General features: G+C 38.8%; 5 protein-coding genes and 1 pseudogene across 9 annotated transcripts; 4 read left to right on the forward strand and 2 right to left on the reverse strand.

Annotated features, from left to right (window-relative positions):
• Nucleotides 1–225: 225 nt before the first annotated feature.
• Nucleotides 226–12,968, reverse strand: LOC137710833 (DNA topoisomerase 4 subunit B (DUF810)). 2 transcript variants are annotated; one of them, XR_015963614.1, is made up of 26 exons: nt 12,602–12,930; nt 12,419–12,483; nt 11,893–12,163; nt 11,559–11,625; nt 11,253–11,403; nt 10,421–10,588; nt 9,687–9,785; nt 9,341–9,547; nt 9,139–9,240; nt 8,546–8,776; nt 8,141–8,221; nt 7,808–7,894; nt 7,542–7,727; nt 7,307–7,447; nt 6,599–6,691; nt 5,824–5,895; nt 5,293–5,410; nt 4,339–4,511; nt 3,439–3,523; nt 3,066–3,185; nt 2,281–2,387; nt 2,036–2,113; nt 1,868–1,959; nt 1,595–1,690; nt 1,327–1,510; nt 226–738 (listed from the first exon to the last, which is right to left on the reverse strand). XR_015963614.1 is itself a non-coding variant. In XM_068449969.2 (26 exons), exons 1-26 carry the CDS (start codon nt 12,789–12,791, stop codon nt 569–571), a joined length of 3,438 nt encoding a protein of 1,145 aa, XP_068306070.2. In that variant the 5' UTR covers nt 12,792–12,968; the 3' UTR covers nt 226–568. The 2 variants fall into 2 exon arrangements, 1 of the variants encoding a protein (XP_068306070.2); XM_068449969.2 differs by having other exon boundaries at nt 1,868–1,963; nt 12,602–12,968.
• A 594-nt stretch (nt 12,969–13,562) lies between these two features.
• Nucleotides 13,563–17,157, reverse strand: LOC137710438 (E3 ubiquitin-protein ligase At1g63170). 4 transcript variants are annotated; one of them, XM_068449457.2, is made up of 5 exons: nt 16,330–17,157; nt 15,673–15,795; nt 15,455–15,587; nt 14,382–14,537; nt 13,563–14,183 (listed from the first exon to the last, which is right to left on the reverse strand). In XM_068449457.2, the coding sequence occupies exons 1-5, from the start codon at nt 16,899–16,901 to the stop codon at nt 14,010–14,012; spliced, it is 1,158 nt and encodes a 385-aa protein (XP_068305558.2). In that variant the 5' UTR covers nt 16,902–17,157; the 3' UTR covers nt 13,563–14,009. The 4 variants fall into 4 exon arrangements, with proteins under 4 accessions (XP_068305558.2, XP_068305560.2, XP_068305557.2 ...); XM_068449459.2 differs by having other exon boundaries at nt 15,673–15,792; nt 16,330–17,139; XM_068449456.2 differs by having other exon boundaries at nt 14,382–14,540; nt 16,330–17,139.
• Nucleotides 17,158–18,117: 960 nt separating this feature from the next.
• LOC148696298 (uncharacterized) lies at nt 18,118–24,559 on the forward strand. Its single transcript, XM_088695182.1, has 2 exons — nt 18,118–18,798; nt 24,497–24,559. Exons 1-2 carry the CDS (start codon nt 18,118–18,120, stop codon nt 24,557–24,559), a joined length of 744 nt encoding a protein of 247 aa, XP_088551308.1.
• Nucleotides 24,560–28,559: 4,000 nt separating this feature from the next.
• Nucleotides 28,560–30,041, forward strand: LOC137710867 (large ribosomal subunit protein eL24z). Its single transcript, XM_068450020.2, has 3 exons — nt 28,560–28,855; nt 28,972–29,120; nt 29,713–30,041. Exons 1-3 carry the CDS (start codon nt 28,667–28,669, stop codon nt 29,864–29,866), a joined length of 492 nt encoding a protein of 163 aa, XP_068306121.2. The 5' UTR covers nt 28,560–28,666; the 3' UTR covers nt 29,867–30,041.
• A 12,575-nt stretch (nt 30,042–42,616) lies between these two features.
• Nucleotides 42,617–45,300, forward strand: LOC137710940 (RHOMBOID-like protein 2). The gene is made up of 5 exons (XM_068450108.2): nt 42,617–43,056; nt 43,914–44,077; nt 44,272–44,438; nt 44,579–44,829; nt 44,975–45,300. Exons 1-5 carry the CDS (start codon nt 42,776–42,778, stop codon nt 45,084–45,086), a joined length of 975 nt encoding a protein of 324 aa, XP_068306209.2. The 5' UTR covers nt 42,617–42,775; the 3' UTR covers nt 45,087–45,300.
• A 17,201-nt stretch (nt 45,301–62,501) lies between these two features.
• LOC137709720 (major strawberry allergen Fra a 1.05-like) overlaps nt 62,502–62,505 on the forward strand; it is a 603-nt pseudogene continuing 599 nt past the window's right edge.

The raw sequence follows: 62,505 nt of genomic DNA on the forward strand, positions 1-62,505 counted from the left end.
AGGGTTTTTAAATAAAAGTGATATCCGTACATTCATTTTTTTCCTCTTGCACAATCAGTGTAAAAGAAATGATATTGGAGAACAAGGAAATTATATGAACAAATTAATCTAACATCAAACAATTTTGGTTTTTTTTTATTTTATTTTATTTTTTTGCTTTTTTCTTTTTTATTTTATTTTATTTTTTAGCCCACTCCCTCACCCCCTTTAACATAGATAACATCGTTTGTTCAAAACCAAAACAAAAAGGAAGTTCCTTGTGTGCAAGAATGTCATAACACACAAATAAGCATCACATTAGAGGTGGTAGTTTTGCTAATTATGCTGTACGGATACAAGAAATTGGCTGACTACCCTCAAATTTCAGTGCCTCATTCTTCTGCCGAACGGAAGAGCCTACACTGTGCCCTCCTCTGCGGATCTAAATTAGAACACCGGCGGCCTTACCGGACGTTCTCTTGTTGTGCACTATAATGCTACGTTTCTGATTTCAGATTTTGCTTCTCGAAGTTTCTTCGACCACGCTATGTTCCCGATTTCAGATGTTGCTTGCTTCTCGAAGTTTCTTCTACCACGCTACGTTCCTGATTTCGGATGTTGCTTCTTGAAGTTTCTTCTTAAACGACTTCAAACTAGGTGGGCTGTTTGTATTCCAACGAAACGATGTGCTTCGCTTTGTAAGATCGGATCTGAAAGGTGATCCTGAAGTTTGATCCGTTGATGGAGTGTCTTCGTACTCTGCAAACAAAAGGCAAAAGCTCAAATTAAACGATGATCTGAGAAGAGTTTCGGTTGCAGGGCTGTAGGTAGACCAGAGAAGACAGTAAACAGAATAGCTTAAAGTAAAAATTCCAAATACAAATTCAGGAGAATAGTTCCAGGCCCTGTTTCCACTACGATTTTTCCTGTGATTCTGAAGATAAAATAGTTTGATTTACATTCCTGAACCAGTTTCTTTTCAAAGAAAAAAAAAATATTCGTCAAAAAGTTGTGTCAAATGAATTGATCTTTTTCAATTTATTCAATCCGACAGCCAAAAATTAAGAGGGGTGTGTGCGAAGTAAAAATGAACATGTGGATAGTGCCCTTCCTATTTTGGCTAAAATCCACTTCTCATTAGCATACAAATCATTATGTATTATAACTCTAATAATTCAAAATTGATCTTTCATGCAATTAAACCGTCATCCACTTGTTCCAACATTTTTCCTTTCTAATTTTGGCCAAATCCCACTTTGTCATGAGCATGCGGATCATTATATATAACCCAAAGCAATTCAAAATGGTATTTCATGCAATCAAACCGGTGGAGAGGGAAAAAATCACCTGATGACATGGGGAATTGATATTGCCCTTTCAAGAATTTGGAGGCTTCTCTATCTTTCTTATGGCACAAAACCCGTACCAAAGTGTGTGCGTTATGTAAACGCATGTGACTCTGATCATGTGAATCTAAGCCTGATGATATTTGTTCACTTGCAGCCATCAGCATTTGGATGATCGTTTCAGTCTACAGAAACAGAGGTTGCGTCACGCTACCAGTTTCAGTCATTCACTTGAGAGGGTATACAATTCTTATTACAATAGACCAAACCTGAAAAGAATACAAGTTCAGTATCTGCTCAGCCAATTTTGCTTCCTGCTCCACTAGTGATCGAGGAAGGCCTTCTCCATCAGCTACGAAAAATTCCTAGGAAGTTTAGCAGCACAACTCCATTAGAAAGCCACATATGTTTATATATGATTATATGTTGACATGTAATGAATATGTGGGTAAGCATGTGTGACATAGACAGGAGGAATTTCCAGCGTTCTGAAGATCATTCTTGTAGTTCGTTGAGTTTGAAATATTAGCGGCAACCCATACCTTTAGTGTGGTCAGGTCATCCTCCATCAGTGCAATATCTGAATCACTAAATGCACGAGAAGGCCCTCCATCGAGCAGCACCCATGCAAAGCCTTCCTAAACCACATATGATGCAAGATTAAAACCACCAGAAACAGGGCCACAAATGATTAGTTTAACGAGACATACCAGTGATGCCCGACAAATGCTTGAAACCACAGCATCTCGAAGAGAGTCTTCAATAAACCCACATACATGGCCAAGGACCTACAACAATGCCTCTAAGATGAAGAAAATGCACTTGATAATATTTCATAGAAATCATATCCACAAACGCCAACAACTCAAAGTAATAGGCATGTGAGTCTGCAGAGAGAGAGAGAGAGAGAGAGAGAGAGAGAGAGAGAGAGAGAGAGAGAGAGATTAATTCTTACAGCATCAATATGTGAAAGAACACCATCCAAACGAGCACCTTGAACATTACCACAGTACAAACCAAAAAGGAATGCATGTCTGAGATCCCAGAACACGATTCTTGCACCTAGAAAAATGAATTTAATAAACAAGATTAAGCCTAGTTGTCTTCAATCATTTTTCACATCGACACAGTTAAAAGTCAATTTGATTTATTTCCGTGGCAAAAAAATAAGTAGGTTCCTTAATTGCACCAAGCTTAGTTGTCTTAGATATAAACAAATTAAAGGATATATAATAATAAATAATTATATATCATATAATATCATTAACAATAATACAGAATGATAAGCAACAGCAGATTGGGCTAACAGGTTTTATTAAGACAACCTGTATGGCTGAATCACCCCATCCCTTAATGTGTGGAACTTAATATTTGTAGATGCTATTCAAATATGAAGTGTAGCTACGAATGAAAGCCTATTGCCAGATGTGAATAGGAAAGCCACCGTAATTGATAATGCCATCACAAACTTCAAAGTAATCAGATAATCATCCCTATTAAGTAAAACGAGCCTGTAGATAAAGCTTAATGGTGAAGTTTAACAAATCCACAGTAGAAAAACAGTTACAAAGAAGGAAAGTGACTTTAAAAGTATGCAGACAAATATCTTTGTTAAAAATGATACTGCATGGATGAACTAAAACAAAAAAGTTCGCTATCTTTTATTAGCACCTTCGGGGGGTTGATGAAAAAGCTAATTCACAGAAAGGCATTGTGGATGCAAACTAACATTACACTCACCAGTAAAGTCACAAAGTTTGCTGATAGCATTTGCTGCAGTGTCCCTGATAATTTCAAAGGTGTTGACAAAGAGCTCATCGACTTGTTCATTAGATGTTGTTCTTGAAGAATGTTCCTTGTCTGATCAAGTAAAAATGATCATAACAATAGTAAGTATGTCATCTGTAATGCAAAAACAAATAACCGAACTGAACAGGTTGAGCAACTGTCAAGGATATCTTTAGATAAAAACCACCCTCTTTAGCTTCTCTAGTTTTTTTCCTCATGTGAAAACTCTACAGTTTATACCTAGCACGAAGCCTACGACTTACCTGACTATAGATTAAAGAGACATCATTGAGTACCAATATACCGCAGTAGAGTAGTAACTTACCCCATTTTTTATGAACGGGTTGTCTAACAAGTGCCCAAGATTTTCTGATGCCATCTTCTAGGATATCTATTTGTTTCTGTATATACTGCAGAAACAAACACAAACCATTGTTTAAATAATTAATAAAAGTAACATCAAAGTGGAGGTTCTATAATCACAATTGAGGATATGAAGTTACAAATGATCCCACTAAAGAATAAAGATCTTGACTACAATAAATATCTCACAGGTATTTAAGTTAGTTTTCATGAATATGGTTTACGGTACATTAGTTCTCCTCTACAACCATGTCATATAATTAGTAGTTATACCCCAACATCTGTGCCCTCAAAATTAGGGGCGGTGACAACACCTTCAAGCTTCATCGTTCCTATATATTCCTATTCTTTCACTCTTATGGGCTTCAGTTTAATAAAACAATAGGGTTCTAATATGGCTTATATACTATAATGGAGCATTCATCCTTTAAATTCACAAATTACCAAACAATGTAAACACATATTAATCCCCATCGGTATCTTCTATTTATTTTTGAATGGGTCTTGTAGTCTTATTACCAAGCACTACTAAAATTGGGCTTATAAGCTCAAATATCCCAAGTCTCTTATCTAAAGTTCAAAAGCACTTTCATTTGTACTACATCAACTGGAATTTTCTCTTTTTTGGCCATAAATTTCATGAAAATACTTTTGATCCCACCCTTTCTCTAGCTACTGAAATCTTTATTATTTTGATACGAATGAGGAAATAATTACATGGTCCATCACGAATATTACAACCATCAGAGAAAAGGATAAATTAGCTGGCGTCAGAGAAAATAATTTAACCATTCCAGCAAAAATCACTTTCAAAAAATGCGAAAAAAGAATGGGTGTACAAAAAAAATATATATTCACTCACTTTTAAAGTGTTCAGTCTGATACAGAGTCTGGGTATCGTCAAACTATTCAACCTGTTGTACACATTGTCATCCAGAGGCATACACTCAAGCAACTTTTTCTTCATTACTGGAATCGTCGTCTCCTTGTAACGAGTCAATGGAGGAGCTGATGGATATAAATGATTCTTCTCAACTGCACAGGAGCCATTATGAATGTTTATACCAGAAACTAGATCTCCTTGCAATAAATTACAGTAATATTTGGAATATCATCAGAAAATATATAGAGGCCTTTCTGTAATAGCCAGTAAATCCCAAGAAAGTCAGCTAGCAAATCTTTCCTATTTCCATTTCTAGATTAAGCAAAGGAATAAATATTAGTAAAAAAGCCTCATTATTTCATCCATCCCACCCACACAAAAATAATAATTCTTAACATATAACTGTTTACCACCAAATCACAACAAAACAAAAATGCAAAGAAGTAAATATATATTGAAGGTAGTGGACGTCTTTAGCAAAAAGTTTTAGTTCTCAATTTCTCAAAAGTCTCAATTAAATCTGGCACAAATTCAAAACTTCTGGTGAGCGTCCTTCATTTTTCTTGATCAGGCAAAAGTATCGTCTGATAGTTATTGCTGCACAAACTGCGTCCTTCTGCAAAATCTTTCCTTTTTTCCTTTCTGATAAGTCACGTCCTCAAACTTGATAGATCATTCAGAAATTTTGTCAAGGAATTTTTCTAGTATCCTCATTATACTTTAAATGTATTAGTCAACAGTGAGATACTATTACGTTATTAACCATCAAGATCATTTTCTAGTAGAAAGCATCATCCATGCCTTCACACATTGGCCCAACATCAAAAGAAAATAAGTTAAAACCACGGAAATCAAATTCAACTGTGAAGTCATGCTAAAATTGATTATAAGTTATCACGATCATTATCTCAAGTATGGTAATACGTTCAATACCTAGCTCGTCGAGCAATTTCACCAAATAGTTATCCAGGGTGTGGAAGACAACAGATAACAGAGCTTGCAAATGCGTGATGTCCATAGGGAGATTAAAACCAAAAAATTGATCCACACTCTGCAAGTTGGAGAAAAAAAAAAAGCAATGAAATGGCATAAATATCAAAGCTGATTGGACATATTTTTAAAGAAATAATGAGAACGGTGCAATGGGGTAATCCTCAAAATCAATTAAAAACAATTAATACTGAGAGTTATCTTTTTTCTTATTAAGTAAATGTAAATTACAATTAGATTCATTTCTTATAAGAGGAAAATATAATAATCATTGGGCACTTAAGAGAAGATTTCTAAGTGAAAGGAGAAAAGGAACAGAGAAATGCAAAGAGCTCAATTCTTTGTTCATATCTCTTGACGATTCAGTGAATCTCTATCAGAAATATCATGGAAACATGGCAAACAGTCAGAGAAGAAAAAGGAATTCTCAGTTCAATAAAGTGCAACAAACCACGTTCTAGCTCTAATATATACCTCTTCTACAATTCTAAATACTTCAATTATTGATGCTGCCTGTCTTTGCTGAGTCGACAAAGGCTCCCACTCCTGCACATAACAAAAATTCAAAAGATAATGTACTCATTATATAGAAGAGAAGACATTCTCTTCTTAAAGCATGTCCAAACTTGAAACTTGTTAAGTGGTTACCAATAGTTACGTAAATACTCAACACATACATCAGAAATCAAACTTATCTAGGACTAAATAGAAGAAAAAGAATAAATACTATCCACGAATTTGAAACCAGTGCAACATTCATTCATTCTTGTGCCAGACACTGTTACATCTTGCTAACACCATAGGGATCAACCCAACTAATCCCTAAATACCATCCATTTAGAACTATTGATTATACACCTCAAGAAGAATAGAACAGGCCCAAATTATGGAAATAATGAGGGGAAGACAGAGAAATTTAACAAATTGTTCCTTGCCCTCATCTTATGCTCCCCTTCTCACATGCACAAGTACACACGAACGCCAATGCTTCATTGTCTTACAGTTTGATCACCAACATTGCTAATCAAAAGTGGTACATTACCTAATGGTTGCCTAGTATCACACTATCAGTTTGTTTGATCAGCTATTATGCGGCAAGAAGATAAATGGATTTAACTTCTTATCAGTTTGTTTGACAAGCTATTAAGCTATTACGTTATCTTTCCCTGTTAATTTAGTGCATTTGTATACCCAGGCAGGTGGGAGGGAAAAGATTAAAGTGCACCATTCAAGTCTACATAGAGCCAACCTCAAGATCAAATGCGCGTCCAGTCCACTCCAAGATACGTTCATGCTGAGCAATCACCCAATCAAGAATGAGAGGTTTAGCAACTTCACCAATCTGCTCAAAAACAAAAGCACAAACAGATCATTCTTTGACTTATCATCTAATTAAAGTTGAATTATCAATTACAACAAAGGATAAAAGCTGAAGAACACAGGAACATATTAGCGCTCTAGAATGCATGTGGTGCAAATCTTTTCAAAACTGAGAGTGTCCAACAAGCACCAGACAAAATGCACAGCTTAAGTTAAATTGAATGCTATCAAGTTCCTGAAATCTCCAGAACAGAGTGACCATCTGCCCATGTAAGGCATTAATGGGGAGAAAAGATCTCAAATGTTTCCTAATCCACACAACAGAATGATTATATTACCAGCAGTAAAATCAAATGCAAGCAGAAAGAAACATAAACGTATAAAGAAGAATGCAGTAAACTGAAATAATTTTTTCATATAACATTTAGCATGGCTGCAGTTGAAATTCAGAAACTCAGTTAATAGACCTAAGTGGCATCTTAGGCTAGTAGATTTGCTAACCAAAATTCCAGATACATAAAAGCATAATTACACACAAAAGCAAAAGAATTTCGGTAGAATTCTGTACTTTTTCATTTTTCCGGGTTGGTATATATGGATGAGATATAACAATAAAATATATAAATCATAAACTAACCGGATAATGGCACAAATGTTTGCTATTTGCTCCATCAACAAGATTATATAGCTGAGTTAGGCCATGATCCAATAAATCAGCAGCTGGAAGAACTGCTTTAACATCTTCAGAGAGAGATGACACCCCATCAAGAAATGGTTTCTACACAACAACACAACGAATCAATCACAAGTTTCAGAGCATACCAGCTGCAAATAGATTGATAATTCATTTATTAAAAGGTGCAAAAACAAACCAGTCTTCCCCAAAAAATCTGGTGCAATAGCATAGCCACGATCGTCACAGATTTAGGACACCATTTACATATCTCCGGGTAGAAGACATTGAACTCTTTCTCAGATATCAACCTGAGTTCATTTGCAAGTACTTCCAAGGGATGCTTTTTTTCCACTTTGGATAAATGTTCTACGTTACTTGCTGCCTAACAATATAAACAGTTGTCTTTTTCAACAGATAGAAATCTAAATTTTATACAAACTTGAAATCATAAGCATTTCGTACCCGCCTGTATGCTGCTTCAATGGACCTTTCCACATAAGATTCAAATATTTTAGCAGTGTCCTCATCTGGAATATTCAACCTGCTCAACTGCATATAAGAAAATTTTCATGAGATTATATATCCTTTCAATTACTCCAACTCAAGTCCAACCGCCAAGCTTCTTTATCCCATAAATAAAAACATCAGACATGAAGAAAACAACCCTACCTACTGCTTTGTGTAGTTAAATATTTAATCAAGCAACAATTGTAACCATATTAGACATATGGAAGTATTATAATTCGTTTAAAACCACAAGTTCGCATTACTAGCTAGGAGTGCAGCAAGGCTAACCTTATTATCACCACCATCGCCAAAAGTATAAATGCCAACTACTGACAATAAGCTCATCACCCTCTTTATGTGATAAGGTTGCTGAAATAAAAATCTCATAATTAGAACGTAACATTTGGAAATCCAAAAGTGTTGCAATATGTAAATTTTAATAAAACATCGAAGGACATAAAAGAAAAATGATACATGTAAACATTGGCTAACAAAGAAGTTACAATGTTCAGACGACCGCCATTTCATTTCACATTTGAGTAACACTGATACAATGATTTAAATGGCACAAAAAAAAAAAAAAAAAAAAAAAAACCACAGTGAAGAAAAAGAAGTAAAGATTGCAGGTACACAATGCTGCATTGAAATGTTTTCTCTTCATAAAACCAAAAACAAAATGGGACATGATATAACCTGACTAAAATGGAGATGATAGTCTTCCAGTTTGCTCTCACACCAGATGCTTATTGAGTAGAAGACAGCGTCAACCAAACTAAGTTTTATCTCGCTGTCATTGCACTGCCTAGAACATAGCAGGCTGTTGCTATATAGCCTCAACTTCTTATCATCACCTTTAGCTGATATAAGTTTCAGCAACTCCACTGTTGCATATTCTAACAGCAAAGGCTCGCCTGTTTCAACAAACTTCAACACAGAAACTTGCCTCAGATAACTATTCGAGATGGTATTAAGCATTGAATGGCAAATGAAGGACAAAGGTACTGGTAACCAGAAAACTGATGGTGCAAGATTCACTCAACCCATTACTCCAAAAATTTAAAAAGTTTTTATTCTGTCGGAATTTAATATAGGCTGTTTAAACAGACTTTTGTTCACCCAGTGTGCTAATAATGCAATAAAAGTAACATCTTTCACAACAAAGCCCACACAAATTTAAAGAAGGATAAATGATTACTATAATTCAATCCAGATTGAAGAATGCATTTATAAAGTTGATTCGCGAAACATGCTATATAAATGTTAAACGTTAAAGATATCATGTTTACCTGTTGGAAAAGGACCCACCCATATATTGCATCATGGAATTTTTGAGTGATGCCTAAAGTGGACCATGTCAATTTTAAAAGCATCAGGAACTCATCGGCTTCCTAATAGGATGAAAGCAGCAAATTTGAGCTTCACCAGAATTAAACTACAAGGACATAAAAAGAAATTGCTTAACTGAAATTAAGACAATGATATATCTACCGCTATTAGCTGGCCTTCATCAAGAGCATCAAACACACCAAGAAGTAGTTTCTCATAAAGTCTAATATTCAGGTGATACCCAGAAGTCCAATAATAGGTCTCACTTTCAATACCCAAGTGCCCTGGAAGAGATGAGAACTTCAAAGCCACCTGTTTGATAACTGATAGAACCTCAGCCCGTTCGGAAAGAGACATAAAGTCCCATTCCTGCAATATCGAGATAACAAATCAGAGCCATTATTGAATTGTCGGGACAACTAAAATAAACAAAATAAGCACCTCTCAATAAGTATTCAAAATTTCAGATTCACCATTTCTACAATGTTGTAAACTCACGAGGACACACCTTTGCATTTCTGACCATAGCAAGAGCACTCGTAATAGCTCGATTATCATGTGCTACAAGGTTAGCAGAAAAACAAAGAAGTTCTTCTAATATACTTGCCTACAAAATGAGTAGAAAAACAATACATCAATTCAAAGCTTAAAATCCTTAAGTACAACAAAAGCATGATGAGAACTACGTAGATATCTTGTCAATTATCAATTCCTCAACCTCTGGATTAAACAATTAAACAGGCGAACAGATTTTGACACTGCCCATTGTACATTACCTAGAAGTTACAGAAAAAACTACTGCTAAGGTCACTGCGGAAATGCCTTATATGTCGACCTTTCAAGTCAGGGCAACTCTAAAATTCTTCACCGGCAGACAACCTAAGGCCCAAACTGAGAACATTCATGATAAGGCAAGCATGTTTACAAGTTTGGTAATTAGTCTACCCTAACCCTACTGACAGGGCTATTGCTTGAGGTACTAAATTCATGCAATCACATGCCAACCAGTATTACATTATGCAAAGACAGGTCGCTTAAAGCTTTACAAGTTTACAACATGTCTTTCAAAGTACATGGTGATATGAGTCTCACTCAAACTAATTCCTGGTCAATGAGTTTTTGCCTAACTAACATGTCAAGGGTGTCTGACTAATATGACAATTTACCACGTTCACCTATTTGCTCTAGCCAATTCTGAAGTTAAAAGGACTCGATTCTAAACTATTCAAAAGTTGAACATACCTGTCTATTCTTCCACTGCATATAAGACTTTTCATTTGGAAAATCAGACTTAAAAGTTCCATTTACAAGCCCCAACAAGATTTGAGGAACATCGATTTGTGCCCGCGTTCTCCCTGACGCTAACAGCATCAACTTTTGCCTAGTGCTTTCATCCATCGCTTCTGAAATCTACCAAAGAAGAAATAATTGCTTCTGAAATGAAATAGTCAAAGTATTTGAGCAAGAAAGGAAAACTGAGTGAGAAACAGAAATATCCTTCTCTTCAACACATCGGTGTTTGCAATCGGTAATAGGGGCATGTATGTCATTAAAAGCTATCTATTATGAAAGCTACAAACAGAAGTAAATATATATTTGCATAAGCTTTTTCTTTACCCCTTCTTTCTAGAAGCTCTTTATTTAAGTGGTAGAGCTATGGAAGAATAACTTAAAATTAGACTGGTATAAGCTAGACCTTCGTAATAACCTTCATTCTCTCTCACAGAAGTTGGAAAGTATTTCCGGAATATATCACCCAACTGTTCTAAGAGTAAGACACACATCATATATCTTTCCCAGCAGATAATTGTATAAATTCAAAGTACACTGTTTCGAATTCAAAGTCAGAGATAATTGACGATATCAGGTGATGCATAAAGTTTAAAAAAACATTATATAAATTCGTATTAATGAGTGCATTCGGTTATGAATTGTGATATGTATAAATTTGAACAACTTTCCAGACATGGGAATCCTTAATATATGCAGAATATACATCAAACTGGAAATCTTTCTGCATTTTTCCATAAAGGACATAAAATTGCAGCTCCGAAGTGAATTTAATAAAGTTTACCTGCATTTGCACACGGATGGTGTGGATGAGCCGTAAATCTCTTTCAAGTGGTTGAGACTGCACATTTGTTGTTTCCCTTCTACTCTTCAATCGTGACAGCAATTTCGAACTCCTTTGCTTCTTTCTATCCTCAACTGAACATATTACAATCCTGTCATAGAAAGGCAAAGAGTAAGACAACAAGAGAGCAATGGAGGGTAAAAGACAGATTCTACATCAAATCAATATCTCAAAATTACATAACTGCATGAAAGAAATATGAGTTTCACCACACACATACACAGAAAAGGAGAAAATAGAGATTACCCAGAAGTTGCCAAGGATGCTAACAATATTTCATAGGCTGACTCCCGCAAGTCATCATCCGACAATCCTTCAAAAATTCTGAAGCTATGTTACAGTTTTACTTAAAACTTAATATGTCGAAGGAACTTCAGCATACATATACACATCTTAAACAAACAAAAAACAAAAAAAAGACAAAATAAATCGTGGAGCGGATAACTTCATCACTAGAAAAGAAGATGCTGCCTATCATTTGAGGAACCTCTGATTTCATAACATTTTCTTCAGAAATGACCATATCAAATTGTAGGACACACTAATTTATCATAAATACCATAGGCAAAGTAACCAATACCTGTGTTTAGATGAGGCAATCCCAACGGTAGCACTTTAACCTCTTCAACATGCTTTGGAGGTGCACTTGGCATGGTTCTATATTTGAAACCATAGTCATCACCAGCCTTTTCATTGTCCTCAACACTCAAAGAATTCAGCTGTGCGGATGAACTTGATGCATTGTTAGCGGTCCGGTTCACATGTACGGGAGTAGGCACACGCCGAGGAGGTGATCCAGATGATTCTGGATCAGAAACTAGAAAAAAGGAATCCCCTAATTCGGATTGAATCTGCCCGAAAAATAAAAAAAGCAAATGATAATGAAAATTAATCCTAACAGAGTGTAATAAAATGTAAACTCAAGTCCTCCAAAAAGTTTCTGGATATGTTTAATCTCTCTTAAATAGCTTTTGTTGAAACATTTCTCGCTTTTCGCCCAGTTCTCGAACAAAAGCAAACCAACAACTAGAACCGAAACAAGAATCGCAATTTTGAAACTCAAAAACTTAGAAGAGAAACATATTCACTAGATAGTCAAGTTTTACCATTAGAGGGTAAGAAGATTCGTGAAAGTACTTCTTGGTTGCTTCAGATATATCCACCACTCCACCTGTTTCCAAAACAGTTTTCAAAAACACAAAAAATGAGCTAAAATTAGACCAAAATTCAAGTATTATTATTCAGCTGAATTCGAAGCAAAAAGGTAAAGAAAAAATGAAGAGACTTGCCAGATTTGACGCAGTCGAGGACATAATCGGCGCTGATAGTATCGAAATCGATGTGGGAGAGGGAGGCGGCGGACGCGGGGGCGGAGTCTGACCCGGACGGCGTTCGCACGAGACCCGACGAAAAGAGGAATTCTAAGAGCTTGCGACGATCACGGCGATATCGCTGCAGCAAAGGTTGGTGGTGCTCCATCGTCAGCAGCTAACTCCTACTTGACGGCAGAGACAGGGACAAGATCATCGGTGGTCGTACAATTGGAGGAGGAGCGCGAAAACAATGCCCGCAATGCGGCTGCTGTTTCATGCTTTCGGCAGATGCTTTTTGCTTTTGTTTATTTTTCGGGTTAAATTATACTTTTTGCCACTCGGTTTTGATTATTTTTAAGTTGACCCCTTCTTCTGTTTTCTCTTTACTTTTTCTCCGCAGTTCATTTGAATTTGAAATCGGAATTTTATTTAAAGATGCCAAAAGTTTCTTTAAATTTACCTTTTTGACGAGGGAGTGGATAGTTGAAGAATTTCCCCCTTTTTCTTTTCATCAAACTGCCCATAGCATTTGAGTTCAAATCTCTTTCGCTACATAGGATTATGTTCTATTGATATTACTTTTCAATTAACATTCTTAAGTTCGATCATCGTGTTAATTGTTAGCGTATAAAAGCTCACATGTGAGATTAAAAAAATAAAATTAGCCTCACATACAACCCTACGTGCTAACAAAGGGTTGACAAAATTTTCAATTTTTGACCAAAGAATTGACGGAATTTTTAATTTTGAACATAAATCCAACTTAACCACATTGACTATCTTCCAACAATACCATCACCACGGGGTACTAATAATCCAATTAGGCCAAAGAACATTTTATTGTTACTCACTAAAAAAAAAAATGTTGGTTTATGTGAAGCCACGTTAACAAGGCTCATGCCTAAATAAACTCATCAACATTTTAATAACACATTGCTACACAATCAACTGAACTTTCTTCGAACAAGAAACAGCCGTTCGCATTGTAAATACAACTCGAGACAGCCGTCTCTGTGTGAAACTAAATAATTACCGCGGAAATGCCCTGGCAACACCCATGTACACAAGGCACCTAAAGAACGCCATAGCAACCACGAATACGATGCGCCATTGTCATCGTCGCTACTACGACACCAACAGATCAATGACAACTGCTATGCCTACTCTACAACAGCAAACATCAACAATGACAATATAGAAAACCTGCAGTGTATCGAGGGCGAAGCTTTGCATTGGATTACTCTCCAGCAGGACGTCTAAAGCCTGCATTTGAGTCCGATGTCACCCAATGCCAAGCTTTGCATAACATTACACTCAAGTCTCGAGCAAGAATTTTTATGTAATTCCGCAGCGTGCCCTGCACAAGTCTCTAATTAGAAGAATTCTACACTTCCCCTTGATCCTGGCTGCTACTCTTCAAGATATTGTACTTGCAGAGAGGACAGGTAGCGTTGATAAAAAGCCACTTGTCAATGCAGGAACAGTGAAAATGGTGGCTACAAGGAAGTTGCCTTAGTTCCACTCCATCGTCATAAGAAGAAAGGCAGATGCAGCACTCCTGTAAGTCACAATGATCATCATTCAAATGTCACAAGAATCTTTTTACAGGTCCAAAGATTTCGTTGGTCCACACATTACATAAGAATACAAAACAAATCCAATTATATAACTGGTCCAAATTGAAACCGTTCCTCCTTAACTACCAGAACTCAAGAGAGTAAAGAAGAGTATGAGCCAAAAGTCAAGAACCGCTTACCGCATCCTCCTGAGAAAGAACATGTTCAATCGGTGAATCTGTTCCACATTCAGTCATTACTCCTCCACCTAGTACATCGCCGGCAACTTTCTCATTGGCAACTTTTCTGAATTTGAATTTTGAAAGCTGTTCGATGTCTTCCTTAGATGCTCCATCCTGCTTCAGTAACAGGTCAGACAAACATAAAAGGGAACGAGAAAAAAAGCCATCACTATTGAATATAATATTCTTCGAACTACACTCTAGTAAATTTATAAACGATGAGGAGGCAAATTGACAGAGTAAACAACAGTTCCAAGTTTTAGTTACAACAACAAAACATCAAGCACTGGCCCATCAAATTTTTTTTGTCAGGCCCATTAAATTTGATGCAACTAAAAGAGAGCCAGAACAAATTAAATGAAACAAATTAGTATAACAATAATAAATCTTTCATCCCAAAGTGCACCAAGGGAAACTACCATAATCAATTTTTCCAACCCTCTTTTATCAACAAAACCATGAAATTCAACCATCTTTCAGTACTATCAAATATGAGAAGGATATAATAGATATTCTGAGGGGATGAAAGTTTAGCAGTTAACGGAAGAATGGATTGGTATAATATAGTGCAGCCTATTTTACCAACACAGGAACTCGCCCGTTTAATTGAGCTCATGAAGGCTATCAACAAACTTCTATAAAAAAATCAGAGCTGGACTTGCCAACCCACCCCAGATAAAGTTATGCTAAACGGGAATCAAACCATCCTAGTGGAGTTCCATTTTTAGAGTCCAAATCCTCCTACTGAGAATCTTGATACATTGATATTTCCGTTCAAACTAACAAGAATCAACTAATTTTTGTTATTATCAAATAATTGGAAAATAAAGTTTGCTATCGCAGAATCATATATAACTTGTCAATTTCCGGTTTCATTATTCAACCATCTACTTTAGCACTTATCAACTAGTATTACAGCAATATTCACCTAACCTACAGAATGGTAATGATAGAAGACACTAATAGTTATGAACATGAAAATCAACATACCCCCACAGACAAAAACAGAGATTACTGGGGATGAGAACTACCTGATCTGCGACAGCATATAAAAGTGCAATAATGCACGGAAGACAGCAACAAACTGCGATACCAATGATACAAGCCAGTGCAACACAGAAAACGACAAAAAACACATCAAAACCCAGGAAAATTATACATAACCTGCAGATAAAGCCACATTGCCATAGTTAAGAGTTTCTCCCTGATTTTCAAATAAATGGATGTGAGACAGAGAGAGAACACAAACCAGTAAAGCTGAGGGGAGGCACGCGCTAAAGATTGACCACCTGCCGATACCCAATAAAACCCAATGATCCACCAGATAAACGAAAACATTGTATTTGCAGATTCCAGGTGCTTAGCAACACTGCTGAAAGATACAAGCAAAAACAATAATCAGACATGAAATTACTATAAACGAAAAAAACAACAGCACATGTCAGTTAATTTCTCACACATTACTGGCACCAAATATAGCAGCATCCTACAATCCCAGTACAAAACCAGTTCACTCGTCAATAACCGATTCTAACATCCATGCATATAGACAGGTACCATACAAAATTTCAGATTTCGAAAGCTTCAAACGAAATAAAACCGGTGCCATCAGAAATCCGTAAATGCGAAGAAGAATCATAATTTTGCATAAATACGCAAAACCTTGTATTCATTTCAAAGAGAATGGGGCCAACCTACAAGTAAACTATACTAAGAATCAAATGCCATCAGCAACAATGTCAAAGACAGAAAAACCTTAAAAACATCACCATTCTTGGAGCAAAATTTACGCATTCGAACAACAAAATCATAAATTTCCAGCAACTCACATCAACCCGCCAACAAACACCACATAAGAAAGACAAAAACATTTAGATTTGCATTGTACAGATAACGTTGTTGTTACCTGGTACCCTCCTCAGTCATATGATCAGCCAACGACACGTACTGAGATGACGAATCCCCCTCTCTCAACCCAGAACTCAAATTCCCAACCCTCCCCACCCCTTCCTCCCCAGAAATCACCCCCGAAAACCGGCTTCTCTGCCGGCACTGCCGCCTCCGAAACTCGACGCAAACACAAACCATATGCACCACGCACTGCAACGCGTACCCCACGATCCACAGCCTCAGGGGCATATCCGGCAGTTCGTACCGGCTAAGAACCAGGACAGTCGCCGCCACGACGACGAAGGCGAAGTTCCAGATGATGTCGAGAACCACCACCGGCTTGGAGTATGCCCAATCGCTCTGCCTTTCCTCCAATTGCTCCGCCGCGGTCTCCCGGACCAGCATCGACGGCTCGCGCATGAGGCGGCGGCTGCTGGCCTGGCGCAGAAACCTCGCGGCCTGCCGCAGGCTCTGTCGGCGCGCGAATTGCTGGCGCCCCGAGTTCGACTCGTCGGACGACCCGCCCGAGTTTCTAATCAGCGGCGTCGTGTCGACGATGTCCTCCGAGGATCGGTTCGGCGAGGCCATTTCGGGAATTCGAATCGGAATTTGGGGATTTTAATTTTTTGCGAGCTCGTCGAATGGAACGCCCTGACTCGGGGAGTTAAATCGTCGACTCAGCCCATGCAGATCGCTGAAACGGTGCGTTTGGGGCGGGCGCTCTGATCGCTCTGTTGCGGTGAGAACGTGGAATGATGATGGAGATAAGACAACGCCGACGCTGACGATAATGTCGTTCGAATACGGCCTTGGAATTTTTGTCTTTTTTGTTTTCTGTTCATTTGACCAGGGCGCAGGTAAAATTTAATAATTTAATTGACCGTACCGTAGACGGTTCGTTTGGTAATTACAGTTTTTTTTAGTATAATCATATATTTTACAATAAGAAGGGTAACATCGGATCAGTGGCACGGTATACAACCTAATTTAATATTGAATTTGTAATTTACGAGATTCAAAATTTCTCACTTATAAGTGAACAAGAATACAACTAGACTCTAGTACTGAGTGGCGGTAAGTACAGTTTAACTTGGATAATATTTTGGTAGTGGGACCAACTAAAAGGGTTAGGGAGTTTCCTTGATTTTTGATTTATCAAAAGGTTTGGGGCTCGTTTTGGATTCCAAAAGTAATTGAAGTGTTATCTGCAAAAACCATCAGTTATATGCTTTTTTCAGGAAGCACTTTAAGTACTTTTCTAAGATTTACTTACATTTTTATTAAGAATTAGTTCTAAAAATATTTTTACCAAAAACGCTTTCTATCATTTTAAAAGCATATTCAACAAATTCTTGGAATAAACCACCACAGCAAGCATGCGAGGGGAGTTTGGTGGTTGGGATCTGCCTCTTGAATGTTAGACAAATAAGGAATATGGTTGGAGTCCTTGTGTAATTGTATATAATATTATTCACTATTGGAAGTATAAGCCGTCCTATAAGCCGTCATACCTACAAAGTATAAGCCGTCCTACCTACAAAGTATAAGCCGTCCTACCTACACACTTGTATCCCTTAATTTATGGTGATTTGATCTTGTTACTTGAAGTCATGTATATAAATCCTTGTAACCTTGTAGAGAAAAATAATGAGAAAAAAAAGCATTCTCTTCCATTTTTTCCACATTCACGTATCAATAACAAATATATTTTTTAGCCTACATACCTTTTTCTACATGGTAAACAGAACAGGTTTATAACCCTAGCCCTAATTTTTTTTTTTCGGCAGCTTTCTCTGCCGTTCCCATGGCTGACTCTTCTTCTTCCGATGGTGTTTTTTCCCTTCATCATTCCGACCACCCGAATCTTGTCCTTGTATCCAAGAAGTTGAATGGTGATAACTACACATCCTGGGCCCGTGGCATGCAGCTTTCCTTGAGTGCCAAGAATAAACTTGGTTTCATCACTGGCGATATCCAAGAACCTTCTTCCTCCGACGACCCTGATGCTCACGCGGCTTGGCGTCGTTGCAATGACATGATTCTCTCTTGGCTTCTGCATTCCTTGGAACCTGACCTTCAAGAATCTGTGCTTTTTTCCATCTCTGTCCAAGCTGTATGGGATGATCTTCGCGAACGCTTCTCTCAGAGTAATGCTCCACGCATCTTCCAACTCAACGGGGACCTTGCTACAATTTCTCAGGGTTCTTCTTCAATCTCCGCCTATTTTACTCGCCTGAAAGCTCTCTGGGATGAGCTTGCTTCTTATAATGATGGTTGCACGTGCTCTTGCAACGCCAAGCATGACCGTCAACAACTCATGCAATTTTTAATGGGCCTCAACGAATCCTTTGCTGCTGTTTGTGACCAGATTCTTTTAATGAATCCCCTTCCCACTGTTCGTCAGGCCTGTTCCTCGGTGTCTCAAGCTGAAAAACAACGCTCCCTGGGCGTCCTCTGCTCTGTCGATCAACCTGCTGCCATGGCTGTTCGTGGCCCATCCCGTCCCTCCTCTGCTCGTCCTCCCCTCCACTGCACCTACTGCAATTTTGATTATCATACCCGAGACACCTGCCATAAACTTCATGGCTATCCCGTTGGCCATCCCCTCCATGGCCAACCGTGGCGACCACTGCGCCGTGCCACTGCTTCCAGTTCTTCCCGCAGCCATGCACCTTCCAGTCTTCCCCGGCAGCCACGGTTTTCTACTTCCCGGCCCCATAATTTCACCTAGGCCCCCGCCTCCTCTTCTACTCCAGCGACCCACCAAGTGCACGGGGCCCAGCCCACTTTGCATGACTTGCAGCTTGCCATGCCTGACCTCTCTGCCGAACAGCACTCCCGTGTCCTAGCTGCTCTACGTGACACCACCACCCCTCCTCAGGCCAATGTCGTGCTCACTATTGATTTTGCCCAAGGTTTGTTACCTGTCACCTCTCGTCATGGTCAATGGATTCTTGACAGTGGTGCTACGGATCATATTACTTCTTCCGCTTCATGTTTGGTTAATCGTTCTCCTTCACATTTGCCGCCTGTTTCTTTGCCTAGTGGTGCTTCCGCTCCCATTACTTTTACCGGCACTCTTCCTTTAAATTCATCAGTTACTTTGAAAGATGTTTTATGTGTCCCTAATTTCCGAGTGGACCTTTTATCGGTTGGTAAACTTACAGATGGATTATCGTGTTCCATAACCTTATTTCCTTCTTGGTGTGTTTTGCAGGACTTGGTTTCGAAGGCGATGATTGGTGTGGGTAAGCGACGTGGCGATCTGTATTACCTTGTGGCCCTTACCTCTTCTCTCCCCACCCGTCAACCTCTCTGCAACATCATTACCATCCCCTCCTCCCTCTGGCATAGGCGTCTTGGTTACCCCTCCTCCACTCGTTTGCAAGCTTTAGCATCTAGCTCTCTTAATTGTACTTTTGATTCTAGTCATATTTGTGATGTTTGTCCGTTGGCAAAACAAACTCGTCAACCTTTTCTTTTGAGTTCAATTTCATCAACTTTCCCTTTTGCTTTAATTCATTGTGATATTTGGGGCCCGAATCGTCAATCTTCTCTTTCTGGTGCTCATTATTTCTTAACCATTGTGTATGATTTTTCTCGCTTTACGTGGGTCTTCCTCATGAAACATAAATCCGACACTCAACAATTAATTAAGGATTTTTTTGCTTATGTCACTACCCAATTCCGCACTACCATCCAATGCATTCGTACTGACAATGGTGGTGAATTTTTATCTCTTCGTAGTTTTTTCTCTAATCATGGGGTGCTTTTCCAAACTTCTTATGTTTATACCCCCCAACAAAATGGCGTTGTTGAAAGAAAACATCGTCATCTTCTTGAAACCGCTCGCGCCCTTCGTTTTCAATCCTATCTTCCTATCAAGTTTTGGGGGGAATGTGTTCTTACCGCTACTTATCTCATCAATCGTCTCCCTACCCGTCTTCTCCATCATAAATCCCCGTTTGAGGTTCTCTTTTCGAAAACCCCATCTTATGACCACTTCCGCATCTTTGGTTGTCTGGCATATGCCACCTCTGTCACTCCCACCACCAAATTTTCCCCTCGGGCTCATCATTGCATTTTTCTCGGTTATCCTCATGGACAAAAGGCCTATACCCTTTACGATCTCGACAATCACCGCATTTTCACTAGTCGAGACGTCATCTTTCACGAAACTACTTTCCCTTATGCCGTTTCTCACCCTCTTATCCCATCCTCTTCGCCTACCCTACCCATCCCACCCCCTCTGGACTTTACATATAACCCACCCCTTCCTGCCCCGACGCCTCACCCTCCTCCACCTTCCTCCCCTTCCACGCCTCCCACAGATTCCCTTGCTGCCCCATTACCCGTTCCTCCCCATGCCCCTGCCCTCTCGACATCCCCTTCTTCCCCCCCCTCCGCTACTTCCTTACCTTTCACCCTTTTACCCACGGACATCCCTACCCCCCCCCCCCACTACCTACCAATCATCCCCTTCCCCGCACCTCTTCCCGTGCCCATAAACCTCCATCCTATTTAAAAGACTACGTTTGCTCGCAGGTGATTCTGCCATCCCACCCATCTTCGACTTCGCAACCCGGTTCTACACAAGGTACGCGATATCCACTTTGTAATTTTCTCTCTTATCACCGTTACTCTCCCAGGCATTTTTCTTACATTAACTCTGTCAGTCAGACTGTGGAGCCTTCCTCCTTTGCCGAGGCTGCCACTGACCCCAATTGGCAACGTGTTATGACTGAGGAGCTTCAAGCTTTACATGCTAATGGTACTTGGACTTTAACTTCCTTGCCCCCTGGCAAAATTCCCATTGGTTGTAAGTGGGTGTACAAACTCAAGCACAATTCTGACGGCTCTATTGACCGCTACAAAGCTCGTTTGGTTGCTAAAGGCTTCACTCAGGCTGAAGGTATTGATTATCATGACACTTTTTCTCCTACTACTAAGATGATTACGGTGCGTTGTCTTCTTGCTCTTGCTGCTAGTCAGTCTTGGTCTCTTCATCAGCTTGATGTTAATAATGCTTTCTTACATGGTGACTTACATGAAGAAATCTATATGTCTCCTCCTCCTGGTCTTCGGCGACAGGGGGAGAATCTTGTGTGTTGCCTTCACAAGTCACTTTATGGTCTTAAGCAGGCTTCTCGCCAATGGTTTGCCAAATTCACTAGTGCCATCATTTCTGCCGGTTTTCAACAATCCAAAGCTGACTATTCATTGTTCACTAAAAAGTCTGGTATTTCTTTCACAGCTTTGCTCATTTATGTGGATGATATTGTGATTACAGACAATGATGCTAGTGCCATTAATTCTCTGAAGTCTTTTCTCCGTGATCATTTTCGGATAAAAGACCTTGGTGATTTAAAATATTTTTTAGGTATTGAGGTTTCTCGTTCCAAACAAGGGATTTATATTTCTCAACGCAAGTATGCATTAGAGATTCTCAAGGACTATGGTTTTTTGGGAGCACGACCCATTGCTTTTCCTATGGATGACACAAAATTATCTGATAAAGGAGAACTTCTCAAGGATCTTGAAAAGTATCGACGATTAGTAGGTCGGTTAATATATCTCACTATCACTCGGCCGGATATCACCTATTCTGTGCATGTTCTAAGTCGTTTTATGCACGAGCCAAGGATATCTCATATGGATGTTGCGCTTCGTATTGTTCGTTATTTGAAGGCTACTCCAGGTCAAGGTTTATTATTTCGTTCTGACAACCAGACCAAGTTAACTGCGTTTTGTGATTCTGATTGGGCAGGTTGCCCTATCACTCGCCGTTCGACTATTGGGTATTGTGTATTCTTGGGCGGTTCTTTGATTTCTTGGCGGACAAAACGACAGAAAACCGTTTCGCTCTCTTCAGCAGAGGCGGAATATAGGGCCATGGCAGGTGCTTGTTGCGAGATAGTTTGGCTTCGTTTTTTGTTGAAGGATTTGAACATTCATTTGGATGGTCCTTCCATTTTATTTTGTGATAATCAAGCAGCGTTACATATAGCTGCCAATCCTGTTTTTCATGAACGAACTCGTCACATTGAGATGGATTGTCACTTTATACGAGATAAGATTGTAGATGGCACAATAGAGACCAAGCATGTGGGTACGGCACAACAGTTGGCAGACTTGTTTACCAAACCTCTTGGGAAAGAAAAGTTTTCGGGTATGTTACGCAAGTTGGGAGTTCTTGACATCCACTCTCCAACTTGAGGGGGAGTGTTAGACAAATAAGGAATATGGTTGGAGTTCTTGTGTAATTGTATATAATATTATTCACTATTGGAAGTATAAGCCGTCCTATAAGCCGTCCTACCTACAAAGTATAAGACGTCCTACCTACAAAGTATAAGCCGTCCTACCTACAAAGTATAAGCCGTCCTACCTACACACTTGTATCCCTTAATTTAGGGTGATTTGATCTTGTTACTTGAAGTCATGTATATAAATCCTTGTAACCTTGTAGAGAAAAATAATGAGAAAAAAAAGCATTCTCTTCCATTTTTTCCACATTCACGTATCAATAACAAATATATTTTTTAGCCTACATACCTTTTTCTACATTGAATGCGTCTACTAAGCTCCAAATTCAGTATTAAAAATGTTCTTGCAAGTTTAGATCTCAAAAGTTTTAATAAAACATGTTCAATCACCAAAGTAATAAAAAAATCAAGCATTTTGTTGAAAATCAAGTTTAATAGGAACCACATGATTAATCTCTTGTTACATAGAGATAATGTGAAAATAAAATCTCTCAAATCATATTTGCGATAGGGAGTTCAATGCCCAATTGTCTAACCGCATCATTGAATAATCGTTATAATCCTCGAACACTAAGCGAAGTACTGCCATCAAATCAAAAAACTCCACATCTTCACACATAGATTTGAAAGGAAAACCCAAACCCCACACAATCCAACAGCTTCCATGCCTTAAAGGTGACAACTGTTTTCAAAACTCTGCCAAAAAATGTTCCTAATCTAAGGAAAAAAAGTACATTATGGCCTTCAGAATACTCCCATTCACATTGATAAAACTCCCTAAAAAAACAATAGAGGAATTTAGAGAAAATGATTATGCTTTCATTACATACAAATAACTTACATAGAGTATTTATAAGATATGTAGCGACCCGTTCCTAAAAAATTTTGATTTTTATAATGTTTAAATGTGAATTTACAAAAATGCCCTTCAAGGCAAAGTGTTGACTCTTGTTGACTGCCATGTCGTGTCATGTAAGACTCATTTTCTTGTCTTATTCTCGTAGTACTCGTCACTACGAATGCGTGGGCGTAAACAGAATGTAATTTGGAGTTATAACGAAGATTCTACGAACGTTTAAGTGTTGAGGATATTTTGGTAAATTGATAATTAATTGAATATGTTGTATTTTGTCGGACCGTTGGATGAGTGCCACATGGGGCCACCCCCACTATTCTGGAACACTCTCTCTTTCTTTTTCTTCCTTCTTATGTAGCTCTTCTCTCTACTCTGTTAACTCTCTCTCTCGGCTCTTCCTTTCTCCCATGAAACAAACCACCATCATCACCAAATATTTCGGCTTGTTGAACATCAAAACCACCATTATTTGCATGTCTTCACAGCCATAAACCCATTTTTAAGTTTTGTTTCATTGAAAGCAAACCCGAAACACGAGTTCGAAGAACAAGGTTTGGGGCCGAGACTGCTAAGCGTGATTCAGATAATTTCCAGCCATATTTTGAACTCTAAATAGTTTTTGGGGACCTTTGCCACTTTCGAGTCATTTTCCAGTCAAATCAAGGTGAGATAGCCATTGTCCAAGGTTGCCCACAAATTCTGGCGAATTTCCCTGTTTTTTTTGCGGACAGTCATCTTTTAGGCCATCTCCGACGACCATTTGGATTCCTAGCAGGCACCGATAGTTCGTGATGCCTCGATATTTGTGCTAGGGAGTTGTAGCGTGGACTCCAGGTGAGTGGGCTTTTGGTTTTCTATATATACGTATCTATGTTTTACATTTTCCCAAAAACTGTTTTAAATAAGCGTATATTTTTAAGTGCCATGTCATACTTGCATTGCATTTTAGTATATGCATTAGTATGTGTATGCATAGAATTGTATGACGATGTGGAGGTCAGGTAAGCTTCAGATGAGTACTGTAGGATGATAGTGGTTGCATTGTTTATGGTTATACGTAGATGCATTTAGAGCTCATTATACTGCACCCCGGTGTTAGTGCTCTGCCCGAGGCCAAGGCCTAGCCTTCACGTGATCATTCACCTCCCACACCACACGCTCACCTTGGATCCAAGGCAGGTGACATCCTGTCGTACAGACCACATTAGGTGTTTCTGACTTGTAGGTGACTTGTCATTTATTGCATAGCCTTCACGTGATCGTAGCACTTGAGCGTATTTATTTACACCCAGCCTGTTGTATAGACCATATTATGTGGTTCTGACTCGTGTGCAGGAACTGGTTTATGAGCTATAGATTCAGTCGTACAGGTCACGTTAGGTGACTCCAACAGACATATCATTTTATATTGATTCACAACACCTGGCTTACATGTTTATTATTGAGATGCTTAACATGGCACATACTTTGATTTTCATTGCTCTCAAGCCTGACTTCTTTATATGTACGTAGTATTATTTTCTGGGAAATTATACGGGTTTTATGGTGAGGGATTACTATTTTTGGAAAGAGAAATGGTTTCAAAAAGCTTTGTTTTTGCCCACTTACGTTTCCTGTTTTTATGCCCCCCAAGTTTTAGCTACTGAAAATTCGTATCGACTAGGATTCTTGGCGAATCTCAGTATAGGCGGCTACCTTTGAGGGTATGATCCTTACCCACATTACTGTACTTTACTTATGCTCTGACGTCTCGTGTGGAATGGGTTCATTCCCGCTCACAACGCACTTGTCTTTAGGCACTTTTAAGTTTAAATTTATTCACATTTTCCACATCACTATATTTTATGGCTTCGCCACCTTCCTGGTGTTGGCTAACACAGCTCGATTCGGAGTCCTAGTGGACATTCCGGGTCGGGGTGTGTCAAGATACAATTGTGAAAATTCAACCATTAAAAGGACAAAAAACGAAAATTTACAATGATAGATTTATTAACTAATTGTTCGCTTAATATAGGGGTGGAATTTTTTCCCGAAAATCCCCAACTGTCTCGAAATTTGATTAAAAAATGCCCAAATGGATATTCTCGAAAAATTCGGTACCCGAAACCGAACTGATCCCAAAAGTTTCGGTTTGGGCTTCGGGCACAACTTTGAAACGGTTTGGTAATCCCAAACCGAACTGAATATTTAATATATATATATATATATATATATATATATATTTTTTTTTTTCCTTTTTAAAAAAACTATTATGATTTTTATTTATTTTTAATTTGTAATTATAAATTATTTGGACCATTGGATTGGGTAAGAATTAAATCCAACCCTCAATTGTAATTAGGTCGTTTTACAAATCCTCAAACTCTCTCTGTCTCTCAGTCTGTCTCGCCCTCACTCTCCAAAAATTTGAATGACGCTCCTCCCCGCTCCTTCGTCCAGTTTGAACCCCATTCCTCCATCGACTATGTCCACTTGAACGCTGCTTCTCCATCCAGTTTAACGGCACTCCTTTGAAGACACACACAGAGACACAAGAGGCCCAAAGTACAGGTAAGGTTTTTGATTTTTAATTTTTTCAGTGGGTTTTTGTTCTTTAGGGTTTAGGGTCAAATTGGATGTTGTTTTGTCGAATATGGTTTATGGTTTGAGGACAATGGGTTTAGTAGGACAGTGGGTTTGGGATTAGGAATCTAGGATGGGTGTGGGTATTTGGGAGGGTTTTAGGTTGGGTGTGCTCCAGTTTAGGATGGGTGCAGGACCTGCAGGTCATTGGGAGGGTGGGTGGGTTCTTCTTTTTTTTTCTTTTTCTTTTTTTTTTTAAAAAAGGTGGGCTCACTGTTTAAAGAGCTTAAAATTGCAAAAAGTTCAAAAAGCCCAACATTTTGGGCTTCAAGGTCCAATCCCGAAGTTACCTGAAATCCCGAATTTCGGGAATTGCATGTTTTCGGTTTAGTTTTGGGGTACAAAATCTCATCCCAAAATGTTTTGGTTTGGGATTCAGGTTGGGGGTTTTGGTTCGGGATCCCGACCCGAACCAACCCTAACTTAATACATTTATTAATGTGATTAGAAACTTCTCCAATATGATTAGTCTCTTCACACACACCCCTCAAACTGAAAGCTTGGAACATAGATAGAGAAACCTAGATTGTGGAAGAGACTTGATGTGAATATATGGCAATTGATCCTATTCCTAACTACAGACAAATTGCACAATGAGAAGTTTGGCAAGAACGAGCTCTCTCATATAGTGATAATTTATCTCCACATATTTGGTTGGAAGTGAAAGCAATGGACAAAATCTTAGGCATGATAGGCAACTTGAAACCAAGAGCACCGAATAATTTGCATATCCATGTGATCTCATTAGCAGTGTCACTGTGCGAGCAAGAGAACGATACTCCACCTCTAGATCATCGAGCTACAGTTTGTTACTTGTTGACATTATAACTAATCATAATATCCTCTATCTGCCTTTGCACTTGTGATTTGCATCATGTCTTCTATCCCGCGTCCGATTGTATTGGATTGATCACAATCACATTTTTATTTTCTTTATTTTTATTATCTGGATAAGTGGCCATGGCTTGCTTGTTTAGTGTGCGTTCTCGGCTGGGCAATGCTGAGGTTGGGGAGCAAGGACATGGGTTCGCGGTGAAGGTGGGTTTGGATTCCGGTATCAAGGCCTGCAATGCGGCCATGGATAAAAAAAATTAGGGTTTCAATTATACAAAGTTGGAGAGGTTAATCCCAAGAACCACATGATTTCATTAAAAATAATCCCACGGTTTTGGGTGTGATTTTCAAATTTTTCAAAATCCTAGAAAATTCAAGAAAGAATTCAAACAAATTCACAGAATTTATAATAAAAATCCATATAAATATGTTAAAATCCATATGAAATTTTAGAGTTTTTTAAAATCTTTTAAAATTTATCACATAGAAATAGTCAATTAAAATCCTTTGAAATCCAAATTGACTATTCTTAACCGGAAACACGACATTCTCCAACCCCGTCCACATAAACAGCTGAAGGACTATTTTCCCTCTCGAAGCGGAAAGGCAAAAAAGGGCTGTTTGATGATCTTTCCCTTTTCTCTCCCGGGCGGCCTTTGTCAAGTGGCAACGCCAATGGCGTCTTCTTCTTCGTCAACCTACAACAAGTCGTGGGTGGAGAAGTAGAGGCCCAACCACATCTTAGCCGTTGGTCTCTCTCGCTCACTCACTGCTGCATACAATCCAACGTTTTCAAAATTTCAGAGGTTGAAGTACCACATGAAGGTACATACTCACAAGAGAATCTGTGATCGATGGAGTTGGCTCTTACCTCCAGATATGTGGTCTTCTTGCTAAGTTGTCCCTAGTTCCTGAAACCGCGAACGAAACATAAAAAACCAAACTAGTATTAACTGCAAGTAAAACCTTCGACTTTTCGATGCTGAATATTTTTGTTGTACCGTGGTTTAGATTCAGAGATTATTATTTTTTTTGTCCGGAGAAATGGATTAGGTGCAAGATTTATGGTCTTACGACTGCAACCCATGAGTGTTAGTTATAAAAGTGTTTTACATATTAGTCATTTTTCTCAGAAAAATGCGTGATATGGACAATTGAGTGCATTTTTTGGTTATGGAGAAGATGGAACCCTTGACGTAGTGTAAACCTAACTCATCTCTTTTACTTGCCTCACCAATTACGTGGATGTTGGCTAATGACAATTTTACGCTCCATATGCAAAGGTGTGCTATGAACAGTTGTTTATATGTGCATGAGTGATTGAATTGTCTGTGCTTGTTGAACCCTTGACATAGCCTAAACTTAACTCATCTCTTTTACTCGCCTCATCAATTCAGTGGATATTGGCTAATGACAATTCTACGCTCCATATGCGTGAGTGATTGAACCGTCTACGTATGTTGGACTCACAAAATATTGATGGCTGAGTGTCAGTCACAGGCAAAATCCATGTTAGTAAATTGGGCTGGGCCTTAAGAAAAACGTTGGACCCAGAGAAATAAGCGAAAGGCTTGGGCTCAACCCAAGTTACAAAACAGCCCAAACAGTTGAACGACATCGTATTCGGCGGGGGAAACCGCGAGCGCCTTTGGCAGTTGAAGTTAAATTGGGAAGCATTAGGGTTCTGGAGTTTCGACGGGTCGAAGATTTAGCTGAGGAGAGCGAGCAGCGGCGGCGGCAGACTTCAGCATCACAGCAGCAGCGGAGGAGCAGCCATGGTTCTGAAGACGGAACTCTGCCGTTTCAGCGGCGACAAGATTTACCCGGGAAAGGGAATCCGATTCATCCGCTCCGATTCCCAGGTCTTCCTCTTCGCCAATTCCAAATGCAAGAGGTACTTCCACAACCGCCTCAAGCCTTCCAAGCTCACCTGGACCGCCATGTACCGGAAGCAACACAAGAAGGTAGAACCCTAACATCCATTAAACGCTGTGGTTTGTTTTGAATCGTTCATTTGTTTGATTGGTGAATGAGGATTTTGTTGTAAGCTCACCTGTCTGTGATGTGATTTTCTGTTTAGGACATTGCTGCTGAATCTGTGAAGAAGAAGCGCCGTTCGACCAAGAAGCCCTATTCGAGGTCCATTGTAGGTGCCACATTGGAAGTTATCCAGAAGCGAAGGACTGAAAAGCCCGAAGTTCGTGACGCTGCCCGTGAGGCGGCTCTTCGGTATGTTTAATTGAATCAATTGATTACGTTGATAAAAATGGATTCTGGGTTTTATACAACAGGCTCTTTGATTGTTCATTCAAATGCGTTTTTTATTTATTTTTATAAATTGAATCAACTGATTAAGATTTTGAAAATTTGGGTTTAGGGTTTTGTTACTTTATGCTAACTATGCGTTGTGAATTGAATCAGTTGATCATAGGGCCGTTTGGAATTGATTCTGCAAACTTCTGCTCATAACCACTTCTGTTAGAAGCACTTTTATAAGAAGCATACAAACATTTCAATTAAAATACCAGTGCCTAGAAAAACACCGCATTCGGAATTCAATAGCACTTGTCGTTATTTCTGCCCAAATACTGTTAAGAGGTGTTTTTGGCATCTAGAAGCACTTTTAGCCTCACTGAAGCATTCCCAGACACACTCTTAAGTTGGTCAATCATTTGTTTTGTTCAACATGCCCTGTTGCTCCTTAATATTTATGTGTATTTGTTAAAAATTGAACCAATTCATTAGGACGAGAAGTTCAGTTTTGGGTTTTGTTCGACAGGGACCCTGGTTGGTCATTTATATGTGTGTGTGAATTTTGCAGTGAAATTAAGGAGAGGATTAAGAAGACCAAGGATGAGAAGAAGGCGAAGAAGGCTGAATTGGTGTCCAAGTCAAAGGGTCAGTCCAAGGGAAACGTGCCCAAGGCTGCTGGTCCTAAGGCCACCAAGCTCGGAGGTGGTGGTGGAAAGCGATGAGTTTTCTTCCTCCTCCCATCTTAACCGTTTACTCTACTTCTTGTTTTGCTCTGACACTTCAAGTCTTTTCTGGTTTGCAATTTTTGTATGGATCGATATTGGCATTTTTGGCCACTACAATTTTGGATCTTCATGATGGGTTTCGATTGCAATAGTGAAAGTTTTATTGTTTATATTTCAATCCTCTTTAACTTTTTATGTGCGAAGCCTCTGAGTATTACTGAACAAGTAAAATGAATTTGGTTTCTTAGAACATTGGAAACTGGTGTAGGTTTGGTCCGGCTTGAGGGAATCCAACTCTTAAACTGTTACTGCTTGTTGATTTGAGGTCGTAAAGAAAACGGCTGCTTTGCCTGTAGTTTGATTATTCTGCCAATTTTTTTATATTTGATATGAGAATATGTGATGGAAGCAAATTAGTTTGATGCATTTAGATGGTTTTTGGGAAGAAGCTTGTAACATTCCACAATCTGCTCTTAGGCCTATGTGATCAAAGAGAGAGACACACAAGGTGTTTCAGCTCCTGCTCCGAATGGTGGAGGTGTGTGTCTTACATGTGTGTGGAATGCTCACTGTTCTAAAAATCTTCTTCTAGTGCCGCCTAGGCCCCACATAGGAGTTAGGTGGTTGGCCATCGTCCCGATTAATCTCTAAATGTTTGAAAATTAGAAAAGAGCGCCTGGACCTACTTAAGCGCCCAAACCGCCTCGGCACCTGCTTATGTCACGATTCTCACTTAGACAGGTAATAGATGACTTTCATTTTGTATTTTATTTTATTTTTTTTAAATTGTAAGATACTTGTTGAATACTTAGTGAACACGCATTATATGTTTGTTCCTATGTTTTCATTATCTTCTAGTATTTTATAATCTATGTTATTCTATTTTACAATTTATAAATCCCAATGAAATTATTTATTTTTTGAAGTACAAGTAGACATTTGTTAATACGATATATATAAATTTACCAAAATCCGCTTAGCCCTCCTAGGTGCTAGGTCACATCATGCTGCTTGACTAGCGTTTAGCGTTTTTTAGAACCTTGAGAATACTTAATTATTATGGCTTCGCATTTTGTGGTTAAATCCAAAATCCTCCTGCCTCTGGTTTCAGGATTGGTGTGTAATGGATTAGATAGGAATGAAACTGATCCTTCTAATCCTAATATTTTGGGGAGAATTGGAACGGATGAGTTCTTTAGTAATTAATCATTCTTCTACCTTCAAAGTTGAACACAACTTTTTCATTTTCTTGTTGCCACATACCTTGAATATAATAACTTATGATTCCAATCTAGTCGTAGATTTTTAACGAGGCCTTAGAGAAAATACTGTTGTTTTGTTAAACATGACAATGTATTATTGAATTGGAACAAATGATCGACGTAGCTGCGTTTGATTAAAACAAATTAAAACCTTCCTTTACGTCTGAAAACCAAATTTTACTGATAATAAAGTGGTTATATCGTCATGGAAATAAGTGCTCTAATTCAAGGATTTAGATTTTTCATTCTTATGGAGTATTTTTTAGATAAAGTGGGGTTGAAAGATTAAAGGGAGAAGTTTTGGTTCTGCACATGGAAAGTTCAATCTTTTAATTTAAACCTTCAAACCCCACTTTATTTAAATCTGAAAACATAGCACACAGTTGAGTAACTGTGCATTGTTAGTTACTTTTCTAGTTGTTCACTCGTGCACAGACAATTGTCAAATTTTATAGGTCAAAAAAAGTCCTACAAACTTTAGCTTAGGTGGAAAGAAACCCTAGGCTTAAATTTCCATTTCCATGTAAGCAACAAAAGCTAGGGTTTGTTGCCCACTTTTTATTTTTTATTATTTTATTATTTTTATTATTATTTTTATTTTTTATTATTATTTTTTATTTTATTTCTAATTTTTTTCCTACACCATTTCTCATATATTTTTCACCATTCCATACTATCTTACCTTATTTTATTTCAATTCTTCACATTCCATACTATAGCCCTTTGGCTTTAGGTTGGAGATAATTTTTTGTGACAGGGCTAAAACAAGCCTCTAGGCCTTTGACCCTCGGTTGGAGATGGAGGCAAATATAGTCATGTGTTGTTCATTAAAATATTAATATCTTGAAAGACCAAAAGGCTAAAATAAGCTATCTGGTTAGCCTTCGGTTGGAGATGGCCTGAGTAATGCTATGATGACCTTCTTTTTAAATCACATTTTATAAATTTCATAATGTAATTGTTAACGGTTAGTTTTTGTTGTTTAAATTATTTAAATTACAGGATCTTACTTTATTGACAAATCATGTGATTTACAAAATATAATTTAAAAATATGATTTTTCTAGCTTATCCATAAAATATATACTATAATCTAATTCCATCAAACAAAGTGAGTGAGGATCCTCGCAGGATCCTCTTTGTGAGGATCCCGGGGATTCTCCAATCATATTTGGTCATCGTATATCGTGCGGTCATTTTTTGTCAAGTACTGTTTATATTCAATTTTAAATAAAAGAATTTACAATGATTTCTAAGTGAAAAAGGATCCGGCGAGGATCCTCCTGGAACTAAAGTAGGCAGACTTTTCCTAACTCCTCAATTAAATACTTTAAATTAACTGGTTTTCCTTCTCATTTAGCCTGCCAAGCTGAACAAGCAAAGGACACAAAATAATGGCATGCACAGATGGCAAAGAGAAACACACAAAAAGGAGAGCATGTAGCCCCTAAGCAACCGCATGTCTCTAATGACTTCATTCAACCTCTTTCAAGTCCAACAATTGAGAACAATTTACATGATACAGATACATTGTTAATTTCATGTCAATAAAATAAGAACACGTAGACAAAATTTACACATTTATATTTCATTAGTACGGAACGCCAGCTCATGTTGTTTATCTTACGTTACATGGATAACGTTAGGAAGATCAGATTTTTAAATCAAACTTTGTAAACCAAATAATATGAAAGTTGATGATTGTATTAAGTGTTGATTAACGTATTTATTTCCTATAGGTGGCACTTTATTTGATTTGCACATTTAGTTTACCTAACATTATTCTAACAATCATACGATCAGCATACGCGTAAGTTTTGCTCATGCATTGTTCTCTGTATCCGTATATGTACGTACCCATTCCTTCACATTCTCGCATTAAACCCACACCAAAAGCACACCACACCCTTCCTAAAATTTATGCCTACTCCTCAAATGCCTTTTACCACCAAATTGACCACGCCAGAATACCTCAAGTCCCTTACACCACCAACTTGACCACACCCAAATACCTCAAGTGCGCCTAGATCTGCTTAGGCATCCGCTTAATCCTCTTAGGTACCCACCTAGGTCGCGACTCTTACTTAGACAGAAAATCGATAACTTTCATTTGCATTTTAATTTTTTTAATAAAATGTAAGAGACTTGTACTCAGTGGATGTTCACTCATTATATGCTTTAGGCCTAGCAAATGGGTCGTGTTTGCCATGTTCGTGTAACACATGTTATCTTAACGGGTTGTGTTGTGTCACACCTATTATCTTAACGAATTCTTAACAGGTCGATCATTTTACCCAACAGGTAAAATGACCCGACCCGTTATGACACGTTAAGAAAAATATTTTTTCTTCTTCTAAATTTGCACATACCACACTGCCACATAAATATTACTTCAAAAACTAATTCGAAACGAAAAACCCCAATTTTCACAAACCCTAGAAATGAAAAACCCCAAATTGAAGAAACGAAACCAATCTTAACTTGAAAACTAATTTGAAGCAAAACCCTATATTTTGGAAGTAATTCGAAAGAATCAACAATTACCTCGATTAAGGCTCAAGATTTGCTCGATCCAGAGAAAGAATCGGAGACAAAAGTAGCAGATCGACTAGTGGTAGGTTAGTAGGTCATATGTGGTGACAGTGGTGTGGTGGAGAGAGACTGGAGAAGGTGGCCATGGACTTGTGGCTGGTCGGGGTTGAGTTTCGAGAGTTCAGTTTGAGAAAGTGACGACGGCTGCTTCGATTTGAGCCTTCAAGAATGAGAGATAGTCTATTTAGGGCTATCTTTGCCACTAAAATCCTAGAGGGGCGAAAAACAAGGATTTGCGCTTCCAAGACTTTAAGTCCGTGAATGAATAGAACTCTGAAGTTTGTCGAATCCGATCACTTCTCCAGTTTTGTAAACTTTGACCGAAGAGGATCTCTTGGAGAAGACTTATTCGACCTTCTCTACTACTAATATTGTCCTGCATCAACATTAATATAGAGTTCAGAAGTTCACTAAGTTCTCGGATTTGATCTCTGTCTTACTTATTGCTGAAAAGCAGAATCTGCTATTGATGAAAAATCATCAAGCTTAACCTTCTGGGGCAACTGCTGTGCATTAAGCACATTATAGCACAAACCAATGCCCAAAATGCCAAAAGAGGATATTAAGTTTGGATTATTTATTGATGATTTGTTTTGGATATTAAGTTTTAATTAATTACCATCCTTGGATAAATGAAATTATTTTGAATTGATATTTATTTTTTGGAACTTTTATGCATGTGATCGATTCAAATTAATTTTTTTATTCTAGGTATGACTAGTGGGGAAATTAGTTGTCTGGCAGATAGTGCAACCACGCACACCGTTTTGCGTGAACACATCTATTTCATTAACATCACACTTAAGAATGCACCTCTGACAACCCTCTCTGGCCCATCCAACTTGATTGAAGGATACAGTAAAACACGTATAATGTTGTCCAATGGTACAATCTTGACCATTGCTAAGGCACTCTATTCTCCATGTTCCGGAAGAACGTTGTTGAGTTTCCAGGACATTAGAGATAACAATTACCACGCTAAAACTTACGTAGAAAACGGAGTTGAATTTATGTGCTTAGCCTTTTACGAATATGGCCAGAAGCATATTCTAGAGAAGATAGAGTATATCCCAAGTGGTCTGTATACTACGACCATACACCCCATAGAATGCCACTATTTGGCTGAAGAGTTAATTTCATATTATATATTTTACCCTATTCTTAGTATACTTTGCTTAATATTTTAAAAGAATTTTGATACTTTGAATTGTATTTCTAATATAGGACTTTCGACTTCTTCTGGAGAAAAACATGGCCAAATGAATGAATTTTGGAGTAATTCCAATTGGAGGACGTTCATGAGTCACTTAGCTTGATCGTATCAAAATATCAGATTTTTCTACCAAGCGATGATTTTCTGGTAATAAAATAAAGGAGCAATGCGCAGTGCTAGAATAGTGACGTTTTGGGCTTAACTTGCGTTTTTGGAGCCCAAGATGACCTCGTATGGGTTCGTGGCATTCTGGAGATGTGTTTAGAACGTTCCTATCTTTAAAACAAGCTATCTTGGGCCGGATTTGGAGGAGATTTGAGGCTAAAACGTGGCTGAACAGTTTTTGTGCAGTTTTTCCTAGTTTAATTAGGACTTTATTTTCTATTTTATTTTGTTATTATTTAGTTTCTTAGTGGGAATAAAATACTTGATTGTTAGGGTCTGTGCGCTGGTTTTAGAGAGATATTAAGAGGCTTTGGCCGGTTCTAGGTTGGGAGAGGCTTTCTTTTATGCAACTTTGGGGATATAGAGAACTTGGCTAGGGTTCTTGAAGATTTTCTACTTTAAGGTGTTGTCATTCATTTTATTCTTAATAATATTTTCTATGATTTCAATTATGAATATTCATAACTAATTCCTTTTGCTAGGGCGAAGCCTTGAGCCTTAGCATGAATATGTAATTTTTATTTAATTGCTTGTGATTGATTGCATGCATACTTTGAATTATTGATCACCGTGATTAAAACTATCTAATTGTCTTAATGCTTGATCACCCTTAGGATCTTTAGAAATGTAATTTAATGCAATTTTGGTCGAAAGGTTCCCTGAAATTGACGCTGGCTTCTTGTGATTAATAATTGTAATTCCACTTAAGATGAACACCACGTCTTAAGGGTTGCATGGTTTTCAAAGGGTTTTCATAAAGCAGAATGAGTTTCTCATGTTCAGATTTGATCCGAACGTCCGGACAGGTTGCATGTTAGATATACGTTCTATGTTGGAGGTTCCAAGTAGAATATAAATTAGGAAAACCTAACCTTCAAAGTGGCATGTGTAGATCATAAGTAATTGGTAAAAATACATAGGATTGCTAGGTGATGGTGGAACCCTAGTGCTTTCTTAATTTGATTTTTCCAAAACAGTTTTCTTTCCCTTTCATCTTTAATATTGCAGATTAATTTATTTTTATTAATTAAATTCGTTTTAATTTAAGTAGGTTATAAAATCAATCATCTCAATTTTCTGCTTTACAATAATTAATTGGAATTTGGTTTGTTTCGAATTATTTAATAATCCCTGCGGAGAACGACCTTGCGAGAACCATTTTATACTACAACAACCTTGTCATTTTTGCAAGTAATATAAGAGTTTTTAACTCGTTTGCGTGTGTGGTAAAATCTCTATCAAGAAAGTGACCTTGCGAGAACCATTTTATACTACAACAACCTTGTCATTCTTGCAAGTAATATAAGAGTTTTTGACCCGTTTGCGTGTGTGGTAAAATCTCTATCAGTGGCTAGCCTTATTACTGGGACCGCGAATGAAATTACACTTTGGCATGATCGTTTGGGATGTCCTAGACGACTATCGAAGCACCGTATCCTCAAATCATCACACGAGCATCCACTAGCCCGAAGTTTAGGTTCGATCCAAGGAATCAAATGTCAAATATGTTCTATGGGAAAGCTTATTATTAAGCATTCTTATGACAAGATTCGTTCAAATCGTTCCATTTTTCTACAACGGATTCAGGGGGACATTTGTGGACCGATTCACTCTCTATGTGGACCATTTAGATACTTTATGGTTTTGGTTGACGCTTCCATACCTTGGTCACATGTGTGCTTATTGCCCATAAGGAAAGCTGCATTGTCCAAACTATTGCGTCATGTTATCAAGCTTAGGGCTCACCACCCTGATTATTCGATCAAATCTATTCGATTGGATAATGCTGGAGAATTCACATCTAAAATTTTTGATGACTATTGCATGTCAGTTGGGGTTGAAGTTGAACATCCCGTACTCCATGTTCAAACCCAAAACGGCCTGGTAGAGGCTCTCATTAAGCGATTAGAAATGATTGCTCGATCGTTGGTCGTACGTACTAAGCTCCCGATCACTGCTTGAGGGCAATACAATATTGCACGCATCAAAGTTGGTTTGCCTAAGGTTAATTGCGACACAACCATTTAGTGCCCTTCAGTTGGTTACCAGATACGAACCCGACATATCACATCTGCGCGTTTTTGGTTGTGCGGTCTATGTGCCGATCTCACCGCCCTTACGTACAAAAATGGGCCTTAGCGAAGAATGGGAATCTATGTCGGATATGATTCTCCTTCGATTATTCATTACTTAGAACCTTTGATAGGCGATCTGTTTACCGCTTGTTTTGTGGATTGTCACTTCTATGAGATAGTCTTCCCATTGTTAGGGGGAGATAAGAACGTCAATGTTCCTGAAGAACGACGCGACGAATCTTGGACGACCCCTACTTTGTCTCATTTAGATCCCTGCACCACTCAATCTGAAACTGAAGTGCAACGCATATTAGATCTCTAGAGCATAGCTCAAAGCATGCCATATGCTTTCATCGATTTAGTGCGAGTGACAGGATCACATATTCCAACTGTGAATACGCCTGCAAAGATATATGTACCAAATGTACGATGTACTTCCTTCTTGGAGGCCTGGGACGCCAATCTTGGTGATCCACGTACATTAGCGGTTACCTAATCATTTGCCCCTACACAAAAACATGGCAAACCTCTTGGTTAAAAGGATTCACACCCCCAGAAGAGGAAATCCATGGCACAAGGTCCCAAAGAGATGAATCCAACTCATGAGGAAATTCTAGATTATGGAAGCGTCATTGAAGAGACGAATCCTCATCTTCAGAATCGTGAGATTTTGGTTTATTATGCTAGCTTAGATGATGTGTGGCGTAGAAATGAGATGATCGTCGATGATGCATTAGCATCTGCAGTAGCTACTGAGATCATGTTGAATGGTGACATTGAATCGCATTTCATTGATGAATGTCGACGTAGAACTGATTGGTCAAACTGGAAATAAGCAATCCAAGTTGAACTTGATTCGCTTGCGAAACGTAAGGTGTTTGGACCTGTAACTCCTACTCATCTACATGTGAAGCTCGTTGGCTATAAGTGGGTTTACATTCGGAAGCGTAATGAGAAGAACAAAGTTGTGCGTTACAAAGCTGGTCTTGTTGCACAAGGCTTCTTACAACGTCCCTGGATTGACTATGACGAAGGTTATTCACCCATTATGGATATGATTACATTTCGCTACCTTATCAGTTTGGTAGTTTCTGAAAAACTGAGTATGTAGTTGATGGACGTAGTAACTGGTTCAAATATTTCCAAACCTTGGAACACGCTCTCAATTTGGCTGAGGCGTTCACTTTACGGTTTGAAACAATCCAAAAGAATGTGGTATAATCGTATGAGTGAGTATTTGACTAGTCAAAGATCTGTGAACAATGAACTATGCCCTTGTGTGTTCATTAAGAAGTCATATTCCGGATTTATGATTGTTGCAGTATATGTCGATGACATGAACCTTATCGGAACTCTTAAAGAGCTCGTGAGAACTGCAGCGCACCTGAAGTTGGAATTTGAGATGAAAGATCTAGGAAAGACTCGATACTGTCTTAGTCTCGAGATAGAGCACCGTTCAAATGGAATCCTAGTACATCAATCGAACTACACCCTGAAGGTGTTGTGCCGTTTTAATAAGGATAAAACGAAGCCTTCGAGTATGCCTATGGTCATTCAATTGCTAGGTGCAAAATGAGATCCTTTCCGTCCGAATGAGGATGATGAAGAGATTTTGGAGTCTGAAGTTCCTTATCTAAGTGCAATAGGCTCTTTATTGTATTTAACTCAATGCACTAGACCTGACATCTCCTTTGCTGTTAATCTTTTGGCAATATACAGTGATGCACCTACACGCAGACACTGGACTGGCGTGAGAAAAGCATCAGAAGATTGAAGTCACGCAAATCTGTTCACAAGACAATTTGGCTAACCTCTTCACCAAATCACTGCCAAAGACGACGTTTCAGAAGCTTGTTCATGGAATTGGTAAACTTTCTGAATTGTAACATTGCTATTTCTCTTTGGAATTGTGTCAAACTTAGAGGGAGTATCCTGAAGAATACTTTCTTAATCTTAATGTAATCTTTTTCCCTACGATTAGGAGCATTTTTCCCACTAGGTTTTTGCTACCTAACTAGACTTTAACGAGACACCCATCTTGAGTTGGTCATATCCCTGATGACGTCCCGTACACGTTTCTTTTGACTTTTGCATTTCTCACGCATTTTTCCTTAGACTATGGATTTTGTCCCTACTCGGATTTTTGCCATAGCCTTAAGGGGTTTTTAGTGAGACTCACTTACTTATGCAAGTTCCTACCTTATTGAGAATAAGCGTTGTTCCTTAGAATCAGTACCGACAAGTTGACTTCCTCAACTTCTGCATGATGCTAAATCTACCTTGAGTATTTACACACTCAAGGGGGAGTGTTGTAAAATTTCCTAGTTTAAATGTGATTATGTAAATCCTATATTAGATTTGATTATAGTTATCATTTTTCTATTACAACTTGTATTCCTTGGGGATTAAGAAATTTCTTCTCTCCTACACTACTATAAATAAAGGCACTATGTAGAAGGGATAACAACACATATTCCCCTACAATTCTACAGACACATCCCTCTTAATCTCTCTTCTTCTTGCCACCAGCCCCTTACCCTTAGCAGATAAAATAAGCTACAACACTTCATTACTTTTTAAGAAAGATATTCAAATCAAATTAATTTGCAGGATAAAATAATAATAATTTGCAGGACCAAATGAGTTTAATTTTCCTTTTAACTCCTTCTGTCTGTTAGGATCCTATCCGTATCCTATTTTTGGGAATCCAAATGATCAATTAATCGTGACCATTCTTCGTATATCGTGAGATTAGAAATTATTTTAAAATTTTAATTTAAAATTAAATATAAATAATATCTAAGAAAAATTAGTCATACGATGTACAATAAACATATACGATTAATTGATCATCCGAATCTACAAAAAAAAATTCCGGATAGAAACCTTGTCCATTTCGGACATAACAGATTCTTTCTATTGCAGAATTGCTTTGTCACTGCCATCTGTCCGAACAATTTTGCGATCTTGGTGATAACACGTGGAGGAATTATCCTTCCACTCTTCTTTTTGGATTGGACATCACCAAACGTGTTTTCCATACACAAAAATATTTATTGGGCATGACATTGAGGAATCAATTTAATTAGGATAATAGTATTCATGCGCATATTTACTTTTCGTATTTTTATATTAATTTTTTATTGATCTTCTTTAATTCATTTAATTTGACGGTAAAAAATTAAAAAGGTATGTGAGAAATAAAAATAACATTCTATCCTTTTAGAGGCTGAGAAAACTCACGTAAGCATTTCAGCCTCTCCTTGGCTACCTTCGTGTGATTCACCAGTATTAGAAATCAAACACAAGGCGGGTTACATGAAATACAGATCTGAAATTCGTCCCCAATTACTAGGTTACCCTGTGGTGTTTCACATGTTTGGAAACTAAAATTTAGAACTATATTGACACTCCAAAATTTAACTGTGCACTCACCATCTCCAACCTTTGGATTAAAAACTAAAAATTTTAACCTATAAATAGTTTTTATGCTCCAATCATTCTAGGTTAAAATTTTAACTTGAGATTTTAAAGAATGAATTTAGGATAATTTTTTCCTTAAAGTAACTTTCTTTAACAAAAAAAAAAAAAAACTATGTAGAGTATACCTTTTAATTTTATGAATATTTTAACCTAAAAATATTTAAATTTCAATAAATATTGAAAAATCATTAAACTGACATCATGAAACTCGTGAAACATTATGAAATAATAAGTAACACATGGAAGATTTTTTTTTTATAATTATTTTGGCCGTTAGATTTAAATTTGAACTTTTGATTTGATCATATTAGATCTTAACTGTTAGATTCAATGAATTTAGCTTAATTGTATCATTCTTACTAAGTTAAATATGGTTTGATTGCGTGATGAAAGAGGAAGTTAAGTGTTCAACTAATTTTTCTTATACAACATAGCTGGGTTAAAATGAAACAAACGAGACAATATAGTCTAGTTTTGTACAAAAAAATGTCTTCTTTCTCTGTGAGCTTCAAAACCTAAATCCAGAAGCCTTGTTCTTGCTCAGAATAGGCGGCAACTCGCTACTCATTCCTTTTCCTTCTCCTTCCCTTCTTTCTCATTTGCCCTCCCCCTTTTTTCTTCCCCTCTCATCTCCTCTATCCCTTCCCCCTCCCGACATCCCACCTTCACTTCATTATCAGTTCTCCCCTGAGTTTTAACTCAGTTTTCTTTGAGTCGGGTATCAACTATCTCTTGAGCTTGTCTCAGGTTTGGGCTTCATGCCCCTTATTCGGCATTTTTTGCCTGCTTTTACTGCTTTCTATCTTTTAATTTTCCTTCCTCCTTCCTCCATAGCCGTGATATTTCATCTCCACCCTACCATGCACTCGAATCGGTGAGCTACGATCAGAAATGTTATATCAGATCCACTTCCCTCTCTCATTTGCCCTCCCACAACCAATATGTCGGATCCCACCAAGGCCAAGTATATATTGTTGTTTACCTGATTCTTTTTGGGCTTGGTTACTAGTTTTTAATGTAATTAAATTCTCATGTTTGACAAAAAAAAAAAAAAAAAAAAACAAAAAAAAGAAAAAACGAAAAGGACAGACAACTCAAAAGAGAGAGAGGAGAGAGGCAGTGCTAGAGTGGTCATATTTTAAGGAAATGGATCTTGAAATCCATCAAATCAATGAATTTGGGCCTTGAAATTTGATCCAACGACTAAAGTTATTCTAACTTTTAAAGGCTCCCTATTTGTAGTCGTTGGATCAAATTTCAAGGGTCTGGATTCATTAATTAGGTGGATTTGGTGGATGTGATCCGGACATATTTTAAGATCATAAACATGAATTATATTAATATTAATAAAATCATATGACGATGTATACCGAGAAATTTTTTATTGTAACGGAAACATGAGTGGTACATTTGTTTTTATATAAGTAGTGGGAAATTTTATTTTTTAAATTATTAACTTTTTATCACACGTATCCTATCTTTTATATAATGACACGTGCCCGTGTACCGATCACACTAAAAACTCTCTCATGTATACCTCCTTTTCTGCTTATTATATTATTAATATATTAATATTAATATTTACGGACAACTCAAACAATATTTACCGACATCACCCTGCTACTTCTTCTTACTCTTGTTTCTTTCAGCTGTTAAATCCACATAGGCAGATTGTTTACGTTCTGTTATCGTGATCTTTCCATCTCTTTCTATTTGTGCGATCACAGTTATGTCATGTTAATATTTTATATTTATATTTTAATAAAAATAATAAGATAAAAAGTAATAAAAATATAAAATATTGATATGATTTAACTGTGACCTTACAAATAAAAAAAAATGTGAAAGGCAAGGTAACAAGAGGGCAGACAATCTGTCTCTGTAATCCACAACCTTCTCTTCTGCTTCCAGTTCCTGTCCCTTCATAAAAATATACCAACACGTGTTCCACTCGTCCAAGTCACTGTCAAAATCTCTGCTTCCCAATTCCTTCTTCCTCTCAAATATTTACACTTCCTAACCCACCCCAAAACCACACGCCTTTCTCACTCTACACCCCCAAAGTTTCAGACTTTCTTGAGAGAGACAGGCAAAGAGAGAATCAAACAATCGAAGAAATGGCTGATCCGGAACGAGGACCACCAGAAAAACCCAGACCCAACAATTACAGTTATAACTCCAACCAGTACTACGTGGGAACATCCGAAGCCCAATGGACGTCGTGGCTGATTCCGATGTTTGTGGTGGCCAATATTGTTGTCTTCATCGTCGCCATGATCATCAACAACTGCCCAAAACACAATCTTGGTTTCGATGGAAAGTGCGTGGCTAAGTTTCTTGGTCGGCTTTCGTTCCAGCCTCTCAAGGAGAACCCTCTGTTTGGTCCCTCTTCTAAGACGTGAGCTCTCTCTGACTTTACCCACCGCTCAATTTCGTGATTTTTATTTGTTTTATTTGTTGGTTTTGTGATTCTACTGCTTCACCTGATTTGGGGTTCTGGTTTTGTGGAATTTGATTACGATACCACCTGTGGATTTTTGGGCTAATTTTACGGTTTCTTAGTTGGATGTGTATAGATTTATTAGAATTTTACTATTTTTTCAAGGTCTTTGATATCGAAATATCTGTTGATATATTCGTAAACTGGACTGCCAATATGTTAGTAAGCAATTCTTGGTGCTGAAATTTCTCTTTTATTTCCTAGTTTTTTTCTTTTAAATTTGTTCAAATCGTGCTATGTGGATACTCATTTGTTCTTTGTTGTTGCAGTTGTTTTTAAATTTTGATTCTAATTCGTATTGATGGGAATTGGGACTGGTTCTAATTCTATGATGTTCCTAGTTATTTGGTTCATACATTGGTGGGACTATTCAACTTCTTCATTCTTTGTTATTTGGTTGTGTTTGGTTTGCTTGGAACCGAAAAGTTGCTGATTAATCCAACAAGGATATGTCAGGACAATATTTCCTTCAGGACTTGGAAGAATGACCCCTTTTTCTGGTCAAAAGGTGATGACCTTTTGGGTGATTCCAACATTGGATTTTGACTCATTGGAAGTAAAGAGTTTGGAAATGTTAATCCTGTCGTGTCATAGTTAAAGGACCGGAGAGTTTATCTGCTTCTTAATTTATAAGTTTCTTTTGTGCTTGTGATAATTTAATGGAAGTGGTTTTCTGGTGTTTCTCGATGGGCAAGTACTTTTTCTTTCTTCCTATTCGATTTGCATTATCTGAGTCATAATTCCTGCTTTTGCAGATTGAAAAAATTGGGAGCTCTTGAATGGTTCAAGGTTGTACATGGGCATCAAGGATGGAGACTTTTCACATGTATGTGGTTGCACGCTGGTGTCATCCATTTGCTTGTAAACATGCTGAGCTTGATCTTTATTGGCATCCGTCTTGAACAGCAATTTGGATTCGGTATGCTAGTTCTCTTCCTACGTCGTCAAATATGTGAATTATAGAAAATCAAATATATATGTTCTCTTCTATGATGATAATTGTTTAGATATTCTAAGCCTTGTTGGTTTCTTACAAATGTATTTCTTTTTACATCTTTTCATGATGTTTTTGTTTCGTTCTGACCTCAATTATATGTTTGAATGATCTGGCAGTACGTGTGGGGATAATCTACCTATTGTCAGGATTTGGTGGAAGCATATTATTTGCCCTTTTCATTCAGAGTAATAATATTTCTGTTGGAGCTTCTGGCGCTTTGTTTGGACTTCTCGGAGCTATGTTATCAGAGCTTATCACTAACTGGAGCATATACACCAATAAGGTTTGTCCTCAATTTTTCATTTCTATCAAGTGAAGTTGGTATTCTGTTGATGGTTTTGACGCTTGTATTTGTGTCATGGCTTCGTGCTAAAATTTGAATGTTTTGTGTCATTGACAAATTCTCTTCTCTTGCTTGTCCAGGCTGCGGCTCTATTAACGCTCATAGTCATTATCGCCATTAACTTAGCAGTTGGAATTCTTCCTCATGTTGGCAACTTCGCCCACATTGGAGGATTCTTGACCGGGTTTCTCCTTGGCTTTATTTTTCTACTTCGTCCCCAGTTTGGATGGATAGAGTCTCGGAATCTTCCAGCCAACACTCGTGTCAAATCTAAGCACAAGGCTTACCAATATGTTCTTGTGGTGGTTGCCTCTGCCTTACTGATTGCCGGGTACGCTTGTTGCCGGATTGTCTAATCATTGTTTGAATTTTGCATACAATTCAACTTCCTTGTATTGGAGGAGTTTCAGTTTACACATTTGCATACACAAGGCGTCATTTGAGATGATTAATTTTCATTTTCTTGTTAAACGCAGATTAACTACAGGATTGGTGTTTCTGTTCAAAGGAGAGAACTTAAACAAGCACTGCGGCTGGTGCCATTACCTAAGCTGTGTGCCAACGTCAAAATGGAGATGCTGGAACTGAGGCGAGGAGTCTCGTCCACTTTGTCTCCAACTCCATCTCATTTCCTATTCTTTTCTTTGTATGATATGTTTTTCTTTCTTTCAATGGGAGCTTAGTCACTGATGTACATGGCGTAGAACGACAGATGAGATATTCTAGCTTGCTTTGGAACATGGAGATAGTAATGTATATATGATACAGATTATGGACGATGTATACATGAGATTTGTTTTTACACAGTGGATTTTCTCCTCCCAGTGACTGGTGTGGATGATGGAGGTACGGTCTTCTACAAAATAGGAGAGGAATTTCTCCGAAAGGAAAATCTTGGAAATAGTCATTCTTACTTCCCTCTCAATCACATGCCAATCGTGCCATACCAATCACAGTTTGACACGTTACAAATAAAATGTTCGATTCTATAAAATGTCTGCATATGTCAAAATGGAGGATTCTATAAAATGTATGCATGTGTCAAAATGGAGGATTAAGGAATTGCTTCCAGCAAGGAACTATTTCTTTCCAAAAGTTAAGCAGAAGGTAAGTCAGGTAACGTAAAGAAGTTAGTAGGAGACGACCTGAAAACTTCTGAAGATCAGTGGGTGACAAATGGGTAAAACTGCGAAAGCTGGCCACATCATGGAATGCATGAAGTTACAAGGGTAAAAACATCCTCCCTTGATAGAACTTGTTAGTGCTTCACCCGTATTTGCCCAAATTTGAATCACCTTTTTGTAGTTTAGATCAGAATATGGCTCTAATAATAAAGAATATAAATAAATCTGTTTTAGAGAGGCCTGAACAAGATAGTTCATTGTAAATTCATGGCCAAACTTGCAAAAATTCATCCGTTTGTAACACGATTTTGATTTCGTCGTTCACAATTTTGATAGTGAGAGATTGAAGAATAGATGTGCTTTTAATGTTTAATTTGAACTTTAATATCAAATTCAATATAAATTATTGGTCGTCAGGTTTCTGAAAGAACGAAAATTTTATACTAAAAAAAATTGTTTGGGCCTAACTACTAGGTTTGAGCTGAGGATAGATAACTCAGGTTGAGAGATTGTGGTTCCCGGCCCAATGGTGATTTCTCAGGCCATGGTTCAGCCTAGAAGGACATAATTCTTCCGAGTCCTAGCTGAGGTATGGCTCTTAAAGGATCAGATCTAGGCGTGGCTCGGTCGAGTCCTATTGGAGTTGAAATTGCTAAGGATCATGATAGGTTTTTATAAGATTCAAATTATTCCAAGAATTAAAACATGTGATTGATCTAAAAATAAGTGAATCGAACACATAAGATGACTAAGTCCAGAGTCCTAGTTCAAGTCCAAAAGCCAAGGCTTGCTAGAGATGGAGTTTCAACAGGAGAAGGGTATGATGAGATAATGTCAAGAATATCTAAATGTGTGCTGAAGAGTCATATTCCTATTGAGACTCTACTTCGGCAAACTTGGTCAGCAAATGCAAGGTGCTCTACATCAGAAAGGGACCTTCAACTCAACGTTCAGCATAAAACCTCGCTCTACGCGAATCTTTCTCTTATCCTTGAGAAAAATACTAACCCCAACCCTTCATCAACACATCTTGGATTAACATCACTAGAGTCAAAGATCAAGCGACTTATGAGCATCTTTAGTTTGGAGTAACAACATTACTTTTATCCAAGTCTCAGCTGGTGAAAAGTTTCTAGCTCTTTTGCCTAAAGAGGTCATCTCATTAGCTTCTTGGTGAAGTGAGGTGTTATCAGGTTACTCAGTGTTCGGCATAGTGAAAGTCAAACCAGTTATTGAACTTTGCAGTGATCTACCAATTTTGCCTCCAGGTTCTAGAACATAAGGTCGAGACGTGTTCCTTCCTCGGCCGTGATCGCTCGAATACATAAGTTAGCAACGCATTCGACGCTATCACCACATCTATTTTACTTGCTTGATTGAGCTTAGTCACAAGTTAGCATGCCCATATTCACAATAAAGACGTAGTTAGCTTATTAATTGCTATGCCTGCTCACCACGTAGGTTCTTTAGTTGTTAGTAGCAACAAAAGCATACACACACATGTTTGCTAAACAAAGAAAAAAAAAAGCAGAATACAATGTAAAAGAAAGAAAAAAAATATCAAGAAAAAGAGGGTGTGGATGCAAATTTCTGCCTTTCTTTGATTGACGAATATGCACCTACAAAATAATAACACTGAAGATTAAGGCTAAAAGCCTCACACACCAATGTTCTAAAAATCGGCTTAGGCGCTACACGGTGGCCAACAGCTGTGATTAACTTATAGTCGGAAGAAAAATCAGCAAAGAGATTAGGTGGGCGTAACCTATAGTCGGAAGAAAAATCAGCAAAGAGATTAGGTGGGCGCCAAGACTACCGAGGTGGTGCTTGGGCGGCTTAAGTGGGCGACTAGGTGGCCTAGCAGTGGTCTGAGTGTTTTAGAATTTTTTTTTTTTTTGTTTTTTTGCATAGCAGCTGGTTCTGCATTTTAGACAACTTTCTATCGACGAAGACGAGAGGAAGAAGAAAGAGAAATGAGTTTCTCTTTCTTCCCATTCCAACCCATGTGATAGACAAGACACAAGACCCCTTAACCTTTTTGTTTAATTATTTTTTCAATTGATTCCAATTAATTGGAATTGGGAAATGCAGCTAACATAGACATATATTAAATATCCCTATGGTGCGCCCCACCTCCCTTTTATGTGCACATTATTCCACTTAATAAAATGCTTTCAACACACTACAAGTTTCCAACAGGATCCTCTCCGGATCCTTTTGGTGAGGATCCAGGAGATCCATAAATCATGTTCGTTCATCGTACATCGTGCGATCAGTTTTTATCAAGCACTGTTTATGTTTATTTTTAAATAAAAATATTTAAAATAATTTTTAACCACATGATATACAATGAATGAACACGATTCACGGATCCCCGGGATCCTCACAAAGAGGATCTGGCGAGGATCCAGACTTTACAAATTTACACTACAGATTTGGCTTTTCTTTTAACTTCACTATATATTTATAACCTTTGAAAATATTAAGTAAGTACTACAAACTTATAATCCTTTAAACTTTCTTCTCATATTATCAAATTCACCAAAATATTAAAGATATAAAATAATTTACTTAAATCCGTTTTGTCCACCTAGGTCCCCGCCTAAGCGCTATGCCCCAGCCTACCGCCCGACTAGGGCTTAGCGGTTTTTTAGAACCTTGTCACATGCCCACGATGAATTGGGGGATCGGACATTTGGCTGAAGAACCTCTGATGCCAAAGTTAGAATTCTAGAAAGAATGTGTTTAGAAGTTTGTGGGTAGCAAAATCCTCTTGAATTTTGGAGATAAATGGAGTATTTATAGGTTAAAAGAAGAAAGTGGGCCGATCCTCTAGGGTTTAGGGGTGGCCGACCCTAGGGTGGATTTTGGGTGGAATATTCCAAGATATTTGTGTATATAAATATCTTGGAGTAATTAGGTAAATATTCTAAGTAAAAAGAATTAGGACAACTTACTTGAAGGAGGTATTCTCTGATTAGAAATGTATTTATGATAAGAATAAGGGATTATTCTATCATAAATAGCTTTGACTTTTCCTATGGGCAGGGGTGCCTTGAGCAGTCGTTGATCTCTGTTTACTTTACCTTAGCTGCACGTGGTGAATGAGGCTGCACCCTACTCATTTAATAGGGGCAATATTGTATTTCTTGGAAAATAATCCACGTGTTAGCTCCATGATTTTTGGGATTATTTTTGGCTTCATAAAGGGCCCCATACCTGCTAGGCAGCCCGCAGGAAAGGGCAGGAGGTGTAGGAATCCAAAGCTGCAATGGAGTTTGTGTCCCAATTTGATGTAGATTCCCTCTTTAATTTGAAATTTAAATTCTTCTAGGAAAAGGAATGTAATTGCCACGAAAACCTATTTAAGTCTGCGTTAAACAGGGGGTTAAATAAATTTGGAGTGAAATTAAAATCCCGCAAGAAAGAGAGAAAGCCAGAGGATATTTGTTCCTCCTAGCAATCTTCTTCACTTGCCCGTGCAAAGAATTGTGTTCAATTTCTTTTCTTCTTCTCTAAGGTAAGAAAAACTTAATTTTCTCATTCTTCTTCATTTTTTAGAGCCTCGGGGCTTGAATTTTTGGCTCGACAAGGGTTGTAGATGTGGCAAAAAGTGGCTAGAATGCCACGATTTCTGTTAGAGAAGCAGCATATGGTTGCTACTGGGTAGTCGGCTCGGTGGGGAACCGATGGTTGGTGTGGCTCGGCTCGGCTAGCTGGGGCTAGGTGCACACGAACTTAGGCGCTAGTCCTGGGCTGCTTGAGATGGGCCATTAGGCACGGGCTATTGTGGCTGAAAGAGAGAGAAAGAGAGGAGGTTCAGGCCTCTAGGCTGACTGGGCTGCTAGGCTCGGGCTCGTGCAATGATGGAGATGGCGAGGGTGAGAGGGAGGCATGGGGGTGCCAGCCCCCTCCATTTGAATTGAGCCAGAGGGCCATTAGGTCGTGAGGAGACATAAGATGAGATGCCTCATACTGGGTAAAGAGATAGTGTCTGGTGTGTTGGGTCCGTGGGGCAGCCAGCTAGGCTGCGGCCTAGCGCGCTGCTTTATGCAATTTTTTTGTTTCTTCTTTGTGCAGCCTTCTGATAATTTTTCCTTACGCCATTGTAAGATTTTGAAACATGTCTTCCTCAAGCCATAAGAATGATGAATTTATTCCGCCGTTATATCGCCAGGGTGGATCTGCAAGTAAGCTAGGCTACTTCAGGGCTACTCATGTCAAGGCAAGTTTCGATGAGCAGTTCAAAGACTTCCTCGAGATGTTTAAGCACACAATTATGTCTAGGGTTCGCATAAAGTGGGCCAAAGATGGTAGCAGCTGTGAACCGTGTGGGTTTAGGAAAGCTATCATGTTTCATCCCTACTACATCTTGTTGGGGTTCACCTTTCTCATACCTTAATTCTTCCAAGAAGTGATATGCTCCAAGAAGTGTGCTCCTGCTCACTGCTTTCCGAATGTGGTTTGTGCAATGGTGGGGTTCCACAACTTGAGCAGGTTTTTTGACTTGGACCTGATTACCAGTGAGCTTTGGTTCTTCTTTGACATAGCTCACATCAATGGTGTTGGTCAACTGAGGACCCGCTATAGGCTCTTCGATCACTTAAGCAAAGAGGATCATGACTAGGCCAGGGAGACCCTAGAGATCAGTATTGAGTGAGAATCCGACTCCTTGCCTGGGCTGCGCATTCTGCATGCGTTGTTGATGGTAAGTAGACTGCTTATTTCCTAAGCTTCTTTTTACTTTCGTTGAGCTGCATCTTGATTTGTCCTCATCTGTTTATGTAGATTCGGAATTTGGTTCAACTCCCAAAACTTCTCCAAACATGAAGAAGGTACACATCGCTTTAGGGATCCTTGTTAAATATTACGAATGACGTTAGCAAGTCAATCCTCTTCGTAGAGAGAAAAGTGGGCTGCTCGAAAGTCGGCGATAGAGAAAAAGTTGAAGATTTTCTCTGCTGCTCGCGAGGGTTCGTCTTCTCTTTCTCTCTCTCTTTCTTTCTCTCAAAATCCATCGATTCTTTTCTCGTGCTCTTGATTGATTATTGTACCATTTTAACAAACATTACCAATGCCTTTTTGTCATTTCAGTATATATGCAAGTGCCCATTTATCACAGTGATGAAAAGAAGTTATGCTTGCATAACAGCGTGGGTTTGAACCTCATTAGTAGCTAATCTAACATCTAATCTAACAAAATCTATCGTTTGACAAAAAAAAAAATGTATATACTTTGTGAAAGGTTGTTTTCAGAAATCTTTTTTTATGTTTTGGCAAAGTATCAGTTTGGTCTTCTAGAAGGCTTGTGATTGACTTGACTTTTTCCAAGGGGTATAAAGAGGTTGTTAGATATGAGCCTATGAAGCATGCTGCTCCGAGGGTTGCAAGAATAGTTGCTGATAGGATTACGCAGCAGATGAGTTCTACCGTGCTCCTTGTGCCTGTGTTTATTCCAAGACAACCTTCTATGCCTACGTCCGATCTGATTTTGGAGGTGCGTACAATGGCAAAGAGCGAAGATGACGATTCAACTGCCAATTGGTGCCAAGGCTGGCTCATCCTATTGAGAAGGAAGCGTTCACCCACATAAGTAGTCGTGTTCAGCCTACCAACCCAGCCTTAAGGGAGTTTTCTAAGATCTATGCACTGCTAAAGCCTAATCTTTTTAAAAGGATCTAATGTCTCTGCCTTCATTGCTTAGCAGCTTGAGACAACTTGCCAAGAGATCAGTGGCTTGAAGGCTTAGCTTGATGTAATCCAGAGGAAGTATGGTGTTGTAGAGAAGAAGATTGAAGTCTAAGCGTTTAGTGCAAGACCTTCAACGTGCTATTTCAAAATTTTGGTCTGCCTATGATGTTAAGGACGTAGAGCTGCTCGCCATGCATAATGACATTGTTCAACTCAAAAAGGCCGTCAGTAAACTTGAGTCCAAGGAACTAGAGTTATAAGGATTGTTGTCTGCCGGAAGGAACCTGAAGAAGAAACTAGATAAGTTGCAGAATGCTCGTACTGACTTGACTGAGGAGAATAAACAGCTAAAGAGCAAGAAGTCAAGTCTTGAGATTGTCCTTGCCCAAGGTCAAGCTGACTTCTACAAGCTTGGCTATATAAATAATTTCCTTCGCTTGTCGTCTGACTCGCCTTCTCTTATAAGCACCTCGAGTTTTTTGCTATTTCTTCCAAGGATCTGCTTAAGTTTTCATTTGAGAGAACCATTGGTGAAGTAGTTGAGGATCAGGCTGCCCAAGTAGGTGCGGTCGAAGGTGGTACCGCCCAAGCAGGGACGGCTTGGGATAATGTTGCTTAAGATAGGGCAGCTGTAGATGAAGTGCGGGAGGTTGATGCTACTAGAAGCGAAGCGGCTGCTGAAAATATCCAAGTTGTTGAAGAGTAATCTTTTTAGATAAACTTTAGGATTTACTTTCTTTTCCTTTCTTGCTTTGTTTTTTTCTTTGCTTGAAGTTTGTTGGCCTTTGTGCCAGTTTACCAATTTGCTAGAAATTAATAAACTATTTTCCTTCGCCTTGCTTCATCTTTGTCTCTTTGCCTTGTTTCAAGCTTTAGCCATAGAATGAACAATTGAGAAGGCTGCTTTGAACAAAGCAGTCAAACCCATCTTTATTACTTTAGGCGCTAACTTCGGGTTGTCAGGTACGAATCTTCGCTTGCCGAATGACCTTTGTAGTTGCATGTTTCATATCAATGGTCCACTAGATCTTTAAGCACAAGGTCATTAGTGAAGCGTGCTACATTTTAATAAGCAGACGAGCTTACATAACCTATGTGACTGGCGATCTAGGCTTAGAACCTCTGTGAAGCCCTTAACCAGAAAGCCAATAGTCAAGCACCTTACTTACAGAAACAGACAAATCTGCGTGACTGCTCGGTTATTAGCTTAGATCTTCTAAGGCGTTGAACTGCTGAGCTTTATCTCAAGTTGTTTCCCCCCATTGGTTGCTTAGCTGGTCGTCGTTTCTTCGATCATTTGAGCTAGATAGCCTGCATCATAACATACTAAAGATTGCTGGGACACAAAATTTACTTCCCTTTCGCATCAAAAGTGCGTGGTTGTAACTTCCCTTTCGCATCAAAAGTGCGTGGTTCTATGTAATTTCGTGAGCAGTGGTTCGAAAGAACGTTTTGCCCTTTATGTAACCAATTTCGTAGGCTGCGTAGTAAGTAGCATAACACTTTAGGAATCAGTGTGAACCCAAAGGATTGTTCTGCGCTAGGCAATGCATATGCGCATTAACCTATTAACCTTTCACAAGATTGTGCGGTTGTATAGGTTTATGCGGTTAATTGCTCGAAAGGTGTACTGTAGGTAGTCTTTCAGAAATCATAGGTTGCTCGGTGAATTTGTAGTAGCTTTAGGTTCCTAGGGATCTTCCAGAAATCGTAGGCTGCTCGTTAAATTGGCAACGACTTTAGGTTTCCAAGGATACGTAAAGATCACTAGTTGGTCACATACAAGATGCTTAGCTCCTTACGCTAGCTAATCACATCAAGGATGCTCAACCACGTGAACCCCATGCGTGTAGCTGGAGCTAGAATTCTATATCCTTGCAGATATCACCTATATATTGCACCAGGGATGCTCATCTGTGAATGTTAGCTGATCACATTACGGATGCTCAAAAGGGATGTCCCCCTAATGAGTAGAGGGAATATTATTTCGTATTACGAAGATCGCTAGTTGGTCACATACAAGATGCTCAGCCGGCGATTGCCAGCAGCAGTTGATCACATCAAGGATGCTTAATCTGCAATCCTTCTTCGTGGGCAGCCGTTCAAAGGATGAACTGCATTGCATGCCTCCTCCATCTCTACAGCTCGGGTTTCTGCTGATCAAGCCAAAGGCCTAAAATCCTTCAATCTAGCTAAGCCTTGAAAAAGACCATTGTGGCTACTTCTAGGGATGCCGTCATAGACCATTGTGCTTTAGTTACACCAAGGTAGCCTGACTCACCCACATTTGGATATTCGGAGTGCGTAGTTTACCCTCTCCCAAGGGGAGAACATAGTTGGTCCCTAAGGGGCGCAATTCCTGCGGTAGGTCCTTGATTGGGTGTGATTTCCAATGAGAGAAAGAGTAGACAATTGTTGTAGATACATAATCAAGCCAAGTGAAGAATAACTTCACACATTTTTATTGAAAAATGAAAGGAAGAATATCGAACTTAGATGAAAGGTAGAAATTGCGTGACAACTGGATAGTACTCAGCTTGTGAGGTAGTGCTTGTCGAGTTACTTGAGTATTCGAGCCTTATTTCGTTTGAACGGAGCTCAGGGAGAAGTGGGAGGTTATGTGTATTTCACTACTTGTCGATCTCTTTGTCGTTCATGGTGGTGATGGTGTAGCTACCCTTTCTGCCTGCTTTGCTGACCTTGTACAGACCTTCCCATATAAGATTCATCTTTTTAGAGCCTTCTCTTTGGGCAGCAATGAATGCTTTTCTTAGGACTAGACCTGTAGGCTGAAACTGCTAAATCTATGCCCTTTTGTTATAGCTGGAGAGAAATTGCTGCTGGTAGGTTGTAATGTAGATGATAACCTTCTCACGTTCCTCATTTGTTATATCCAGATTTGTGGCCATTCCATTTTTGTTCTACTCCAAAATTGGTAGTATAGTGATGATGCTTAGCACGATGACATTGGGAGGGATGATTTCTTCTAAACCAAATGCCAATGAGAAAGCAGTTTCACCAGTTGTTCATCGGTTGGTTGTACGATATGCCCATATGACTCTGGGAAGTTCGTCTGGCCACCTTCCTTATTTGTTTGTTAAGGGTTTCTTGAGGCAGTCCAGGATCTTGTTGGATGTCTCTGCCTGTCCGTTGCCTTGGGATATTTAGGCGTGGACCTGTGTTGCTTGATGCCATATTTCTGGAAGAACTTCGCCAAATCTTTACCAACGTATTACGGGCCGCTGTTGGTGACGATAAATTGTAGGATGCCAAATCGGCAAATGATGTTCCTCCATATAAAGTGCTCTATGTCTAATTAAGTAGTGGTGGTCATGGGCTTGGCTTCTATCCACTTGGTGAAATAGTTGGTAGCCACAATCATCATGCCCTTGATCCCAGTAACGGACGTCATGGGCCCTACTAGGTCAATTGCCCATGGCATGAATGGCCATGGGCTTGTATGAGGGTGGAGCTTTTTGGTAGATAGTGTGGGTATATGCTTGAAACGTTGGCAGTTGTAGTACTTTTGAATAAATTCCTTAGCGTCTTGATGCACGGTAGGCCATTATTAGTAGTTGTTGAATACCTTATGTGCTAAGGGTCGGCCTCCTGAGTGGTTTCCATAAACGTCTTCGTGGATTGAGCTTAAAACTTTCAAATCATCGGGAGACGCTAGGCAGCGTAGATATGGGCCTGAAAATGATATTCAGACGAGAATGTCTTTCCACATATAGTAGTGTACCGCCTTTATTTGGAGCTTCATAGCTTCCAATCTTTCTGCATGGAGTGTTCTATTGACTAGGTAGTCGATGATGGGATCTTGCCGTCTTGGGGTTGTATTAACTTGTAACACCTTAACTACTAGTTTTTCTTCTATGCCAGGGTGTCTGCGTGAGCGTTGTCTGCCTATGGCACTTGTGTGAGGGTGTAAGTCTGAAACACCTCAAGCTACTTTTATACCTTTTCGAGGTATAATGCCATCATTGGATACTCCCTGGTAGTTTGGCTTGTGATAAGCTAAGAATCGCAATGGATTGCAAGCTTCTTAATTGCCAGAACTTGTGCCATTCAAAGGCCTGCCAATTGGCCACGTACTCTGCTTCGTTGTTTGAGGCCTTAAAGCCTAGAGTGATTGCCTCCTCGAGCATTGAGTCTGGAGTGATGAGAACCAAGCTTGCTCTAGAACCCTTGTAATTGGATGAACCGTAGGTGTGCAGGTGCCAAAAGTCTTTGTCAAAAAGGGTTTATGCGGCCAGGGCATTCTTGGCTGCTTCAGGGACTCTTTTAGGCTATGTTGTTGCATCTTTAGGCTGGGAGTGAACTCTGCTATGAAGTATGCCAATGCCTGAGTTTTTATCATCGTACGGGGTTGGTAAACCAAGCCGTATTGGCCGAGTTCCAACGCCTACTTTATCACTCGTTTAGAAGTGTCTGTAGCATGTAGGATAAATCTTAGAGGATTCTGAGTCATGACAATGACCGTATGCGCTTGAAAGTATGGTATGAGTTTCCGAGCTGCAACAATTAGCGCTAAAATTAGCTTTTCAATCTTCAAGTATCTTGTTTTCGCATCGAGGAGAGCTTTAGAAGTGTAGAATGCTAGCAGTTGGGCCGCCAACTCTTCTCGTATGAGGGCAGAGCTTACTGCTATGTCTAAGATTGCCAAGTAGATGTATAATTCCTCGACTGCTTCCAGATTGGATAGTGGCGGAGGGGATGTAAAATATGTCGTCAAGTCTTGAAATGTTTTCTCACACTCGTTGTCTCATTTGTCTCTTTGCGTATTTTTGATGGCCTTGATAAAGGGCTTGCATCGATTAGTTGAGTGCAAGAGGAAACTGTTGAGCGTGGCTGAGCTCAGTCGTGTGCCGATTCTAGCCATCTTTTCCGGTTTCTCGGGATCAAGAATGATGCATTTGGCGTCCTCTTCTGGATTCCATCGTTTTTCTTCTGTCGGCGTGCCTTCTTGAATGCCATCATCTTAATCTGCCTGATGTGGCTGCTATTAAGTAGCATGTTTGTCCTTTTAAACTTTAGTAGCTTTTACAGGGGTGAAAGACTTCTTCTTTGACTCTTTCATCATTTGCACTGTGCATCACCAGGATGCGACCTGGTCGGACTTGATCTCTTCAACTCCTCCTTTCGGGATACGGAATCGGATTTTCTGGTACTTAATAGAGGTTACGGTGCCCAGTTTCACTAGCCAAGGCCTTCCCAAAATCCTGTTATAGGGAGATAGGTCGATGATAATAATGAACGTCTGCTTTGAGATTATTGGTGATGTTCTTACATCGAGTGTTATGCTACCAATAGCAGTTGAGGTGTATCTGGTGAATACCTTTGCTCAATGTATTATCATGGTTTCCAAGGCCATCTTCTGAGAGATGGATAGTTGAAGTAGATTTACTGTGCTGCTATTGTCCATCATCATTCTGTCGACTATAGCTTATGCCAGTTGAACAGATAGTACCAGGGCATTTTCGTGTGGGAAGTCAACTCCCTCAGCATCCTGCTCGGTGAAACAAACAATGGGTCCAAGTTTGGCATCGATTGCCTGAACCTGGGAGATTGTTATAACCTGCTGGATCTTGATCTTGTTGGAGTTGTTTATGGCCTCCAAGTGTTTAGACTCGGTGAAGATGTAGTTGAGTCTAATGGTTTTTACATGCAGCTTCTCATCTGTGTGTTCCTCCTAGGATGTGCAACTGGCTTGTCCAGGTATATGTTGCATTTACCCTCATTCACCAGCTTCTCTAGGTAGTCCCTCTAGGTACAACAGTTGTTGGTCATGTGACTAAGACCTCAGTGGAATGCACGATACTTGGTGTGATCTAGCTTGGAGATGTCTCATTTGAGTTGTCCTTGCAGCTTGAACCAAGGTTCACTCTTGAGGTTGCGGAGGATTTAGTTGATTAGGATTGAGAACTTGGTATAGCTTTTGGCGGCCTAACCTTCTCTTGTTGAGGATCGATCTCTGCGCTTGGCCCCCTGCTTTCTTCGGTCGTTGGACTACTACTTGTCCACCTTATTATGAGTTGTCTCGGACTCATTCTGAAGCTACTCAGGTGCCTTTTTTGCTCGTCCGGCCTCATCCCAAAACCCATGATTATCCACTAGAGCGAATGACTTTGCCAGAGTCAGGTTTTATTTCATAATCAATTCTCCAAACATGAGATGATATGCAGGGAGTCTATTTTGGAAAGCTATGTTGGCGATCGAGTCATTGTAGCCGACTATCTTCGCCTTATCTGCTTTCAACCTCTTTACATAGTCACAGATCGACTTCTTTGGATTCTTCTTGATGTTGAAGAAATGATCAGACTTCTTCTTGATGGAACCAATTCTGTGGCTCACCTTACAAAGTAGTGGCAAATATCTTGCACGTTGAAGCGTTGTTGGCTCTGTAGAGGTTCATCGCATTATGGTAGTGCTTCAAGTGCCTTTCCGAGTTTATCTCCTTTAAATAGGGTTAAATGCAGGGTATTTAACTTACTTGGGGGCTTCGTCTGCTCGATCTCGTCTGTGAAAGGTGATCTGCCATTGTGTACCATGTCCCTGCGAAATGTTCTCGTCTGTGGTCTCGATGCACTGGACTCCACGTAATCGTTCAACTAGGACCTCTTTACTTCTTCCTGAATTTTCCTTTACCAGGGCAGTGGTGCTTTTGGCTGCCTCCGGTCATGACCTGTTAGTCTCAACTGCTCTTCCCTATACTCAGCTCGTCTATGTCACGACTGCGATGCATGTGGTACATTCCTAAAAGGTGAGCAAATTACTTGCAGGCTGCTGGTTGAAATTGAGCCAAACTGAGTGATTGCTTCTTTCCGTCCGTCATGTTGCTTGCTCCGATGTGAGGTGTATAATGCTCATTGCGAGACTAGGCATGAATGTATGCTTGTTTAGGGGCCTAACCAATAGTGCGTGTGAACGCTCTTCCATGCACTAAGACGAGAGTATACGCTATCTCGAGGGCCTCAACGAGAGTGTACACTATTAGAACGTTCAATTCATGGCTAGTCGAGGGGTTGCTTGTCGAGACGCTGTTGGAGAGAAACGTCATCACCTGCCCTAGTCCTCCTTTGGGACACCTCGTGTAGGGCATGCTGCATCTCAGTACGCTGCAAGAGATGATTTAACAAGGCAGTCTGCTGTGTGAGTGCACTTGTCAGTTAGGACCTGTTGGAATAGGTGTTGTTTGCCATTTGGAATAGAAGAGCTGGGACAATAAACATCTGCTTAAGTAGTGGAAGTGTAATTAACTCGGGGTGCAAAGGTTGAGCCATGATGGGTCAGATTTGTAGTAAGGTGGGATGAAAATACCCTTGGTTCAACCGTTAGCCTCGGAATCTGGGTCTGGGGTGGTTAAACTGGTTTAGGACCATGCTGGACCATTTGGAGGGCTACATCAGTAGGTCGGGCGCATGGGCGTTAGGTTGCCTCAATTTGTCCTACTTGGCCTCGAGCTGAAGGTGTATTGGACTCGAGCTACGCTGCATCTTGTGTCGCGGTTGGCGCTGCTTGGGCTGCCTCGGTCTCGGCAGTTAGTGTCCAAGTGAAGGTAATAAGCGCCAAGGGCCGCTGGCGAGGGCGAGCAGCTGCTTGAGCCTGTTTATGTTGGCTGCTTGCTCTATGGGCCTCTTACCTTACGGTTTCTTTGTGTTGAGTGGAAGCTACCCAGTAGGTTACTACAGCGGTAACTACCACTGCTAGCATGTTGAGTGGAAGCTACCCAGTAGGTTACTACAGCGGTAACTACCACTGCTAGCATGGCCATGGTACCTCATGGTGGCAAAGGTACGGTCCTTATTGTGGTGAGCCTCAAGGAGCGACGGTGTGGAGCCACGTCGCAATCTTCATCGGTTGGTCCATGTCCTTCAACGCAGGGGATCCCATTGGTTATAGTTTCTAAATTCCCTGCAATCGTAGTCGTGGATTTATGAACAAAGGAAGTTGAAAACGAGAGTCTTCTTCAAGTCTTCAGATCAGAGCTCTCAATGAAAACACCAATTTGGGGATGCAAATTTCCGCCTTTCTTTGATTGACGAATCTGCACCTGCAAAATAATAACACCTAAGATTAAGGCCAAAAGACTCATGCACTTACGATGAATGAGGGGGGCTTTGGTCGAAGAACCTCCGACGCCAAAGTTAGAATTCTTGAAAGAATGTGTTTAGAAGTTTGCGGGTAGCAAAAGCCTCCTGAATTTTAGAGATAAATGAAGTATTTATAGGAGAAAATGAGGAAGTGGGCCGGCCCTCTAGGGTTTAGGGGTGGCCAGCCCTAGGGTGGATTATGGGTGGAATATTCAAAGATATTTGTGTAAACAAATATCTTGGAGTAATTAGGTAAATATCCTAAATAAATGGAATTAGGATAACTTACTTGAAATAGGTCTTCTTTGATTAGAAATGTATTTATGATAAAAATAAGGGATTATTCTATCATAAATACCTTGGACTTTTCCTACGGGAAAGGGTGCCTTGAGCAGTCGTTGATCTCTGCTTGCTCTACCTCAGCTGCGTGTGGTGAATGAGGTTGCTCCATGCTCATTTAATAGGGACAGTCTTGTCTTTCTTAGGAAATAATCCACATATCAGCTCCATGATTTTTGGGATTATTTTTGGCTCCACAGAGGGGATCAAACCTCACAATGTTCCTTGACGGAATACTCAAGTCCAAGGGTGGTGAAATTTTCTATTAAATATTAAAGGTCCAACAGATTCAATGGCGTATACTATATATGATGATCCATTACAATATGTATTTTGATGGAAGTATGGTGGTAAAAAGGCTTGTCCATATGACTCGGTACACCCTGTCGATTTCCAGCAGCCCGGGGTTCTTAGTATTTTATAAATTTGAGAGCGCAAACAGTTGACTGAATGTGATCATCATAGTATTTCTCTACATTCCAATGTTCGTACACCATTCTTATCACGACTTGATTTATTTCTGAGGTCATTTTTGCGTATAATAGATCTGCACTCTCACTGGCCATAATAGAAAGAACAAATTATCATTAGGTAATTAGGAACTAGTGAAAAGTGCTATAGAATATATGACTTTTTCTCTATCTTTTGTTGAATGACAGATTTTAAATAACATATCGACAAGAATTTAAAAAATATTGATAATGTCAATAACAAATGGTATCGAGAGATTACTGCAAATATGTAACACATACCTAATTTCTAGACGTGAAACTCAACAATTCAGTGGGCCCAAACCCCCCCCCCCCAGACTTAGCAATTGGGTCATTCTCGCCGCCTCTGCACTTGAGGCGAGATGACGTCATGTCGACTTCATCATTACGTCACATTACAATTTTTTTTTTTTTGAAGATTAGTTGATTTTGACTGAGGCTGTAATTGCCTTAGCTCAATAGCCCAAACAATAATCGCTTTAGTGGGGTGAAGTTGCTCTAAAAAATTTCAGCAATTTTAACTGCTTCTATGGCACGAGGTTGTCGGCATCAGGAACAAGGGCTTTGAACAACTTAATAGAAGCGATGACTGAGGTGAACTTAGTTTCATATGTGAAGAGACCCATGATGTTGGCTATTACGAGCTGAGAAATTAAACTACCCTTCTTGGAGATTCTTACTTAATTAACCTAAAAACATAATAAAATTGAAATATGAAATTTAATGTGCCAATCTATATGTGCAGTAATAACAGTTTATTCAGTTGTATAAAACCAAATTAAGCTCTCCAACATTTTCCCCCTTATTAATAAAAAAAAAACTTCATTTTAGTCCTTGAAAAATATTTTAGAATGAAAAAAAAATATATATCATTTTGAGACAAAGACATTATGTAAGATTAAAAACTAATTTTAGTCGCCTGATCCAATGTCCATGTCATCATACATTTAATCACCTGATGTATTAGTTATTTTTATGCTAATTTGCCATTTTCTTCCTAATTTTAATGTTTTAATTACATTTTATCCTAATTTTCATTTTATTTATTATAATATATTTTTGTTAAAGACATTTAGGCAAACTAATATTTTTACATAAATACTCTGATACACTTTGTGTTCTTCATTTAGGTATACTAATTCATTTAATATATTTTGGTATATCCATTTCGGTAAGACATCTAGATATATAAATTTATATAATAAATTTCGATACAGACATTTAGGTGCATTAGTTCATTTTAGGGAACTTTAATGAAGAGCTCCCAGTACTGTTCACTTTAACAAAAAACCACATTTTTACACTAAAAAATCAATCTTCGTACTATTCACTTTACCCTTTATTTTGTTTTTATCGTTAAAACTCAAATTTTTCAAACCTTTTTCATTAGTTTTCCATTCATTTTATTGTATTTTGATACACTTGTGTATTTATATATTCTTCTTATGTGTCACTAATTTCTTTAATGTTTTCTCATTTAGGTACATTTACAAGGATACAACTAGAGGAAGTTAAACAAAATTAATGAGTAAAATTGTGTATATTAATAAATTTAATTAAATTTCAAAAGTTCTTTTTTTTTTTTTTTTTTTTAACAAATGACATTATCTACACTAAGGGTGGGGAAGTGGGGTTAAGCCTCACAATGAGCCAGTAATAATGTGGTTCAAAACTGTTTTTGTCGATAATCGAACCTAAGACCTCTTATTTACAAATGACAAATTTTAATATGTTTTGAGGATGAAAGTTCAAAAACCCCTTTTATTAATTTTGGACTTTCACGACAAACCATTAAAAAAAACATCAAATGAATCCCGTCGGTGGGAATGAATTAAACCCGTGCATGATGGCGTAGGTTTGAATTCCGTCGGTAATTAATCTAACATCTAATTTAACAAAATATATCGTTTGACAAAAAAAAAAAATTAAAAAAAAAAAAAAAAAAAAACATCAAATGAATTGAAAATTCAAATTAAAATGTAAAAAGTTAAAGGCCATCCAGAACCCGACCCCAATAAACATTTTGTCTAGTACAGAGTCTAAAAGCAAGTGTTGAAAATAATTCAACCCGAGTGCTTTCTTTGACAGTTTAGGACATATCTGATAAATTTTAGTACCAACTTGGATAAACTGGTAGACAAACAAGGACGGCCATCGAACCACAGCATCAGACTCTTGGTTGTGATCGATAAATACCACCCTCAGCATTCTTTCCTCTCCAGCATCAGACTTTCCTTTGATCAGTTTCCATATCCAAAGTTCATCATGG

Source organism: Pyrus communis, chromosome 6 (assembly GCF_041283825.1).
Source record: "Pyrus communis isolate YQ-2024b chromosome 6, ASM4128382v1, whole genome shotgun sequence".
In the NCBI taxonomy this organism is placed as follows: Eukaryota; Viridiplantae; Streptophyta; class Magnoliopsida; order Rosales; family Rosaceae; genus Pyrus; species Pyrus communis.

Excerpts from the sequence above, each read along its gene's own strand:
- LOC137710833 (XM_068449969.2), bottom strand. The coding sequence starts at position 12,791 with ATGGAGCACCACCAACCTTTGCTGCAGCGATATCGCCGTGATCGTCGC. Across the intron at positions 7,728-7,807 it reads TTGAAGCAGCATACAGGCGG|GCAGCAAGTAACGTAGAACA; the intron begins GTACGAAATGCT and ends TTATATTGTTAG. Across the intron at positions 2,388-3,065 it reads CAAACTTTGTGACTTTACTG|GTGCAAGAATCGTGTTCTGG; the intron begins GTGAGTGTAATG and ends TCATTTTTCTAG.
- LOC137710438 (XM_068449456.2), bottom strand. The coding sequence starts at position 16,901 with ATGGCCTCGCCGAACCGATCCTCGGAGGACATCGTCGACACGACGCCG. Across the intron at positions 15,796-16,329 it reads ATGACTGAGGAGGGTACCAG|CAGTGTTGCTAAGCACCTGG; the intron begins GTAACAACAACG and ends TGTATCTTTCAG. Across the intron at positions 14,184-14,381 it reads TTCTTTCTCAGGAGGATGCG|GAGTGCTGCATCTGCCTTTC; the intron begins GTAAGCGGTTCT and ends TGTGACTTACAG.
- LOC148696298 (XM_088695182.1), top strand. The coding sequence starts at position 18,118 with ATGGCTGACTCTTCTTCTTCCGATGGTGTTTTTTCCCTTCATCATTCC. Across the intron at positions 18,799-24,496 it reads ATCAACCTGCTGCCATGGCT|ATGCATTTAGAGCTCATTAT; the intron begins GTTCGTGGCCCA and ends GGTTATACGTAG.
- LOC137710867 (XM_068450020.2), top strand. The coding sequence starts at position 28,667 with ATGGTTCTGAAGACGGAACTCTGCCGTTTCAGCGGCGACAAGATTTAC. Across the intron at positions 28,856-28,971 it reads ACCGGAAGCAACACAAGAAG|GACATTGCTGCTGAATCTGT; the intron begins GTAGAACCCTAA and ends TTTTCTGTTTAG. Across the intron at positions 29,121-29,712 it reads GCCCGTGAGGCGGCTCTTCG|TGAAATTAAGGAGAGGATTA; the intron begins GTATGTTTAATT and ends TGAATTTTGCAG.
- LOC137710940 (XM_068450108.2), top strand. The coding sequence starts at position 42,776 with ATGGCTGATCCGGAACGAGGACCACCAGAAAAACCCAGACCCAACAAT. Across the intron at positions 44,078-44,271 it reads TGAACAGCAATTTGGATTCG|TACGTGTGGGGATAATCTAC; the intron begins GTATGCTAGTTC and ends ATGATCTGGCAG. Across the intron at positions 44,830-44,974 it reads TCTGCCTTACTGATTGCCGG|ATTAACTACAGGATTGGTGT; the intron begins GTACGCTTGTTG and ends TGTTAAACGCAG.